Source organism: Heloderma suspectum, chromosome 4, assembly GCF_057233095.1.
Source record: "Heloderma suspectum isolate Gila_16-S chromosome 4, 16-S_ref, whole genome shotgun sequence".
Lineage (NCBI taxonomy): Eukaryota > Metazoa > Chordata > Lepidosauria > Squamata > Helodermatidae > Heloderma > Heloderma suspectum.
Genome location: NC_139461.1, coordinates 116,569,344 through 116,623,771, shown reverse-complemented (window position 1 = coordinate 116,623,771; position 54,428 = coordinate 116,569,344). Strand labels below are relative to the sequence as shown.

General features: G+C 42.4%; 1 protein-coding gene across 3 annotated transcripts; it reads right to left on the bottom strand.

The window, feature by feature from the left end:
• Positions 1-271: 271 nt before the first annotated feature.
• On the bottom strand, positions 272-38,836 carry KDSR (3-ketodihydrosphingosine reductase). Of its 3 annotated transcripts, none has more exons than XR_014790270.1 (11): positions 38,553-38,836; positions 31,397-31,486; positions 26,573-26,629; positions 16,903-16,968; positions 16,647-16,742; positions 12,007-12,198; positions 9,443-9,526; positions 7,103-7,186; positions 4,325-4,426; positions 722-3,222; positions 272-666 (listed from the first exon to the last, which is right to left on the bottom strand). XR_014790270.1 is itself a non-coding variant. In XM_084850507.1 (10 exons), exons 1-10 carry the CDS (start codon positions 38,679-38,681, stop codon positions 3,112-3,114), a joined length of 1,011 nt encoding a protein of 336 aa, XP_084706633.1. In that variant the 5' UTR covers positions 38,682-38,836; the 3' UTR covers positions 272-3,111. The 3 variants fall into 3 exon arrangements, 1 of the variants encoding a protein (XP_084706633.1); XR_014790271.1 differs by having other exon boundaries at positions 272-644; positions 765-3,222; XM_084850507.1 differs by having other exon boundaries at positions 272-3,222.
• Between the last annotated feature and the right edge of the window lie 15,592 nt (positions 38,837-54,428).

Sequence of the window (54,428 nt, the reverse complement as noted above, 5' to 3'; positions counted from 1 at the left end):
AACCTCCCTTCATGCTGTATTGTTTAGGCTGGGAGTCACTCTCCACCAATTCCTTCTCAACATCATTTGATGGGAGATGGGAGGCAGAGTCCTCTAACGTCCCGCTGACCCCGCCAAATCCTCACCGACCTCCCATTTATGAAAGCTGTTTTACAAATGATTAATTTAGAAGTCCATAGTACTGTAACAAGCATTAATAGAAATACACTTATTCATTAGGGCCAGGAACAATTATTTGAGCCAGTTTTTAAGAAAGACACAGAGAGTGTAAAACATAACCTTTTCATTTATTTAACGAAATACAAAATATTAAAATTTTTAATTCTGGCACAACACTTTGTGAAGCAACAAGCAAAAGCAAGCTATGGGTTTTAGCCATATTTAATCTTAACATTAAAAGTGCACAACATTTTTCACAGTATACAGTTGTAAGCTTGTTATCCATTTCCTTCCTTTTCTTTAGTTACTATTAAATCTGAGTAGAACATGAGCTGTAATGCTAAAAAACATTAGAACGTTTAGTATTTAGAGTTAAAGTTGGAACATGACACTTTTGTTCAACTGTGAAGAAACTGAGGGCAAAATATGTCCACAGATGTACCAAATAACAAAGTAGTTTAAGGAAGGATATATAACTTGTTCATCTGCTTCAGGGAATGTTTAATTCTCCCTTTGAAATTAATGGGGCTTTAGTGTGGGCACTTCAAAGGGAGAATTAAACATTCTCTGAAGCAGATGAACAAGTTATATATCCTTCCTTAAACTGCTTTGTTATTCGGTATTTCTGACTTGCTTTAAACAGCCTTGCCCAACCTGGTGCTTTCCAGGTGTTTTGTACTGCAACTCTCAGCATTCCAGACCATTGGCTGTGCTGGCTGGGGCTGATGGGAGTTGTAGCTCAAAACATCTGGGGAGCATCAGGTTTGTGAAGGCTGCTCTAAAGCATCAAGAATCCAAGGTCTGAACTGAATGCTTTTTAACCAGCTGGAATGGTTTTTCTGCAGCTGTTATACTATTCCAAGCATATGCTCCAACTCTTATGGTCGAGTTCAATATGGCAAACAAGAAAAGCAAGTTCTATTTCAACAGTTCCAATTAAAACATTCTAAGGAACACACACAAATCTGCTTTCTCTGGTGTAAAGTTCTACTGTTTGAAGGTATCAAACCACAATGAATCAGAGCTGCTAACTGGAATAAGACTTAGAACGTCAAAGTTTTTGTGCTTTTGACACACCAGGCACAACTCATCAAGGACCATTACTACACAATCTCCATCCCTTCTCACTGGCAACTTTCTCAGTCAAATGCCAAATGACCCAACTGCTTCTATTTAGATTGGAAGTTTCCAGGTTCAGCATTTGGAGAACCGACACTTGTGCTCGTGTGCAAAACAAAAGTAAACGTAACCATATTTGGCTCAAGTAAGTGGTGCTGTACTTGCATCGGTACTGAGGGTCCAAAAAGCAATTAAAATTTGGGGAAAAAACTAATTTGGAAGACTCATAGTGGAATTGAAGTAAAAGGAGCTGGGCTTGATCTGACCCCACAAGATGTTCCTGAAAGGGCATTAAAAGAAATGAATCCTCTCCTCCCAGTGATCTCTACATACACCTTTCTGTTTGAAGAAAATGGCAGTGGAAGGTCTCTGGTTCTTAAAAAGCATCTTGCCAAACACACATCTGTAATCTCCTGCAAAAAAGTCATCTTAGGCACTTGGATAACAAGGTATCGCAGGAATTCTTTATAAACCAGTTGAACATTGGGACTCCATGAAATCTTCAGCCACTGGGAACCAGTACATTTATATCTAGCAATACAATTCCCCCTCACAACTGAGGGGCTTTTTATAAGCCCAGATTCCATGTAATTAATAAGGCTGACTACATTACCATCAGAGGGGAAACATAATCAATTCCTTGGCCTACATTTAATTCTCTCTAGCACCTGATTTGCTCACAGCCATTTCTACAGCTCTAAAGCCACTTCTGTTGCTTACTGAACTGGCAAAGATAAACATGAACTTAAGTGACCAATAATGAACATGTATACAAACACTTTAATTTATATCATTATTTGCTTATATAGACAGTCTGACATCCCTAGACAGACAGAAAAAAGACTTCTCCCAGCATCTCAGTGAGGAATGGATCCTTCATTTCCCCTGAAGATCTATAACTGTTAAAAGCAGATTTCATTGCTCCTGCATGGAGAACTGAAGATCATATGGATAAAGCTCTGCCATCAAGTTCCATATTTAATATAATATAGTGCTTAATAAAATATGGGGAATACTTCACAAAACTAACTATGCACTCCTATATGTCAAGGAAGATTAGTCAAAATATTGTGTTAGTCTACACCCTGAAGAGCTGGTAGGAAAAAAATTCAAATCAGTCTCCAAATGAGCCTTCTTACGGGCAAATGCAAATGTTGATTCTCCAACTTGACTAGTACTCTCATGCAATCTTTATCACTTCATATATCAAGGAGGGAGCTGCTCATTTAAAGAGTACTCCAGCATTAAAGTTACATGCTTTCTACTGTTGTGACTAGACTTGCCCCAGCCATCCGAACCAGTTCACATAGGTGGCCAGCCTCCACATGATTCACATCCCTGGCAGAAACCACACTGCCAGGATAATATATGAATTGGGCCTTCTGTATAAGATCTGAGTCAGCACAGCTGTGTGGGAGAACTGTACCAAATCAAAGAATGTGTGTTTGAAATGGCCCTTGGATTAAGAAGTGCCTCACTGAATCAAACCTTTGATCACCTCTAACAATTAGTACTGGTCCAGAATTACGAGAAGATAGGCCACTCTGAAGCTCTGCTTTTCCAAAAAGCTCATTTCTAAGGCAACAATATGCTTATTACTTCAAATCACGGAAAAGAACAAAAAATGCTGTCTTCTTCATTAGTACTTTTGCATAGTCTTTTTTCCTGGAGTTGCTAATTTGTTTCCTTCTTTCACCACCGAAGATCACCACCTTTTCCACATATATAGCATATATCTATGAGGCATATTCAGGCCACAGACACAGTCCCTTTTAGCAGCAAAACCATCCAACTTTTTAAAACAGGGCTCAGTGTTTTAAAAGTCATCATTCTTCAGTCAGTCTTTTCAGATTTTTCTTTTTGTATCATGCAACGGCGAACTATGCTGTCAAAACTTGCTATAAAATACAGGCTAATGATGCGGAAAAAACCCATGCAAATAACCTGTACGTTTGAAAGAGAGAGAAAGTAATTTTATTCAACATACTTTAGCATTCCATTCACTTAGATCAGTTACCTGCTGTTTCTCTGGAGTTTAAAAACTGATGCATTTTCATTCTTTAATTATTTATTGTTTTAGTGGGTGTATTACTTCACTATTTTGTTTTACTGCAAGTGGGACCTGCAACAAGATGTTGCAATGTGGTGTGCTCCTTTTCAGGATTCCAGCCAGCCATGCCCTCTTTTGGGGTACTTTGTTCCATTTGACAAGCACTATTTTTGGCAGAAATATGGGATATGAATTTAAATCAATCCCCATTCCCCAGTTTACAATTTTTCCCTGAACATTCAGCATTTGGGGGCTACTGAGCATGCCCAGTCCTCACTGAGCTGTTTTTCACACTTCCTTAGGATTTCCCCCCACCTAAAGTCTGTTTTACTTCGGCAAACCTTGAGATAACCCTGACCATGCTGCTAACTCTATCTTATTTCTCAAAGATCTTGTTTTAGCTACAATTCTGTTGGCAATCACCAGGTAAGTTTGCTATTTAGAGCAGGGGTGGGAAGAAAATAGATCTCCAGATGTTTTGGACTTCAACTGCCAGCATTCGTCACCATTGGCCATGCTGGCATGGGCTTCAGGGAGTTGAAGTCCTAAACATATGGAGATCTACCTTCTGCTCACCCCTGATTTAGAGGAAGCAATTTTGTATTTTTTTAATGTAAGCCACTTTGGTTTTTAGTTTAACAGAAAAGTGGGGTACAAGATTAAAAAAATCACAAGGTGTAAGAGCCCCATTGCTTGCTAGAACATTGCCTATTACTTGATATTGCTCAATCAACTGATTCAAAATTAAAGGACTCCCTGCCTTCAAACCTATAGTTAACTATATTTAGATACGCTACTTTTATCCAATAACGCACAGGATATAGCAGCTTTTGCTGCCCAGAAGCAAAATACTTAATTATTGCTCTTTACCTTACAAAGCTGCTGCACTGCAGGCCACTGATTTTGAATCACACAGACCTAATACGCCGGAATGTTCCACAGCATTAGGAAAAAAACCCAAGAGAAAAGTCAGTTGGCCTGACTTTTGTTTCTTACCGCCTCTAGGGCTTCAGCAATAGAAGAGATTGGCGACATTCCACCGGTCAATACTGTCAATATGTGACCATCTGTACCAACAGAACTGCTGAATTTCCCTTGCTGGGTGGAGTAAAAATGAAAATGTCAGTACGCTGGCCAAAAAAATCCATCAAAATAAGATTAGTTCCTTACATATGGAGGTCTCATGCTAACTGCTAGTATTTGAAGCCACCCTATCACACTGCATATACATATATAGTGTACATAGGCAAAGTAGCCTCAAACAATGGAAGTATGGTTGCCCACACTGATAGGTTAGTCAAAACTGTCAGTACTATTCTTCTAGATAAAAATATTGCTGTTAAATTAACTTCTTCTGGGATGTGATGAAATAGAGAACCACCAGTTAAGAACACAAGCAAGTCAACTTAAATCAATGGTCATTGTCCCCCCCACATACAACTCCCTCCCCCACACTTAAATCAATGGTAGCCAGTCACAGTTGAGCATTTTTAAAACCCATTTGTTTCAACAGGATGACTTCAGCACATGTTTAACTCACTCCAAATTAAAGTCAGTAAGACTTAGAAAGTGCTGAACTTTGACAGGTGAAGCCCAGAATAACTAAAGACTGAGTTACTGTTCTACTTATAGCAAAAATTAGCATTTTCAAAGCTATGATTCCTGATCATGAATGATCAAGTATTCAACTTCAGGGTGCTCCTAGATCCAGCACCATCCACGGATTGTCAGGCTACAGCAGTAGCTTGCACGTTATTTTGAGTTGACCTAATAAAGGTATTATGGTGGCATGGATTTTAGACATTTTGTTTTGGAATTTCTCTTTTGGCCAACATGGTTATCTTTGTTTTTTGTGTGATCAGTAGCTGGGAATGCCTTTTACCAACTTTGGCTAGATTGCCACTTCTAGCCTTACCTGGTGAAGGTGGGTCTGGCCTCAGTTACACATGCACTAGTTTAATCCAAGATGGATTACAACACTATTTATGTGGGGCTGCCTTTATAAACAGCTCTGCAACTAGAATTGGTTCAAAATTCAGTGACCAGAATGTTGGTAAGAGCAAGAAAATTGGAGCACATTACACTAATCTCATGCCAATTGTATTTATTTCTTTACAATATTTATATACTGCTCCACATCAAAGATTTCAGAGCAGTGAACAGCAAGATAAAAGAATAAAATCCCATAATTAAAACAAAACATTTTAAAAGAATGGATGAACATAATAATAAACATATTGGCTACGTATTCATTTTCCAGGCTCAATTTAAGAACTTCAAACGGTTTAGGACAGGGTTATCTTAAAGCCTTTACCCATATGAACCTGGCTAAGCTCTTAAAATGGCCTAGGAAGGCCAGCTGTCTGATTCATCTCTAGTGGATATTTAGTTGGCGGGTACCAGGGACAAGACCTTCTCTATGGTAGTGTCACAGTTATAGAATTCCCTCCCCAGAGAAATCAGAAAACGCACCCTAGTACCCTTTTTTACGATGGGTTTTTAATCCTTTTTATTATGGTAGGCATTTTATTTGATTTCTGTTTTAACAGAAAAGTTATTTTCTGCTCAGCTTCCTGCTGCTATGTGTATTTAGTGATGGTACATGGGCAGAGCAAACCTACAGGGGAGGGAGAGGGATGAACCGCCTTTTCCAGTGCCCCATAAGCTCATGCCAACAGGGCAGGGCAAAGGCTTTCTCCCTTCTTTTGGGGGGGCTGTTTCTGGCTATTCTCACCACCTCCAGGACTGGCATAGCTGTTTCCCCATTCTGGAGGCATATCAGGGGCATGGGATGGCTTCAGATTCTACAGAACCACAGCCTCTCCAGGCATGGTCATGGAACACGTTTTTGTGTTTGCCAATGCTGACGCACCAGCTGTGGAGATTTCACAGGAACTATAGGACTGTAGCTTTGCGCTGACAGTATTGTTTGATTTTAATATTTTAAAGCATTTTGATTACACAGATAAAAAGCAGGATACATTGAAATAAACTAGTGGGTAGAAAAGATGCACCATTATTTATATCCCACTTCTCCCAAAGTTTGGCTCCCAAAGCAGCTAACAAGTAAAATGCATGGTTTGCCAAATCTTGGATTGAGTTAGCACATTTGTGTAACCTGTAGTTAAACAGATTCTCTGAGTTTTTGCATGTTGTCAACCCCACTGATTAAAAATCGGGAGCAACATTTTAATCTGTACCCCAAAATATACTCCATTCCCTTTGCTAATGGTGAATATGTATTAACTAAAGGAGAATGCATGCACAAAGCAAACTGTAACTTTAAAAAACCAAGACAGTAAATCATCAAAAAGGATTTCCAAGAATTTTTTTTTAAAGAGTTGAACAAAAGATATTCAAAGCCTATCAACATATTTATTTATTACATTTCTATACTGCCCAATAGCCAAAGCTCTCTGGGCGGTAAGTCCATTTTCAAAGCAAGCAAGCAATTTGAGTAGAAGACTGGAACTAAGAACATGTAACTTAACTGCATTTGCCCACTTTCACCACTCCCTGTGTTTTCTTCATTGCCTTTTTTAGGTTTGTAAGCTGCTTGGGGACAGGGCCCTATTTTGGTCTACATAAGACACAAGTACATACTGATGGTACTCTATAAATAAGAACTAAGGCTCTCAAGGTTTAAAGAAATACATTCTAATATTCAGATACATTATTTTTTTTAGAAGATTTCATGTAACATGCCTTACACCAAACTAGTAATCCATGATTACTTTCCACCCAGAAAAACATTTTATTCAGTATTGTACTTACAATGGCATCTTTAACAATGTTTCTGGCAACGTAATCAGGTTGGCAGATTGACGATAGTTCTGAAATAAGCTTGGTCTCTAAAATCTTGAGTACAAGCAAATGGAAATACAAAGATTATACAAATATAAACAAAAAAGTTGTTACTGAGTACAGCCACAACACAAGTACAAATTTGCTGAACATCTTAATGTAGCAGATCTGTTGTGAAACATACCACAATCTGTACTTCAAGAGCAGCTCAACAGAATTATGTTTCATGTACTTTATAGTTGTGATCAGTTGTTTATATTACATCACTAGATTATAGCTTAAGGCAAATCATATGTTTAAAAGCTTAAGTTCTTTTTAATTTTACAAAGAGTGAAACTAAGCATTTCACACACTGCCATAAACCACATCCATACTCGTAAGCACTGTTTTTTCCCTCAGCTTCAACAGGTACCCCTCTGACTGACTGGGTTTTTAAATTTTCAAGAAGTGTGGTGTTCATGCAGCACACAAAACGAACACTCCCAAACATGCATGGAATCGCACGCACATTTTCTCTCTTTTCCTATTCTTGGGGGGTAGCAAGCCTGATCAGGACATAGTATGCACAAATATAATTCAGTAGTTCAGTAGAATAATTCTGATTCTTTGAAGTTACACACCCAAAATCATGATCTAATTAACTGCAAGTGCACTACCCCCCGCCCCACTTCTTACATGTACCCAAGCAGTTAAGGTAAATGCAAGGTCTGCATGAGCCTTCCTTATCTCCCATGCAGCTCTCCCCAGCATTCAACCCAAGTTATTTGTGCTTCCACTTTGAAACACATTATGGAATACAGCATCATGTGCTGTATTACACTGCAACTTGGGCCTTCCTGTCAGTACACCTATCAAATATTTCAAGACAGACTTGTATTAAGATCTCAACAGGCATAACCCAAACCTCAAGAATAATTAACTGCGGCAGAACAACTTGGATGAGACTGCAACCACAAGCATTCAGAAGATTACAAGTAAAGCACACAGGTACAACCTTGCCTGTGTTTCATGGGACATCCTGTTGTAAGGCATAATCTACTCTAGCAACACACACTGCAAGATCTGCGTGGAAATCTAACTTCTGCACAGTTCTCAGAATGTGGAAGTTTAAGGTTTCTCCAAATTTAACAGTTTTGCCATTTCACGTTCAAGTACTGAAAGTGTGCATGTGTCTATCTACAGTCATGTGAAAAAGAAAGTACACCCTCTTTGAGTTCTATGGTTTTACGTATCAGGGCATAATAAAAATCATCTGGTCCTTAGCAGGTCCTAAAATTAGGTAAATACAACCTCAGATGAACAACAACACATGATATATTACACCGTGTCATTATTTATTCTACAGAAATAAAGCCAAAATGGAAAAGCCATGTGTGAAAAACTAAGTACACCCTTACTGAGGCTAAGTAGCAGCCAGGTGTTGCTAATCAAATGCCCTTGATTAATTGATCATCAGCAAGTGTGACCACCTCTGTAAAAGCCGAAGTCTCAGGAGTTTGCTGGTCTCAAGCATTCAGATGTGTGTTAACACAATGCCAAAGAGTAAAGACATCAGCAGTGATCTTAGAGAAGCAATTGTTGCTGCCCATCAATCTGGGAAGGGTTATAAGGCCATTTCCAAACAATTTAAAGTCCATCATTCTACAGTGAGGAAGATTATTCACAAGTGGAAAACATTCAAGACAGTTGCCAATCTTCCCAGGAGTGGACTTCCCAGCAAATTCACCCCAAGGGCAGACTGTGCAATGCTCAGAGAAATTACAAAACATCCAAGCATTATGCAAATATAAACAAAGATGGTGCAGTGGACTGAACATTGGATTTAGATACAGGTGATGGAAGTTCAGATTCCTAAGCAGCCATGAAAAACTCTGGACAAACTATATTGTCACCTGAACTGATTCTGGAAGTTGTCTATGAAGATAGTGACTGGGTTCACGCAACATGATAACCCACACGCAAAGGTTGAGTATGGGTTGTTGTTGAACCGTGGGTTGTTGTTAAACCGTGGGTTGTGTTATCTGAATCTAGCCACATTAACAAACAAACCATGGGTTATCTTTGTGGATTGTTTGTGGTTAACAAACCATAGTTTGTTAGCATGGCTGGGTTCACACAGCACAACAACCCACATTGCCACAACAACCCACACTCAACCTTGAGTGTGGCTTGTCATGTTGTATGAATCCAGACGTAGCATGTTCCAACTTGCCCTACTCATTGGAGAAGTCAAGAACAGGAACAAAATGCTTGAGGAGACAAACTGGGTGTCTGCACATAATATTTAATTGAAAGAAATGAACAAGTTACCTTGGTCTCATTTTCTTCTGCATAGCCAGGTGTGTCTGTATCTGGAGGATAGGCAACTGTTATGTAGATATTATATGGCTTTACCTGTTTTTGTTGAGAAAAATATTTATTTCACATTGCAATATATTGAGCTCTTCCATGCTTACTAGTCATGCACAAAAACAGAAGATGTGACATGCATAAAAAGTATACTAGTTGTCTAGATCCCAAGATTCAGATATTCAATGCCCCAGAATGTACTGTTCACTCTTTTGAGTGTCCCCTTCCTGCCTTTCTGTGAAAGGCCCCCTTTCTGTGGAATTCCCTGCCTCTGGAAGTCAGGCAAGCACCAACATTGTGTTGTTTTCGATGACTGCTGAAAACATCTTTATTTTAAGAAGCTTTCCTTTGTTGAATAGCCATGGTTTTTATTGGTGTTCTGGGTGTTGTTGTTTTTTAATTTTAAATATGGTGTTTTATTCTTTTTATCTTTTATTGTTCACTGCTCCAGAATCTGTTAGACGTGGAGCAGTATATAAATGTTGTAAATTAATTAATTAAAAAAGCAGCAGCTTTTGAAAAATGTCAGTATACACTGACATTAAATGCATCAAGTGCAGCAGACACAATTAAATGGGAATGTATTGAGAAAAGAGCTGTTAAGTTTGTACAAGCTGGAGGGGCATGCTACAGGCACAACACTGTGCAAACCCCTAAGCTCATAAGGATAACAGAATTGCAGCCAATCATAACTGTCAAAACATGGATATACAATGAAGTAGGAAGAAGGAAGTTTGGGATTTACTAGTAGTTTGCGGGATGTTTTGTAGTAGATAAACAATTCTGACTCCAAAGATGTTCACAATTGTTATCAACAACTAGAAAGTTTTTCTTTCTAAATTAAGTTGTTAGAATTCCAAAACACCCTAACTTGGGGGGGGGGGGGTTGATCTTCACAACAACGGAATGAGAAGTGCATTGGAGGATTACCCGGATTTTCATGGAATCAGCTTTGGTCCATCAGGGACACACAAAGCAAGAAAAGCTCAGGGTACAGTACCTTTAAAATCCAGTTTTCAGGGGTCACAAGCGCTTGAAAGGAACATACTTCTAGGTGGGGTGGGGGTAGAACTGAATGTCATCAGACTGGCAGGGGCTGCTCAACCAATGAGAGAGGCTTGTTTGCCCCCCCTGTCCAGGCTCTCCCCTGATACTACATTATTATGAATGGAGAGCAACTAATTTACAATTCTGAAGGCTCCCCCCTGCTTCTACATTATCTCCTTCCACCCCTTTCTTCAATGTGCACACTTTTGGCTTGAGAAGCCAAAATCCCCAATTCTGGAGTGCAGCATCTGAAAGCCCCCATGAGAGCAGCCCAGCCCCCCAATTTCGGCCCATTCCAGCACTATGCTGCAGAATTATTGCTCCCAACCCGCTCGCTTTTCGTCTTCTCCTGGCGTGCAATGAGACAAGAAGCTCCTGTGATCTCCAGCAATTGCTACTGTGACTTTACATAACAGAGAAACTATAGAACATCAAAAAAGCACAGCATCAAGACAGCAATTTTACGGGGAAGCAAAAGAGCATTTTAGGGCAAGTTACTAAAGTTAGCCTTTAACCCTTTAAATGCTTTAGCGATTTACCATGGCTCCATATGCACTGAGCCCTGTTAAAGATTCACTGCAGGGAGCGAGATTTATTTCTTACTTATGAGTAAACATGCACAGAAGGGGAGGAATATGGGAAAAAAACTACTTCAAGTTGGGGAAACAAGATGGAATGGGGCATCCCACCCCCTTGACCACGTCACTGCCAGGTCACAGAGGCACACCCAGGATTTAATGCGGGAGGGACATGGCATACTGTTGCAAAATTGCCAGTGGGAGCCACTTTCAGTTAAAAAAAAATTCAGAAAATGCAGCTTTTCAAGAGGGAAGCGGCAGACTGGTGACAATGTCATCTGTCACGAACAACCTCAGACTGCTATAACTTCGCACCAAATCGCTCATGAAGACAGCCCCTTGGATATAATCTGTACACCTAAATGCATGCAATCCCAATATGGTTTATGAGGTGCAGCAGATAATTGGCTCTGCCCCAAGCCACTATTTTGCATCTGGCTCAGCTCTGAGCCATTATTCTGCACCAGTCTCCAACTGGTGGGCCTTCAGGTTCTAATTTCAAAAAAAGAGTAGGTCCTGCGAGCCTGAGGTCTGCCCATGCCCAACGTAACATTGTAAGTCATCTTCTATCCAGAGTGTCATCATCTGCAAATGTGTCTTATTCACTCATTTCTGTCCTGAGCAGCAAAACAGTGGCACAAGACTGGCTTTGTTTTGCACATCACAGCTTTTCAAGCTTTTCATCCAACCTGAAGGAGGCCCCCATTTTACTACCAATTAAAAAAAAAAGATTTTACTTATAACAATTAACCATTTCAAGCAACATTCATAATTCTAATATTTTGTCCTTCATTTGGATCATTTTGTCAGAAAGGTTTCTGCATTACAGAGAAAACCATAAAATTATGAAGACCATTAAAAAAAAGACAAAACATACAGGTGAGGAACAGGCAATCATACCTCCATTTGCAAAGCTTCAGCTAATCCTCGAAGCGCAAACTTTGTTGCAGAATAAGCTGAGTAGCCAAACAGTCCAACTTGCCCAGCCTGCGATGACACAAACACAATCCTTCCCATCCTTCGTTCCTTCATGGTGGTAACTACTGCACGAGTTGGGTAAACACTACCCAGGTAGTTGACAGCCATCAATTGCTGTTGAGAAAATATGCAAGTCAGAGGCAGAGTCAATATATTTCATAATAAAGTGCTCATAATGTCTCTAATCCATGCATACATTTAGATAGGTGTGGTATTGACATACAACTCCCCATTCAAAGCTGCAGTGATACTCACATCACTAGCCTGCATAATACAATGCAACACTCCTACCATAAAAAATTGGAGACTTCAGCTAATGGTACACATTCATCTTACAAAATGCTGCACTGTATTTCCATCAATGATGTGGGTTTTCTGGAAAACTCTCAACAGGAAATTTTCCTATACAAATTAGGCTAATTTGCATAGGATCATTTGCATCCACACGTTTCAGTTTGCATTGGAACATTTTCTAATGCCCTAGAGAGTGATCTAATTTAGCATGTTTGTTTTACTTGTATTTCGTAAACAAAAATTAAAAAGTATCTCATTCATTTTTTGTCCCAATACACCACAAGTATTTGACCTGAAATATTTGAGGGGGGAAATTAAAGCATGCTTATTGTGATTTAAATGTTAGATTATGTAGAATTTTAATTGGAATACTTGTAAAAATGTATTGCAATACTTGTAAAAATGTAAGAACAATAGCATGCAATTCCCTCATATTGTTTAAATATAACAAAAAAAAAAACCTAAAGGAACTGAAAACTGTTAACACACTAATTCCCCAACCTGGTGCCCTCCAGATGTGTTAGTCTAAAACTGCCAGCATCCCCCACTGAGCATAGCTGGCTATGCTGGGAGTTGCAGTCAAGCACATCTGGAGGGCACCAGGTCGAGGAAGGCTGCACTAATTAGCAACGCGAAGAACTGTGCATGATATGCTGACAACCACTTATATAGATCAACTGAGTTCAATTCTATTCCACTAAGGTTGTTGGGGCACCTTCAGTTTCACTGTCACTACTTATTGGGGCTGTTCTCACAACATGCTAACCCACACTTAGCGGTTGAGTGTGGGTTGTTGTTCAACTGTGGGTTAGCATGTTGTCTGAACCCAGGACATTTTCCACAGGGTGGCTTGTTAATCATGCAGTGTAGCTTGTTAACCACCCTGAGCAGCCCAACAACAAACTATGGGTTCTCAAGCTGGCTGGTTCAAGAAAAATAAGTCACACTGCATGGTTAACATGCCACCCTGCATGTGGGTTAGCACGGTGCGTGAATGCAGTCTGGGTTCGCCCAACATGACAACCCACCATGGGCAGCGAGACATGTCGTGTTGTCCGAACCTCGCGCATTCAACATAGGGTGGCTTAATTTTCGTGAACAAGAACACATGGCTTGCTGTTAGGTTGTTCACAGCTTTGGTGGGTTGTTGTGTCATCTGAACCCAGGAGAACAATTTTATCATGAGTTGCTGGGACTGGCTATAGAGCAGCTCAGCAAGAGCAGTAAAAAAACCCGCCATGCTGTTCTTCGCAATCTTGCTAGTGCCACCTCCGACCTCCCTCACCACCGACTACCCCTCCACCAATGCCCAAACAGGGTGACCATCACTTGTTCGCCACCTGTTTTTAAAAAAATTTCGGAGCTTTAGAAGTACACAAATGGGGGCATTTTTAAAAAATCCCGTTCCTTCGCAAGTGCATAGAAGCACGCTTTTGCCCATCCGATATGTGTAGCCTTGCCAATTTCCTTGTATGTTTTAGTTGTCAAAGGGACTGCCAAAATGAGAGAAGTAGATGCTCCAAAAGGGGTGGGGGGAGGACAATATCTCCCACTTGGCAATGTAATCCCCTCAGTTTTAAGTGTTGAACTGACACTTGTCAATGTCCTCCTCCAATTTAACACTTCCTTGAGTCTTCTGCAAGTCCAGAAAGGGGAGATATTGGGTCCGTCCCTTTTCGTGGCTCCTTTTCACACTTGCGAAGGAATGGGGGGGAAATAAAATTTTAAAAACGGCCCATTTCTGTACCCCTGAAGCACCAAAAAAGTGATTTTAAAAGGTGGGGAACTAAAACAGCTAGTGATTGGAGCGGGGGGAGGAGGGGGGCAGAGCGAGGAGACAAGATGGGTTCTGCTGCAAAGGCACCTGGGACATGTGCTGGAGTTGGCTGGAAGACTAAGGGGGACAGAGGGGGAGAGCAAACCACACCAAGCCTTATCCTCTTCTATGAACAACCAACCCACAATTGGTATCTATTCATTGTTACTATTGAACTTATGAAATGGAAAATTTTTCATTGAAAAATTAAGCACTGGAAAAATTTCCCTCTCTACACCACTGATCCCTATCAGATTGGGATCAGTGATGTGGGGCAGACCTGGAGTGCACCCAGTTGGATAGCTTCCTGGGTAGTGTGCAGTCCAGTCCTTTGCGCTGGGGTCACTGGTTCAAATCCCTGTGGAACTGCTGCTGGGGAGATGCACTTCTAATTAGGAAAAGGCTACAGTTTTGTATGAAAGGCCTCCCAGGTCCAAGCTTCAACATCTCCAGGTAGGGCCAGTAAACCCTGGAGAGCCACTGTCAATCAGTATAGAAGATAGTTAGCTGGATGCAATAATGGTTTGACTCTGTAAAGGGCAGCTTCCTAAACTCACTTACATAGTTAGTAGGTGGTCCTTCTTTGGGAGCCCTGCCAAAGGAAATGAGGTGTGCAGCTATTAAGAAGAGGATCTTTTCTGTTGTGGCACCCCAGTTGTGGAATGAGCTTCCCAGAGAGGCTCACCTGGAGCCTACACTATACTTTCAGTGCCAAGTGGAGACCTTTTTATTTGCCCAGGTGTTCTTTCAGTTTCTGTTTTAAATCTGTTTCTGTATTTTAAATCTTCGTATTGCTGCTAGGATTTATTTTGGCCTTTACTTCTATTTTATACTGTGGTTTTAAACTTTTATAGTGCATCTTATGTTATATTTTATTATTTTAATTGTTGTGAACCTCCCAGAAAGTGTTGGCTAGTGGGCGGTAGAGAAATATAACAAATAAATGTTATCACCAGCAACAGCCCACCAGTTCTGTACTCTGTACCGATTAGAGATGGGTGGCTACTAGAAAACCATACCTGCAATGTACCAGCTTCTAAAAATGGCACCAGTATATTCTTCCTGAAACAATGAGTGACACACACATATACATACTCTCTCAGAGAACACTAATCAAGGAAATGTGAGTTCCAGGAGGAATACTGAATACCAAATGGAATAGTCAAACAGAGTCCAAACTTGTATAAATATCATCACGAGGCAAGACTTTTCCATCTGTGTCTGGCTGCAAAATGCAAAAATGGGCCCCCGAACACTAACATTCAAGAGAAGTTATTTTTCCCCCTAAGACTTATTCTTCCTTTATTTATTTATTATTAAATTTATTACTCGCCCATCTGGCTGGGCACCCAGCCACTTTGGGCGATGTACAACATACAATAAAACAGTTTAAAACAATAAAATTCTACAATAAAAACATTTCCTAAAATACCCTAACCCACCCCAAATGCCTGCCTGAACAACCACATTTTTAATGCATGACGGAAGCTCATTAAAGAGGGGGCATGACGGAGTTCCCTAGGGAGGGAGTTCCACAGAGTGGGGGCCACCACAGAAAAGGCCCTCTCCCTCGTCCCCGCCAGTCTAGCTGTCCTGGCTGATGGGACCGACAGAAGGCCATCCGAGGCTGATCTTGTTAAGCGGCCTGTCTGGTGCTGCTGGAGGCGCTCCTTAAGATAGGCTGGGCCGGAACCATATAGGGTTTTAAAGGTCAAAACCAACACCTTGAATTTGGCCCGGAAAACAACTGGTAACCAGTGCAACTCCTTCAGCACTGGAGTGATGTGATCTCGCTGGCGGCTGCCTTTAATCAGTCAACTGCAAAGTTGCACAGCCTTCCTGTAGCAAATACACCGTTTCCTTTGCAGAGAGCTATATAACAGAGCCTAATTTGGGGGGATAAAGTACATGATATATTTTTGGTAGTTGCCATCTTATTCTTCTGCAGCCTGAAGTTGGGGTTAATTTAAGCCCTTATGACATTAAATACAATATACCATGCATGCTGTGGCGTAGCCTTCTTTCGTTTCAGTAAAGATTATTAAGTGTTCCCTCACAGGTGTTACTGAATGAATGGAAGTTGTGAAGCAATAGTGCTTGATGGATTTTGCCAATTCACAACAGACCTTTATGCTCTTGTTTTTCTTTAGATCATGCAAACCTTTTGTCTTTCACAACATACTCTTAAGGTAACAAAACCTTTTAACACATGAGAAATATCCAACAAGAATTATTATATCTATGATACAGGCAGAAAACATTCAAGCCTGTGGAAAACACAGAGTAGTGTTCTTTTTTTTAATTTACAACATTAGGCCATTGTATTAGTAATGAATATTTTATTCAATTTGATACTGAAAACATCTCAGTTACTCTCATTCTGATGTAATCTGTCAGGTGCAGTTGGACTAACATTTCAAAACACAAACAGACAAAAAAAAATTGTCTTTACCTCAAACCTACTGATGTCAAGGTCTTCAAATTTTCCATTAACCGATGTTCCAGCACAATTTATGAGCATGTCAACTGGACCCAACTTCTCTTGAGCCTGAAAAAGACTACTTAGTAAGTAAAATAAAGAATTGCTGCTTACAAGTTACAAGTACAAGCTATTTTCACCAGAACACTTCTGTGATAAGGAAGTATCATACAAAAAAAGCTTTTCTGTCATACAAAAAAAGCTTTGTAAAAGCCAGTAATTTCCTTACTTGTTTTAGGACCCTCGCCACATTTGCACAGTCTTTGGAAACATCAACAGAGATAGAGTGCACAACCTATATCAAAGGGAAAAAAGTTAAGAGTTGTATCATTGCATTAATTTTTGACCGAGTGACTGTTACTTAAATAATTTTAGATAGGGCTGGGCACGGAACCCCTGCTGTGCTTCGGATGCCGCTTCAGACCTTCTTTAGCAGCCCCGCTTCACTTCGGACCAATCTGGACCCCATCCGCTTAGTTTCAGATTTGGATCCGAAGTGAGATTCAAATATCCAAATCATTCTGATATGATGTTTTCCCATTGACTTACATTGGAAAATAGAACTGGCCATAACTTTTTCAGTTTTCATGATAAATACATGACATTTGGGGAACTGTCAGCCCCCATGCAGGGGATTCCACCTGACAAATTTCAGACAGTTACCTCCAGTAGTAGTTTTTGTACTAAGCAGAGTTAAATATTTATTTTTTTCAACAAAAACAGTGAGAGCAAAGAGCTATAACATGTCACTATTTCCACAGAAGTGCATGAAATGTGGGGACCTCTCAGCCCCCATGTAGGGGATCCCACCTGCCAAATCTCAGATAGTTTGGCCCAGTTGTTTGTGTGCTATGCACAGGTAAAATGTGCTGTTCTCAGAAACTCAAACCAAAGGTCATAATGGGATAATCAGAGAATATAGGTGTTTAAGCGGTGGAGATCACTACCCTTAATCTCTGCTGTGGGTTTCTTTGAAGTGCAATACCCGGGATATAAATGTAATAAATAAATAAAAATAAATAAATAAATACACATTACCTGGGAAAACAGGCTGGAGAAGTGTTTGTGCTAATGTGCTTTTTTTCAGCATACAAAATGAATATTTTATATTTATTTTATATTTTAATTTTTAAAAATTAGCCACAGCGCACCTGCCAAATTTCAGACAGCTTTTAATTTTAAAAAATGATGCAAGTGAACTGAAGGAATTGAGAGTGTGGCAAAGTGTGCATCATTATCCAGTTTGTCTTTATATATGCAGTTGGTGATCTGGTTGGGCGCTGGAAATCTCCACCTTGTGGACCATACTTCCCCCACCCCATCTCCTCCATGGTGGCCTGCCTAAGCCTCTTGTGGGTGAGAGACGGAGAGCTTGCAGGAGTTCTGGCACTACCAGCCCTCTGCTGCCTGCCTGCTGGGACGTGGGGGCCTCTTCCCTGAGCAAGACTGATTGGTGCTGCCTCCTGAAGTGCAGGAGCAGGCTGCTGGCGGTGTGGTGCCCTGGCTGTTTCCCCCTGCTCAGAGATGCCTTGCAGCCGCAGCAGACGGCAGTGCTGGGATCCGCTCCCACCTCAAAGGGATCCCACACAATGCTGCCCTGACGTTTCGGAGGCGGCGAAGACGCAGACTGCCAGCTTTGAGTCTGGGGGCACACCACACAAGCGGGGGGGACAATGGAAGAGGGGCCAGGTGCCAGAGTCTCCACCTGCTGCTCATCCTCCACAACACCCTGAAGGATCTCCTTCTCTTCACCCTCCACCATGCTGAGGACATCAGACAGTCGATCAGTGGGCTCCCCTCTTCCCCTACAGCAGGAGATGGTGCTCCTTTGGCAACACTGCTACTTCTGCTGCCTGCACCAGCCTCCTCAAACGGTGACCTACAAGCACTGCAACTTGCCTCTGCACTCTGCCGCCCTGCTACACCAGGACACACCATCCGGACTGGAGGAGAGCCAGCTTGCCTCCCAGTGCTGCTAGTCCCAGCGGCACCTCGCCCACCTCTGCCCCTGCCAACTAGACCCCAAAGATGCCTCATATTGGGCTTGCTTGCTTTCCCACACAGTGTAGTATTATATTATTTAAATAATAGCTGTTAATGTGTGTGTAGTGCTTTGTCCACTGTTTTTTGAAATGTGGAATGTGTAGTGCTTTGCAACACACTGTTTGCTTGTCCGCACAAGCACAGAGACACACACATACACACACACAAACAAGAGCAAAAGAAAAGCAAACACTGAACTACCTACAAGCGGGTGGGGTGGGGAGTAACTATAATCCTAACAGAAGAGAAAAGGGCTTTTTGGTTGTTCTTTAGGGAAAAGAGATCAAAACTGGGAAGGGAAGGATTACAGGAATTGAGAAGGGGTGGTGGTGGAGGGGAGCCAAGAACAAGGACAAGAAAGTACTGTATCTAGCCAGAATGAAAGTAAGGGCAAACTAATGGTTGAGAGAGAATCGAGAAGTTGAGGGGGAAGCTCAAGAATGAGGCAAAGCAACTACAGTGAATTTTTCTGTTTTTTTAAATGAACAAAGAAGAAGAATGAAAGGTAAAACCTATTACAGAAGGGTGGGGTGGGGGGAGACTAAGAACCAGGGAGGAAAATCAAACTACATACTAAATGTTTGGTTTTTAAAGCAAAGAATCTACAAAAGACAGAGAATAGTTGAATTAATAAAGAAGAAACACAGCTGCACACACAGGATCTCTCTCTAACGACAAAACCACCACCTAACCAGTGCACGCTCTTTCTCGCAATTAACAAACTCAGGCTGATCTCTCCACTTCAGTATCCCCCCCTCCCCCACCTCCACCACTGTCACTGAGACTGCTGGGTTCCATTCAGCCCTAATCTGACAACTAGAGTTGCCATTCGCCAAAGCTTACTCCCTCCACCTCCCTCATTTCCCCCTCCCTCCTCTTCTCCCCCTCCCGGATCTCTCTCAACTTGATACATTTGGAGCCAGCCTGTCTGGGCTGCTCAGAAGGCATCAGAAGAGCTACAAATCTCCGAGGTGGACTGAGGTGCCTCATCGATGAGCCGCTTTGCTTTAGGGTGCTGGTGCTGTTCTGATCCGCCTTGTATCATGCTGAGGCACCTCCAAAGCAGCCTGCTTCACCTCATTATTGAGGATTCAGACCGAAGCAGTACACAGCTCTAATTTTAGATAATATTTTTGCTATACAGGTTAAGAGGCATCATGGCCCCAACATATATGGAAAGATCCTCCATTCTCTCAACTGTAAGACTAAGGGAAGGCATAGAGTTACTATTTCCTATACAAAAACTTGGATCTGGAAGACTATATTGCTATGAACAGAAATTTCCAAAATAAGACTACTCAGTTCAGACTTTTAAACAAGTATGCATTTTCCTTACATGCCACTGATCAGGGGTGCAGAACCTCTTTCAGCCTGAGGACAAAATTCCATTTTGGGGAAGCCAACGGTGGCCACATTCCAGTGATGGGTAAGCCAAGGGCAAAAGAGGCAGGCCAAAGTCCAAAACTACCAGCATATTGTAGCTTAAAGCTCTTACTGCCAATAATTAAGCCTCAGAAGAGACACTTCAACCTTTTCAAATGGGGAAAAACCTGAACAAAAGCCAAGAAACCATCAAATGATTTGGTGATTGGGGGAAGGGGGCATGGCCATCTGGGGAACCCTGGAAGGGGCAGATTGGGACCTCAAGCAGCCCAGATTTGATCCCTGGGCCCGAGGTTCTACACTCCTGCCACTGACAAACCACAAGCAGCTACTGTAAGCCTAGTGGGGCACAGTGATACCTCCCACTATTCAAAGAATACATGAGGGGGGCACAGAGCCAAAGGGGCTATCCCCATGCTTGGTGGCCATGCCTCCTGACCATCCACATGGTCAGCATGTGTAAGAGGTGGCTCTGTGCGCATACTGATGTCTGCAAGTAGAGTTCTTTCATGCAAGTGGGATCCTAATTGTGCCAGGATTCCCATGTTGTGCAGAAAAGGTCTGTAAACCCTTTTCTCATAGACAGTGTGGGGTGACTGCCAGGGCTGGTCCATGTGGTCCCATGACCCCCCCCCCTCGTGGGTTGAGGAAAAGGATAGCAAAATTATCTGCATGATAGCAAAACTCGTGGACTTGCTTGCAAGCCTGATTTAGTAGCATTCCTAGCTACCCATATCAATCTCTCTGCACTTTGAGATCTGTATCTGCCCCTGGAAGAACAACTAGGTTGGCAGGCAGGAGGGAAGGCTTTTTAAGGTGTGGCCCCACATTCCTGGAATGTTACGCTACTTGGGGTATGTCAGGCCCCATCATTGCAGGGCTTTAAAAAAGCTTTAGAGTGTCATTCCTGCTTACAGATACCTAGAAGCTCTTTATTTATGTAGAATTAATATACAGTTTTCAAAAGGGATAAATTTATGGGAAAGCTTATTGCTATTTCCACAAGGAGCCCTGAGGAGAGACATACATTTATAGCCTAACAGGAAGAAAGTCAACTGCATAGTCCCTCAAATACTATGATCCTAAACCAATTGTTAATTTAATGGAAATACACAATTGTTCAGATGTATCAATAGCGATTCTAGATCCATCTATCCATAAGATGAAATTGAGAAAAAGGAGCAAGCCAATGTTATCTTGCAAATACTTCCACAACCTGGACAGCACGTGATTGCCAATTCCACCTTAGGAAAAGTCAGTATTACCAACGCCCCCAAAATCCTTGATGCCACTGACTTTTCAATCTTATTTGACTGTCCCACCGATGAAAATGCCAAACTGATAAGAAATTAACAGCAGTTGCACTATAGGAAGAATGATGGTTGTACTCTTCCAGGCCTATTGTAGTGAGACTTAGCTATACTTTGTCTCCTGGTTGCACAGACATCTGTAGCCTGAATAAGCCACTCGTTCTAATCAGACTAGTCCATGATCAGGTTTAGCCCCATTGTCCCACTTTCGTATGTCTGCATATTCAATTTCATCTGCATTTTAAAGCACTGCCTGTGTATCTAAACAGCCTGTTAAGTTTTTGGAAACAGATGCTGCAATGTAACAAGTAAACGGTGTCAGATTGTAAAAACTACTTTGATAATCACAGGTGATTAGTAATTAAGGACAGTATTAGCTAATCATATTGCACAAATAATCATACCTTCACTTGGGTACTGGCTGCCACTGCTATTTTGCCACTAATCAGATTGTAAGGCACCTATGAAAGTTCTTACTAGCTCAAAGGTGAGGAACATACTGCAGCTTAAACCTTCACTTTCCAAAATAATTCATGGTGTGTCCTAAACAGCTCACCAAGACAAAATTTAAAATGAAGTAAAACTTCTAACATCTCCATTACAGACACTATATGTGAGGGAGGTAGACAACAACACCAGACACCTAATCCAGCTCAGCTAGTTTTGTTTTATTTCATGTATATGGTTCAATGTATTTGTTAGATTTTATTAAATATCATGAGCTGCTTTGAGGACTTGTTAAAAATCAGAATATAAATTCACTAAGGGAGCAGTCCTATGGCCATTAGTCAGCAGCTAGATAGCCATAGGATATCTGTGGTTTTCCGGGAACTGACCTTGGAGCCGGCCCGCTGTAGAGGAAAACCACTGGAAGACTATTGTATATCGAGGAGATAGGGATGGTGTGCCACAGTTGTTCCTTCTATTCCCATGTCTCCTGGAAGACCTTAAAACTTAGGCCTCCTTAAGGCCTTTAGTGTGAAATTCAGTTTTCAGAGTTGGTTGCGGGTGGGGATAGCACAAATGCGGGAGGATGACATGAACAATGGTATGGCCTTGGAGTGTGGGAGGGTACCATCTGGCTATGGTCCATTCACTTCACCTAATCTTTTGAGTGGTACAGATATGACATACATCATCAGGTGGCTTAAGCATATCAGGGGTGATTAATTAAGGTGCTGTCCTAAGCAGCATGTAACACTCAAGAGACTAAGGTATAAAAAAGCCCCACAGGAGCTTCGATGCAGACCTGACTGGGAAAGTGCTGCATGCCGGCCGTATACTGGGGTCTCCTCGTTGTTGTTCCACTGGGGCTCCCGACAACTGATTGAGGACTGCTTGCTTGGTACTGTATATTCTTCCTGATATCCTTTTGCCTGCTTTAAATAAAATCCTTTGAGTTCAACTCACCTGTGTGCTTATTGCTCCTGAATCCAAAAAGAACCCTTGCCTTTGGCAAGACACGCGCCGAAGTTGGCTCCTGGAGAACTGATCTCCTCCCACAGTCCCATGCTCCGCGTTCGCAAGAGGAGCATGGAGCAGCCAAAATGCGTTCCCAGAGAGCGTTCCGGGGCGGGGAGGGCGGAAATGGCTGTACAACACATCCAGTGTGTTGTACAGCAGCCTCCTCCCCTGCTCCGCCCTCGAGCAGCTAGACAGCCGCAATCGGCTGTCTAGCCAAAAATGCAGGGCAGGAGAAGTGCGGAAGGAACAATCTCCTCTGTGCTTCTCCTGCTCTGCAGTGGATAGGTGGTCGCCTCTGAGTTCGGAGGCGGCTGCCTATCTGCATAGGATTGTGCCCTAAGTGTGCAATCCTATGCATGTTCAGACAGAAAATAGTTACCTGGGGAATTCTGGGAGTGGTAGGAATTTTTTTCTGTCTAAACATGCATAGGATTGCACCTTAAATAAATTACCAAAGACTGATTCATATAATAATACTAAGGTCTTCTTTGAATCACCTCCATGCAAAAGTTGCCATGTAAAGACACTGCTATCCAAGATAAAAATGGCGATTGATTCAGGGCAGATACTATACCAGTTGTATGTATTTCAGTGATCTAAAAAATATAGCCGCTTCAAATATTAACAGCATAATCCTATACATGTCTACACAAGAGTCCCACTGAGTTCAAAGGGGCTTAGTCTCAGGTAATTGGGTATAAGATTGCAGTTTAAAATGCAGCTTACTTGGGTGACATGGAATATTTTCACATTATTTATGAATGACCATGGATAATATCCTAGATGTAAGAACGATTTCTGCAGAATCGCAAACTGTTCTTTTTATTAAACAGAGGCCACTAGATACCGTATATCAAGTATATTAGTCTTGTTGCTTCCATTTTATGTGAAATTAAAACAAATTGGCAGCTATCTTAAACTGCAACAGAAGTATTACCACTGTAGCACACAATAGTACCCAAATGAGGCATTTGCCTGTATAATGTGTTATCTTGTTATCTAGTAAAGAAGGAACAGTCAGTCTTTAGAGCACATAAGAGGAAATAGTGATAGTACTGATGCTTTATTTTCTAGTTAAATGAGCTGTCGTGTGCATATTATGCCCTTTGAACATACGCACAGATATAGTTCATCGTTCTTTCTCTCTACCTCCTTCCACTCATCATTTTTTTCTTCCTCTCTTTCCCTTGTACATTTAAATTGGTACAAAAAACAACCATTGCTTATAAAATTGGCTATTATTTTTGGTAAACTTGTGTTTTTAATCCTATTGGTGACAATCTAGAGCACAATTATATGTGCTGGAGATCCACCATATTTCATCACAACTTCAGATAGCTCTGCTATGCCACTGACTTTGTATAAAAAGGCAGGCAGTATACCAGCAGAATCCCAATCCTGTCTCGGGTGCCCAACACCAGGTACAGACCCTCAAAAATGGCTGGCTGTTGGATGGCGTATCTGATCAGGGAGATGGAATCCCTACAGACCAAGGCTCCTCCACCCTCCCCTTGTCCAACTTGGTGCTGCATAAGAAATCCTGGTGTGAGATATACACCCTTCATCCAGCCAAGTTTCAGCGACATAAATCAAATTCTCCCACTCCTAAACACATTGCAAGCCTTAGTTGACCCCAGAAAACCCACCAAGAACTCAGCCCTAACCAACTAAACTAATACCAGTACTGACCTTTCACACACCATCTGGATATTACAGAGAAGAAGCCCCCGAACAACTCTCCCTATCCTGCTGTTTTGTTTTGATGTTCCATCTTCAAAACGACTGGCCTTCCCCTTGGCCCTCTCTGAAAGGATGCCCCAAAGGGACAACCCTTTTCGTGTCACCCCTTTGGTGGCAACCCACTGCCAGAAGAAGCCTTCCAGATAAGACCCACTTCCGAGGAAGTAGCTGTGCTTCAAACAGAGATGCGTCCTTAATGGGCGAGCCTGATCCTCCTTGCTTGCTGTTTCCAGGGGCTGGTGTTGGCTCTTTCCTACAGCAATGGTTGCACCCTGGAGGAAGCTAGACAGCAGAAGCTCCCGCTGCTGAGTTCGCTGCTCTGACATGTACCACTTGCCTATGGGTCAGTCATAAAGCATGTGTCTTACATTGCCTACGTCTATGTATGACTGTGGCCTAGGTATAACCCATTCTTTAACAAAGGTGTTTCAAATTATCTCTGAAATTATTTAATGCAGTGTATTATTGACTGATTGGATTTGAACTCCACCTTTCTACCAAGAAAAATGGCACTCAAGGTGGCTTACAGTCATAACTAAAACTTGATTAAAACAATTATAAAACAAATGCATTAAAACACAGCAATAACAATAAAATAGCAGCCAAACCAGTAAGACCCAGTTACACACCAAAGGCCTGCTTGAATAAAACGATCTAGACAGCAGAGCAGGAGAGAATTCCACAGCCTGGGAGCAGCTCCAAGAAGGCCCTCTCTTGCATTGCCACCAAACGCACCTCTGAAGGTGGCAGTACTGAGAGAAGGGCCTCTCCAGAAGATCTTAAGAGCCAGGCAGGCTCATACGGGAGAAGGAAATCTTTCAGGCATCCTGGTCCTAACCACATAGGGCTTTACAGCTCATAGCCAGCACTTTGAATTGTGCCTGGAAACAGACCAGTAGCCAGTGAAGCTGTTGTATCAAAGGACTTGTGTGCTTCCTGTAACCAGCTCTGGTCAACAGTCTAGTCACAGCATTTTGAACCATCTGAAGGTTCTGAACAGTTTTCAAAGGCAGCCCCATGTAGAGCACATTACAGTAGTCCAAATGGGATGTAATTAAGATATGCATGATGTGGTCAGAGCAGACATTTCTAGGAATAGGTGCAGTTGGCACAGTAGCCTCAGCTGTGCAAATGTACTCCAAGTCACTGCCAAGATCTAGGCATCCAGGTTCAGAGTCCAGAAGTACACTCAAACTGCAAGCCTGAGTCTTCAGGGGAAGCGTAACCCCATCCAGCACGGGTTGAATCCCTATTCCCTGATCTACCTTTGACTAACTAGGAGTACCTCTGTCTAGTCTGGATTAATCTTCAATTTGTTTGCCTTCATTCAATCCATTACAGACATCAGACACCGATTTAGAACTAAAACAGCTACCTTGGATACAGATGTAAAGGAAAGTTGGGTGTCATCAACATACTGGTGGCACCGAACTCCAAAAATCTGGACAATCTCTTCCAACAGCTTAATGTATATATTAGATAGCATGAGGGATAAGATGGAGCCCTGAGGGATACCACAGGGCAATGGTCACAGCATAGAACAGGAATTCTCCAACACCACCTTCTGAAATTGCCCTTCCAAGAAGGACCAGAGGAACTGGACATGTATCAACTATGACATCAAAGTTGGCACAGATATGATTGATTTTATCTGCAATGTGTTGTGCAAATTGGTCATAATGACCTATCAAGTGGTCCACCTTTTGTTCTTGTGGACCAGAGTGTAATAGCCACTTGACCCACCCAGAATAGCTCAGCTGGGCGACTATGTGCAAACTGTACTGTATAATTTCTTAAAGCACAAGATACTTTAAGAAGACATCAAATTTTCCTCTTATGCATATACACTACAATTCAAGTATTGCTGCTCTATCTGAACATTAAATTATTGGCAGAAAGGGATATGCATTCTCTTACAACTGGGACACCGCTGGTAGTGATAGGAGATAGCAATCTTACCTGCTTATCATTAACTGAGAATTTCTCAATTTCTCTCTTTGCCTCTGTCAGCCGGCTCTGGAAATAAACAAACATAATCTGAAACATTCTACTAAAATAATTAAGATGAGTAAAACTGAAGTACTTTTGAAGTCATTTAATAAGTCCATTAAAAAAACCATATAGCACCTAGTATTCAGGTGCCTTATAAATACTCAAGGGGTAGCCATGACCTATTAGGTCATCAATTTAAGGATGTAAGAATAGCTGTGCTGGATCAGACCAAAGGCCTATTTAGTCCAGTTTTCTGTTCCCACAGCGGCCAAACAGATGTTCATGGGAAGCTCACAAGCAGAGCATGAGCACAATAGTACTTTCCTGCTCATGGTCCCCAGCAACTGGTATTAAGATGCATGCTACCTCAGATACTGGAGGTAGCATACAGCCATCATAATTAGTAGCCACTGACAACTTTATCCTGCCAAGTCTACAAATATTAATAACTCTGCTTCTTCAACTTCAACCAGATCAACCATTATACTTCATTTTCAGAAGTTTGCTTTGCATTTGCCTGTGTTACACCGCAGTGCAATCTTGTGTATGTCTACTCAGAAGTAAGTTCCACTGTGTTCATTGGGACTTACTCCCAGTAAGTGTGCACAGGACTACAGCCTTAATTCTCAGTCTACCACTTCTCAAGACAGCATACTGCATTACAAGACAGCTACGTAAAACCCATTATTAGTCAAAGTTCCCAATGGCAATGTCTACCAGTGACAGGGATGCAGGAAGTGCGTAAGTGAACCCTTTAATTGAAAACATTTGTCACAGTCTACACAGTCCCCAACCTAGTGCCCTCTAGATGTTTTAGACTACAACTCAGATCAGTCTCAGCTAGTACGGCCAATGGTCAGGAATGATGAGAGTTGCAGTATCTGGAGGGTGCCTGGTTGGGGAAGACTGGTCCACAGCTAGCCCACCAGTCCTCAACACAGGTCTCTTAACCCTTTCTTAAATGGAATTCTGTCCACATACTATTGTAACTGTCAGGGTGGAAACTGAGCTGATAGAACCCCAGAGCAGTTCTGATTCTGAGGAGGAACAGCAATCCGTGGGAGAGGAGCCAGCTCACCCCCCACAGGCACAGCAGCTGGCAGAGATTCCTCCTGCCGGCATTCCTGAGATAGTGACCCTGGCAGTGAGAGAGTGCGGGGGGGGGGGGGGTTTGCTGGACACTCGACGCCAAGAGCGACGACAGCTGGAGGGCGCAGAAAGGAGGCTTAGCGCTCGTTTGGCGCACAAGCAACGGTCGCATCCTGAGGACCCAAGGGAAAGAGGGAGGAACTCTCCCTAGCCCATAAGTTCAGGGTCTTCCCGTAATTCTCCTTCTAACAGGGACCAACTGCCTAACCTGGAGCATAGGCTACTCTGCTGTTCCTTGCTTAGTCGCTGGTGATTAGCATCTGAAAGAGTCATTAAGTTGTAAAAGGATTAAAGCCTTGAAAAGAATCCTTTTGTCAGTGTCTTGAGTTAGCTATTGGAGTAGACTGAAAGAGGCCGCCAGGGCGCTCCTGACAGTAAAATCACACATACTTGCAAACAAAATCAATTCTGATGGGCATTTTTAGCTCAACGGTTTTAGCTCAGGTGTTGCATATATCATTATGATGTTCTGTGATGCTTTTTTTTTTACTGTTGTTTGCTCTTATTATTAGGTTTGTCTTTAATTTTAGCAATTTGTATTTTTATTGGTAAAATTTATCAGAGAAGTGGAATTGTTTGTTGTTTATTCGTTCAGTCGCTTCCGACTCTTCGTGACTTCATGGACCAGCCCACACCAGAGCTTCCTGTCAGCCGTCGCCACCCCCAGCTCCCCCAAGGTCGAGCCCGTCACCTCCAGAATATCATCCATCCACCTTGCCCTTGGTCGGCCCCTCTTCCTTTTGCTTTCCACTTTCCCTAGCATCAGCATCTTCTCCAGGGTATCCTGTCTTCTCATGATGTGGCCAAAGTACTTCAGTTTTGCCTTTAATATCATTCCCTCATGTGAGCAGTCTGGCTTTATTTCCTGGAGTATGGACTGGTTTGATCTTCTGGCAGTCCAAGGCACTCTCAGAATTTTCCTCCAGCACCACAATTCAAAAGCATCTCTCTTCCTTCGCTCAGCCTTCCTTATGGTCCAGCTCTCGCAGCCATAGGTTACTACGGGGAATACCATTGCTTTAACTATGCGGACCTTTGTTGTCAGTGTGATGTCTCTGCTCTTCACTATTTTATCAAGGTTTGTCATTGCTCTCCTCCCAAGAAGTAAACGTCTTCTGATTTCCTGGCTGCAGTCAGCGTCTGCAGTGATCTTTGCGCCTAGGAAGACAAAGTCTGTCACTGCCTCCACGTTTTCTCCCTCTATTTGCCAGTTATCAGTCAAGCTGGTTGCCATAATCTTGGTTTTTTTGAGGTTTAATCCAGCTTTTGCACTTTCTTCTTTCACCTTCGTCATGAGGTTCTTCAGCTCCTCCTCGCTTTCAGCCATCAAAGTGGTATCATCTGCATATTGGAGATTATTGTTTCTTCCAGCGGTTTAAACTCCACCCTTGGCTTCATCAAGCCCAGCACGTCGCATGATGTGTTCTGCGTACAGGTTGAATAGGTAGGGTGAGAGTATACAACCTTGCCGTACTCCTTTCCCAATCTTAAACCAGTCCGTTGTTCCGTGGTCTGTTCTTACCGTTGCTACTTGGTCGTTATACAGATTCCTCAGGAGGCAGACAAGATGACTTGGTATCCCCATACCACCAAGAACTTGCCACAATTTGTGATGATCCACACAGTCAAAGGCTTTAGAATAGTCAATAAAACAGAAATGGATGTTTTTCTGAAACTCCCTGGCTTTCTCCATTATCCAGCGGATATTGGCAATTTGGTCTCTAGTTCCTCTGCCTTTTCTAAACCCAGCTTGTACATCTGGCAATTCTCGTTCCATGACTTGCTGGAGTCTACCTTGCAAGATCTTGAGCATTACCTTACTGGCATGTGAAATAAGTGCCACTGTTCGATAGTTTGAACATTCTTTAGTGTTTCCTTTTTTTGGTATGGGGATATAGGTTGATTTTTCCAATCTGTTGTCCATTCTTGTGTTTTCCAAATTTGCTGGCATATGGCATGCATCACCTTGACAGCATAATCTTGCAAGATTTTAAACAGTTCAGCAAGGATACTGTCATCTCCTGCTGCCTTGTTATTAGCAATGCTTTTTAAGGCCCATTCAACCTCACTCTTCAGGATGTCTGGCTCTAGCTCACTGACCACACCGTCAAATCTATCCCCGATATTATTATCCTTCCTATTCAGATCTTCCGTATATTCTTGCCACCTTTTCTTGATCTCTTCTGCTTCTCTTAGGTCCTTGCCATCTTTGTTTTTGATCATACCCATTTTTGCCTGGAATTTCTCTCCGATGTTTCTAATTTTCTGGAAGAGGTCTCTTGTCCTTCCTATTCTATTATCTTCTTCCGCTTCCGCGCATTGCTTGTTTAAAAATAATTCCTTCTCTCTTCTGGCTAACCTCTGGAATTTTGCATTTAATTGGGCATATCTCCCCCTAGCACTGTTGCCTTTTGCTTTCCTTCTTTCTTGGGCTGCTTCCAGTGTCTCAGCAGACAGCCATCTTGCCTTCTTGGTTTTCTTTTTCTTTGCGACTTTTTTGCTGCCGCCTCCTGAACAATGTTGCGAACTTCTGTCCATAGTTCTTCCGGGGCCCTATCTACTAAATCTAGTCCCTTAAATCTATTCTTCAACTCCACTGCATATTCATGAGGAATATTAGTGAGCTCATATCTAACTGATCTGTGGGTCTTCCCTATTCTCTTTAGTCTGATTCTAAATTGTGCAATAAGAGAAGTGGAATATAAACGCTCAAATAAAACATAAAATAGGCGCTTCCGACAACAACACCCAATCAAAACCTCACAGCAGTGTAAATAACCCAAGCTACTTACCCATACCTATCTGTGTCACTGGGGTGATTTGAGTATAGAGTCCGGAAGATCACTTGCCCAGAGGGAATTCTTACCTGTCCTGGCTGTGAGCTAATTGCAAGGCTGAAATACTTATACTGATTTAAAGCTTTGTGTTTTCCCCTAACACCAATGAGGACTGAAATTCTGTTTTTTGTATGTTGTTATATAGGAAGACTTAGGGTACAGACTGAGGATGGCTTTGAGTGTATGAAGCAAAAAAGTGTCTCATGCTCAAAATGCAGAACGAATGTGTAATATCCTGAAGAGGTAGATACACATCTCCGCTATGGCAAGGTGTATAGCCAGTTCAGGCAGATGAGCAAATTCCCCATTCAGATGCTACGCTACAAGAAGAATGCAAGAAGTTGGTGCATTAATCTCTGCCTCAATGCAATGTCCAAAGACACTGGTAAGCTTGATAATTATTTTAGACTAAATGTTTTTCCATGTCCCTCCTTTCTTCAAAGTGGGTGGGGAAAGTTATTACAAATGCAATGAAATATAGCCAAAACAAACAGCAACTTTTCTTTTACTTAAACATTTTAGCAAGCTGGAACCACATATTCAGGAACTAAGTTAAGAACAGTGCTTCTTTATTCTGAAAAAACAAAAGGTGCCCAAATCCAGCTAAAGTTAGCAATCGCTCACTTAAGCCCAGTTGCTTTCTCAATGGGCCTTAGTCTCAGCTAACTTTAGTTGTATTGGAACCAGGGAATTTAACTATTTAATTAAATAGCAGGGCCTTAGTTAAAGTTATTGTTACTTTAAAAACCTCTCATTAAATGCTTAAGGGCATCACAGTTGCTAAATAAACATGCTAGAAATTTACCTCATTTCTTGCAATTAGTGTTATGAAAGCACCTTGTTTAAAGCATTCAATAGCAATGCTTTTCCCGATACCACTGGAGCCACCAGTTACCTTGAAAAGAAAAGAAAGAAAAGAGCACACAGATTAAATCCATACAGTTGACTATATTATTATAAACCTCTTAAAAGCCGGAGAGTGGTCACACTCGGGACCAGTTCGCGTGCATGAACAGCTTGTTCCCCTTCGCCCCCATGCACAATGGGATGCTTCCTGCTATCACGGAAGGGTCCGGTTGATAAGCCCTGTGCCACCACCCCTTTGGCACGACAACAGGAAACTGGTTATTATATCCTCTTTATGACCTGGCATCTGACTGCCAAGATGCACCTAAGCACCGCATGCTTGGAAGCATTCACTCTCATCTGGCCCCAAGCTAGTTAGACATCTTTATTTTTTTAAAAAAACAGACAATAAGATTAGTGTTGCTGTAAAAAGTATAATTATTTAAATATTATGTATCTCATTACTGTAGTAGTAGTCCTCTAAAAGCCTCAAGCACTTCTGATGTCATTGGATAGCTCCAACAACATACTTCTTACTGAAGTATATTAATTTTACTATGCTTGGGAATGAAGGAAGCCTGCTGTGGATCAGCTTTCTACACCTGTCTCACAAAAAAGGGGTTGCAAAACCAGGCCATCGGACTTCTCACAACCTTTGAATCTGACCCTAACAGTATTGCACCTAAAGTACATGACATATTATCAGAATTAACTAGAATGTTAGAAGGAAACTTGGGAGAGAGTTGAAAGAAATCATAGATTTCCCTCGAAAATAGAACAAAAAACCCTTCAAGTCAATCTCAGCAAAAATTGGAGAGTATACATTAAACATAATCAATCCACTCCTATGTTCCAAGGCAGTCCCCAGGCCTACCAAGGTGTCAATAGTTTTGAGTACCTTTGTTTTACAGATATCTTAATAAAATTTTCTACATGATATAACATTTAAATCACAGTAAGGGCACAACCCTATGGGGATAGTTGGCCACCTCCGAACCCTCCTCTGCGCTCTAGCTGCCCTGCATTTGTGGCTAGATGGCCGATTTTGGCTAACTGGGGCATAGCGGAGAGGGGGTGGACGGCGGACAGTGCACAGGAATTGTCATAACAACGCTTCTGTGGTTCCCCTCCCTGCTCTGGAAATACCTCCTTTTTGCCCGCTCCGCGCTACTCTTATGAGGGCAGAGCCAGGGATGAACCGTGTCCCCTACAAGGGGGCAGGGAGTTGGGTTTCTGGGAACCGAAAAATCCTATGGCTGTCTAGAGGCCATAGGATTGCACCCTAAGTAAATTATGTGATTAATTTTCCTCTTCAAATATTTCAGGTCAAATACTCGTGGTGTATTAGGACAAAAAAATAACATGGGGTATTTTAAGATTTGTGTTTATTACAAGTAGTAAAGTAAAATAGAATTTAAAAATGTATTTCCTTTTGTTATTGTAATATACATACAGATATTTGTACATATCCATAGCAATGAATACATATGAAATGCATGTATATGAAAATACAACTTTTTATCAATTATACACAAGCTTCAACAAAAGCACACCAGTTATCCAAATAAGTATCCATTCGAAGGTGGCTATATGCCACCTATTCAAATATTGAAATCATTTAAGGTCCTCAATCCATTGCATTCTAGGAGGTGAGTGTTTATGCTTCCAATGTTGTGATATCAGTCTTTTGGCTGTCAAAAGGAAATCCAAAGGGAATCCATTTATGCTTACCATTTGTTAAATTCCAAGAAACAGCTAGATAATTTAAAAGAGCCTGTACATCAGCAAGTAATACAGACTGTTCCAGTACAAAATCTATGCATAGACAAGACACTTTCCTGCTGGCTATGGAAAATATGAGCGGTAAAGATGACCCAAATACCCCCTCCATGCATTGGAGGAGTACTCCATGCACTGCACTCCATGTAAGAGTTCTCTATGCATTTTGTCTTCTGCAAGAAGAAATGTAAAGTCTGTTGGAAATAAAGTTGTGTGTGACTAAAATGTCATGAGTATAATGAACCAAATTTAACAGCAGCAGAACAATGACAAATGGAATGACTTTCTGGTGACTCATATTTGTTTAATCTAGAACAGAGATAAGCAATAATTATCTAGAAACACAAAGACAACTGCATCTCTTATGGCTTAAATACACAACAGCATAAAGACATTTCTAGTGTGACACTGAAACCTCTAAAAGATATTCTCCATAAACTGCCACCAATAATATTTAGCATTAATCAGAGTATTTCAAGTATTCAAAGTATTCTCAATACGTTCAACTCTTGATGGGGACCTGACCTCTAAGATTATCCTCAGCCCTTGTACTACATTGTATAAAGGAAGGTATGTAGGAATTAAGGTGAGACACAAAGATATCAACCCTTTTCAGTATCAGTTATCTCTTGGATTTAAACTAGGTAATAAATATCACCAAGCAGAGGTTGCTATTTTGAAATGTTAAATATGTAGCTTGTTTGCAGGACTGACTTTCTTTATATTTGCATGAGGTGGCTTCCTTCAAACAGCCCAGCAAAGGTTTTAGCTGTTTTAGCCTTGGTGACAGCCAGGAACAGTAAATTATTTCAACTCCTAATGCCCCAAAATAATCCTTCCAAGCACCAGTTTTTACAGGCTCACCAAGACTTCAAATTCATAGGCATCAGCATCAAACTTAAGTACCTGGGCAATTAGATGCATCTGGGATTTTTCCAGTCCTGATTTTTGATGTCAACTTTTAAAATATCCTTTGGGCTCTGAAATGCATAATTTACCTATCTTGACATCAAAAAAACTTTTAAAGAAAGCCACTTGAGAAATTTAAAGTAATGGTACCTGTTCAGTGTACCATTACAAATGAATGATTCTTCCCATTTCTCCTTCCCAGAACCTCCTATTTTTAAAGAAGAGCAAAGACTTCTGGCTTCCCCCCCTCCCCCAATTGTCCCCTTCCCATAGACTCATGTCAATAAATAGGTCACCAAGCAAAGGAGATGACTTGCTGTCACTCAATAGGTGGTGCTGTTACAAAAGAATCTATCATAAACAATATAGTGGAATGGAGAAGTAAAGGGCTAACTGAAGAATCTGCAAATGCAAGGGAAATATTTTGCTTAGGGTGTAATTCAGTATTAGAATCCCTATCCAAGTATGCAGGGTACTTTTTAAGATCCATTGAGCCTATCTCAGGGACTCTGCAATTTCCTTAGCAAGTTAAGAAAATACAGACTATGTTGCCACAAGGCTCAAATGGGTAAAATATGGATGTAAGCTATTCTAGGCCTGAAGCTGCTCTGGGCTGGGCAAGTGCAAGTTAGAGGGACAAAAACAACGGTACCCATTTCTTGACAATCGATGTCAGGTTAATGACTGAAAGAATATATATGCACTCACTTCCAAACAAGAGACGTAGGTCCTGAAACCACATGGCTGTGGAAGGACCAGCTGGTCTAAGGTGAAAAAAATATTGATAAGGGGTAAGAAAGACAGTAAAAAATGTTTTAAGATACGTCTGGGCTGTGCTTTTAATTAAAGACAGATTTTAGGCAAGCCACGCACCATGGCAAGGCCAAGTTCCCAAGACTCCCAAGAATAGAAAAGGCCTTCAGTACAAAGCATTTTCAGGTTTCATGAAATCCTAGAAAAAGAATATATTGGCTCAACCTCTGGAGACAAAAAAACCCCTAGGAATTACTTCTTCTTCACCCACTCGATTCTGTTAGTGCTTTGGAAAAATAAATGAGCTGGCACCACACAAAAGAAGCCAGAACTCCAAAAACATTGCTAGAACAAGCAGAGATGCAATCTTCTATCATGGCTTCGTGTGATGAGAGCAAGACTTTTGCACTTCCATAAGGCAGCCATTATGGCCTAGTAATATGCCCCTTTAGAAACCCTAGAACATGAGTTCTCAAACTGCCAATGCAAGCTTTCCCATTTTCCCCTAGGGCAAAAAGACCCTCCCACCAACTGTATGAAAACGTGTAATCGGGGGCTTGCTTGCAGGCCATATGCAAACATTAACTGAAGCGTGTTATGACATCATCCTTGTCTATACAAAGAGCAATTCGAGTTTGTTTCCACCATACCTCCTTGTGGCAATAATGGTGTCAGTGTTGCTAGTAAGAGGAGAGTGTAGGTGTATGTCCATGTAGGAAGATAAAGTGATTGCAGATAAAGTCCCTTACGAAAGACAGTGTGATGGATATCTATTAAGTATAAGTATTAAGTATTTAAGGATGCAATCCTATACATGTTTGGACAGAAAAAAGTCTAAACTGACTGGGGAATCCTGGGAGTTGTAGGTCTTTTTTCTGTCTAAACAGGCATAGAATTGCACCCTAAGTATCATTAAAAAAAACAAAAGAATGGGAGCGGGTCTTAAGTGACCTGGGCTGTGAGCCCTTCGAAGACAAGGATCTACCTTATTTATGTATAACTGCTGTACCCTCTTCCAAGCCCTGGTTAACTTTTTGTACGTACTGTCTCTGAAGAACTGAAGCCTTATTTGCTCTTAGGCAACTGTCTCAACTGATTAGAAGTATTTGTATTAGTAACTTCCCTGCTCTGTATCCTGTATGATTTGTTTGTGTAATTAAGAAATCTGCATATTCTGTTAGTAGTCCAATTGTCAGGGCCCAGCTTCAGCACTGCAGTGGGCATTGCAGGTTATAGCCAGGATTTGATTAGAAGTAGGCTGGAAGCCTCTGAAATGTCAGAATCTGTCTGAGCTCCTCAGAATCTGTGTGAGCTTATCTCTGTCACTGTTCTCAGAGCAGAGCCAGAGGGAGTCACCCAACTCCCTGTCCACCTGCTGGTTTGGTCTTGGCAGGTAGGAAGGCTGGAAGCTGTCCGTGAGAACCTGACAGAAGTGGGGTTTGCAGAATGGTCACCCAGGTTGAAGCAACAGTGCTGGAGGGCTGAGCAGTGATGCCTTGTTTAGACAGGGGCCTTGCTGAAAGGCTAAAGGCCCTTGGCTGTCAAAGGATCCAGAGGGGGTGCCTTACAGTCACGCCTTCCCTTTTAAGCTGATGCAAAGGCGACAGGCCTTGACCATGTAGCCTGGAGTTATCAACAAAAGATTCAAAGTTGGACTCTCTACGGGTGTGGTTTTGTTTAGGCCTTTCAAGAATTTATCCCTTGATTGCCTGGTGGGGTCATTCCAGGAATCATTCCCATTCCTTGCCCGGGGTTGGAATCCCATGTATGGATTGCCTGGGTTAGATATGCCAGGAATCCAGAGTCCCTTCCGTTGTGTTCAGAACCATGGAGATGGCAATGGGGAAACCATGTTGATGAGGATCTCAGTCACAGTAGCAGCGTTTAGCTTTGGACTGCCCTGGAATTACATAGAGCCTATCACTACTGACAATCAGCTACATGATTACTGAAGAGTATAACCATTAAGCTTTTGCTGTGAGATTTCCTGCAATAAAGAAATCTCACTGATTTGGGTGTCCTGTGTCAGACTGCCTGAGCATGTACGCTAGGGGATCAGGAAATCTGACACTAATAAAGCAGTAACTTTATAAAACTTTTATATGCATACCAGTAGTCCTTACTACTACATATCCACCCAGAATCCCTGGTCTTCAATCTAGGAAAGTCAAGATAACTCCCTCCTGTGATCCTTGGTTCTTTCATTGCACACATATATAAAAGTCCACAGAAAAAAGGAAAAAAGCTACGTGCAAGAAAGGAGAAGTCCTATCATGTGCGAAGACATATCCAAACCAAAAACTCCAAGAACCAGTAATAAGGTGTTTCGTTTACTTCACTGTATGACCACCATATATATAGCTTACATCATACATTTCATGGATAAAATGTATCATGCTATCTTGTAGTATAAATTACAAATGGGGAACTGGCATGAAGAATATTCTTGGTTCAAATTATGCACTTATCCCAGCAGCAAGAATGTCTGCCCAGTGGAGGAATAGGTGTGCATCTGTCCCCTCCATTACACTCATAATGCAAAATAATTTCTCCACAGAGGCCCAATTCATCCACTGTACCTCTTTAAAAAAGGGGGGGGGTGGGACAGCACATTTTTCATGCTTTCATATGTATAAGGCATCATGTGAAGTGCCTACATCACACATTACTTTACTTGCATGATAAAGCACATTACTCTAGGTGCACAGCGAGGGAGCTCTTCCACCATGTAAAAATTGTACCAGATAAGTATTGTTGATGTAATTTCCTCTGGGGCCCTGTCCACCTAAAACGAGGAAGAAGTACAATATCTGAATGGGTGTTAAGCTGAATTGACTTTAACCCAGCTCTCCTACGTACTACAAATCCTCTGTCCCCTCAACAGCAGGAAAAGACATTTATAGAACCAGAAATCCTACATACACCTTAAGTGTTTTAAAGCATGAACTACAAGTTACCATAACCTATACACTCTTATAGTCATTAAGATCAAGTGGTTATAAACAGGTACGGCATTGCATAAAAGCTTCCAAGCAGTAGCAATTAAAAAACAAACAGAACATAAAGCTATGTGCACACATCAGGTGCTATTAACCCTAAGGTAACATAAATATACCTTGTTTGGTTCAGGATTCGTAGCTTATATTTCTTCCAAGAAAAAACGGGAAAGGAAAGAAGAGGAGGGTCTAGCTTGACAATTTGGTTATTAGAATTTCACCTCATTTCTTCCTCAAAGCAAACAAGGATCATACAAGGAAGGAGGAGGTTTTAGGAACAAAATTCAGAAGAGGTTTAAATCAGAAGAGAACATCCTTTCCCCCTACTCTCAGACAATACCTTTCATCCCTTAAAAATTAAAGCCTAACACAACTATTTTGCTGTAGGCTAAACATAACCCAGTTCATTCACACCCTTTCTCATACCTAGTCAAGCGAAACAGCCCACAAGCCCTTTTTGATGGGATACCATGACGGTTAACACTCTCCTCAGAAATGTAGTTTTACGTGCGCGGTTGACACACACGTCCTTATTATATATATTATATAATACACACACACACACACACACACAAAGAGCAGAAAATGAGGGCTTCGAGGAAAGAGGGCAGGCTGGCCTCTTCCTGCCAGCCCTCTTCCTCCAACCCAAACCCGCAGCGACCTGCGCTAGCTTCTCACCACGACGTGAGCGCCGGACAGCGACAGGGGCTTGGGGCTGGTCGACGGCGACACCACGTAAAGCAGCAGCAGGAAGGCCACGACGAGGGCGACCCCGGTGGCCACCGCCAGCAGAACCGCCCCCGACATGTCTGCGAACGACACCCGAGAGCCGGGGACGCGTGACCAGGGCCCGGCGAGAAGGGAGCGCGCCCCCCGCCTCTCTCGCAGTCCCGGACTCACTGACCCGGTCAGCGAGGGAAGGCATAAAGCTGCTCCCACCGGAGGGAAGGCGAGAGGAGGACGGGGGGAGGGAAGAAAGCCGGCTCTGCCCCCCCATTGGCGGGCGAGAGCGAAACCGTGACACGATTGGCTGCCTGTGCTGGGAGGGGGAAAATAGGAACGGGGATCGGTGACGTCTTCGCCCGGCGATTGGCCCCCCGCTGCGGCGAGAAGGCTGGGAGATCGACGGCGCTCGGGTAAGAGGAGGGCGGCGGAGGCTTCGCTGTTTGTAGTTGGCCCCAGTTCCCGCCGGGGCACTAAAGGAGGAGGAGATACGCAAATAGCGTTTCTCCTTCTCCGCCCCGAGTCCGATTGGAAAGCCGCGCCCTGCCATGCGTCTTTATGAGGAAGTGTTTACGTAGCAGTCCTTAGGAGGGAGCAAACGCTTTCCATACTTAACCCCAAAACAGTCAGCGGGCGTGTTTGGGATACTTACATTTCAGTGAGAACGCGATAAGCGAGTCAGCTGTGCCGCTGAAATCAATGGGGCCAAAAGTGCTGTTCTTCAGCCGTATCCAGCCCAACTTTGTTAAGTTCAAGAAGGAATTCCGTGTGTGTTTATAAGGTGCTATTTTTTTCCTTGTTGCTAAATTAATTCTGAAGTCTATATACAAAGTAAAAGCTGTAAATAACGTTTTAAAATATTAAATACACTTAAATACATTTTTTAAAGGTCATTCTTTTTTGAATCAGTAAGTCTTGACCCCAAAGGAAGTGTGCGTTTAAGATTGTGTAAATAAAGGCTGCAATCCGATACTTACTTACCTGGGAGTAGGCATCTTTGAACTCAGTGGGACTTATTTCTGAGTAGACAAGTTCGGATTGCACTGTAGTCTACTCAGCAGCAAAATTTAATTAGTTTGACTGCGAGGGCAAATAAGATGCCAACGTCTAAGGCATCCCTAACCCGCCTGTTTTGCAGAAGACTTTACCTCTGAGTCAACATGCCCGTGTGTGTTCCTGGCATGAGGCATCTATATCATCAGTGTGTAATGATGTGGCATTAATACGATCTTTGCTATGCTATTCGCCATTACCCAATGATTATATTATCCATTTATTTTCTTAAACAATTTTCTTACACTGTAAGAAAATTTTAATAACGTTTTCTGCAAGATGTGGGCAATGATCCCCAAATATGAAAAGGGGCGGCGGGCGGGGGGGGGGGGGCAGAATCCATAACAAATATGAGCAGATGGCAATCATAGTTTCTGAGTTGCAAAGAACTCTTTTACAAACTCGATGTTTTGTTTTTAAATATCCAAGGGAAAATGTTTTTCTGAGTTAGCAAAAATATTTAGTGGATCATACCATATTGAGCATATGGCTGTGGTTCATCTATGCTTGCTGATTGCAACCCTAAACAGTCTCGCTTCACGTACATATTAGGGCTTAAAACAAGGATATGTCTTTTCATCCAACAGGTTTTACGCTTTTAAATTTTAGATTTTTACAGTACAATCCTATGCATGTCTATTCAGAAGTAAGCCCTACCGATCTCCCAGCTAAGTGTTTATAGTGTTTATTGCAGCCTTATTAGTATGTATATTATTAAAGTTTTGTGATTGGAAACCGCCCTGGGATCAACTGATGAAAAGCAGTACATAAAACGTCAATAAATAAAATGTTGGCCAACCTACAGAGGTAGGATGGGTACCTACAGTGTTTGCCAGGGAACATGTGTACAGCCTGATTAAAATAGGTAGATTTATATTTTAGGACATGAACTCATCTTGAATGCAGGCATAACTTTTGTAGAGCATTGGGTCCAGTTTGGAAGTGACTCGCTACAATCAAGCTAAATGTACCATTTCATCTCCAGTAGGGTTAAACTCTGAAAACAATAGTTCTGAAACGATGCAGCAAATGCTAGCTATGAAATTGGCTAATGCCTATATATAAAGTCCAGGATGAACATATAAGCAAATGTACATGTAGTGCTTCAGACATTTTAAAAGCCAGGAAGCTTGTCCAGAGAATGGAAATTAGGGCAAGATGGCTGCCTAATCAATAGAATGTATGTCACGTAAATTAAATTAATGTTTTAATCTCTGTAAACTGCCCAGAGAGCTTCAGCTGTGGGGCGGTAAAGAAATGTAATAAATAATTATAATTATAATTATTATGTATCTGAGAGGAAGAACCAGTGATCTCCTTGGAGGAAGGGCGGGATATAAATGTTACTACAACAAAATAACATATTGTGACTCTTACTGCATCTGTTCTTTTCTCCACCTGAAATATAAATGAATGGACTGTTTCTGTAGGCCTAGAACCCGATATACAACCCTCTCAGATTAGTTCTGAAAAGTAAATCTTGCCACCATTTCTTTACATTTAGTGGAAAGAAATCTGTTTATTTCCCAATGTACCACAGAAATCCAGTTCCACAATACTACATTATAGAGAGCTTTATATACTCTCAACTTTGTCCTGGTACCATACACTAACATCTAAGACCACCATTGTATCCAACAAGTGGCAGCACCAGATAGCTTCTATGGCTGCCAGCCATACTGGATCTTTCCTGAGTATCTGTATTGCCCAGTTTTGTTGGAAGGGAAACCCTTATAATTGGGCAAGCCTGCCACAGGGCCCACCAATGATCAGCCACCATCAGCTGTAAGGCAGAGACAAGAGTGGTGAGCACCTAAAATGCTCCCCTCCACCATCGCCACTACTTCCAGCAACTGGCAGGTCCTACCTTCTCATTGTTCTTCCAGGCCCTAACAGATACTGGAGTGCTTGGTGAAACTTCTTTAATTGGTGGTGGTGTGGGGGGTGAATTATACATTTTGCAGTCATCTGAATATTGTCTGTGTTGGGAGTTCCAGTAATTAGCCTTAATTAAAAATACAGAAGGTATAAACTAACAACCCAGGCTCTTGTAAGAAGTCAAAACCACGAGGATGAGCTGCAGATATCCACTCCCACAGCCACGCTCCCATGTGCCCGTATTGTATGTAATGGATTTTATTTGAAAGCTGCCAACCTTGCCTGAAGTGAAAACCAGGGTATACATTAAATAGAGATGAAAAGGGTGGCATTCTAACAGCTGAACAAGGAGTCAGACAGAATGATCCAGTTTGCACCATCACTGCTACCCACAGTTGCTTGTTTAAGGCACAGTGAGCCACGGCGTGGGTTATGCAAAGGTTAAACCCATGGTCCCTGGGTTCGGACGGCATAACAAGCCGCAGCTTGAACATTCAAAAAACCACCCAGCGCATGCCACAACTCACCATGGCTTAAACAAGTTATGGCAGCCAGTGGTGATTATGCGAAGCAGGCCAATCTGAATCCTCTCATCTGTTGTGAAAGCAACAGAGACTGAGAGGTGTCTTTTTTCCAGTGAATGGAACTGAACCTGAGCCTAAGCATCACTTGTTTGCTTTGAATTGAACCCCTGCGTATATATAGTTCAGACTGAAGAGGTTCAATAAGCAGAAGCTTAGGAGGTGCTTCCACGGTTAAGAAAGTACCCTTCACTCTCTCTCATCAAACATTAGGCAATGAAGAGACAATGGGACTGTTCACACGACATGCTAACCCACACTCAGCGGTTGAGTGTGGGTTGTTGTTGAATCATGGGTTGTTTGTTGATCTGTGGGTTAGCGTGCTGTCTGAACTCGGGACATTTTCCACAGAGTGGCTTGTCAACCACCCCGAGCAACCCAACATCAAAACCATGGGCTCTCAGGGTTCGAGAAAAATAAGCCACACAGTATGGTTAACAAGCCATCCTGCGGAAAATATCCTAGGTTCAGACAACACAGTAACCCACAGTTCAACGAACAACCCACGGTTCAACCACTACCCCTACTCAACCCACACTGGGTTAGCATGTTGTGCGAACCTGGTCAATTACCTGGATCGCACAACACAACAGCCCACCATGGCTTAATTTACCCCCAGGGTTTGCTGCATTGTGCCAGGTGCCCAGCTTGCTGTGTCATGCAAGCCTAGGTAGCAGGGATTGTTTGAGGGTTAGAGAACCCTCAAATAACCCATGACGTGTTTTAGGGTTAGTTGTGGGTTGTCTAACCCTCAAACAACTCCTGGTGCTTGGATTTGTGTGACACAACAAGCCAGAGCAAGCCAGGTGCATGGCATGACATGACGCAGCAGCCCCTGCGAGTAATAAGCCATGGTGAACTGTTGTATCATGTGAACCAAGTCAACAGAGCCCTTACTTGGGTTCTTACTTCATGCTATTTATTTGATTTATACCCTGCCTTTCTACCAAGGAAATGGCACTCAAGGAGGCTAATAATAAGAACCAAAATGTAAAATAAAAACTCAGTTAAAAATAATACATTAAAGACACAATAAAAAAACACAACAAAATAATAAAAATACTCTCCAACCCAACAGACCAGCTTACATGCCAAAGGCCTGCTTAAACAAAACAAAAACTATCTGCATGCCAGCAGCAGGACAGCATTGAGAGAGAGAGTGAGTCAACCTATCCTCCCTCAGTAGGGAGTTACAACACCTGAGAGCAACCAAACATACCTCTGATGGTGGTAGTATGGTAGTACTGAGAGAGCGGCCTGCCCTGAAGATCTTAAGACCCGATTAGGCTCATAAGGGAGAAAGCAATCTTTCAGGCATCCTGTTCCCAAGAGTTGCATGCTCCCTGTAACTGGCTCCAGTCAACAGGCTGAACCAGCTGAAGTTTGAACAGTTTTCAAAGGCAGATCCATATAGAGCGCTTTACAGTGGTCCAAATGGGATGTAACATGCATGACTATGGCCGGATCAGACATATCTAGGAACCGGTGCAGTTGGCTCACTAGCTTCAGCTGTGCAAACACACTCCTGGCCACCCAAATTCAGGTCCAAGTCCAGGAATACATCCAAACTGCAAGCCTGAGTCTTCAGGGGAACTGCAACCCCATCCAGCAAAAGTTGAATCCCTATTCCCTGATCTACCTTTTGATTAACTAGGAGCACCTCTGCCTAGTCTGGATTAAGATTCAATTTGTTTGCCTCATACAGACATTGGGCACCTGTGTAGAACAACAGTTTCCTTGGATTTAAATGAAGAAATAGAGTTGGCTGTCATCAGCATAGTAGTGGAATCGAACCCCACAACTCCAGAGAAGCTCTCCCAGCGGTTTCATGTATATATTAAGTACAATTTAGGACTAGCTTACGTGAAAGATAGTTTCCTCCAATATAGACTGGTTAGACCACTACAATCTTCAGAGGAGACCTTGTTGTCTGTGCCACATTCTGCAGAGTTCTGTTGGGCAGCAACATGGCAATGGGCCTTCTCTGTGGTGGCACCTCCCTCTGGAATGACCTCCCTTCTGCGATATGTCAGGTAATGACGATCATGTGCTTTTGACAATGATTAAAAACTTACCCTGTGCCATGTTCCTCCGCCCTCTTCCTTCGCACACTCCAGGAAACAAAGCTCCAGGCTAACACTACTTTATTGGTTAACAACTAGAATGCAAATTCTAGGAAATTCTCACACCACAATGAACCAGCTAATCCACACTTCTACGAATATCAATAGAGGATACAAAGTGGAAGTTAGGAAAGTTACCAGCAGTCTGGGCAAGAACTTCATGGCCAGACTAGCTTCGCAGGGATGCCCCTCCCTTAGGGCAGCTCCCTCCTATATTGGCTATCACGAGTGGCCAATCTGGCGGAGAGTCTTAGCTCTGCCCCCAACTTTTCCCGCTTTGCTCTGCAATGGACTCTTAAGTCCCTCAAGTCATGCCCTTGCTCCCACCTCATGGTGGAGGTCTGGGGGAGCCATTCAGCCTGTGCCATCTGTGTGTCAAGGTCTTGGGAAGAAAGTCTTACCGTATCTGGGCTCACTGGGGAGGTTGCCTCTCTCTGTTCTGGCTGTCCCCAATCTGCTTCTGAATCTGAGCTGTCAGACATCTTCACATGCTCAGATTCATTCCTGTTGTTGTTGTTCAGTCGTTCAGTCGTGTCCGACTCTTCGTGACCCCATGGACCATAGCACGCCAGGCCTTCCTGTCCTGCGCTCTCTCCCGGAGCGTGCTCAAGTTCATATTCATTACATCCGTGATGCTATCTAGCCATCTCATCCTCTGCCGTCCCCTTCTCCTTTGGCCTTCAGTCTTTCCCAGCATCAGGGTCTTTTCCAGGGAGTTTTCTCTTCGCATTAGGTGGCCAAAATATTGGAGCTTCAGCTTCATTATCTGTCCTTCCAATGAGCACTCAGGGTTGATTTCCTTTAGGATGGACTGATTTGACCTCCTTGCAGTCCAGGGGACTCGTAAGAGTCTTCTCCAGCACCACAGTTCGAAAGCATCAATTCTTCGGCGCTCAGCCTTCCTGATAGTCCAGCTCTCACAGCCATACATTACTACTGGGAAAACCATAGCTTTGATTAGACGGACCTTTGTCGGCAAGGTGATGTCTCTGCTTCTTACTATGCTGTCTAGGTTTGCCATAGCTTTCCGCCCAAGGAGCAAGCGTCTTTTAATTTCATGGCTACAGTCACCGTCTGTGGTGATCTTGGAGCCCAAGAAAGTAAAATCTGTCACTGCTTCCATTTCTTCCCCTTCTATATGCCAGGAAGTGATGGGGCCAGATGCCATGATCTTAGTTTTTTTAATGTTGAGTTTCAAACCAGCTTTTGCACTCTCCTCTTTCACCCTCAACAAGAGGCTCTTGAGATCCTCTTCGCTTTCTGCCATTAGGGTGGTATCGTCTGCATATCGGAGGTTGTTGATAATTCTCCCGGCAATCTTAATTCCGATCTCTGATTCATCCAACCCGGCATTTCTCATGATGTACTCTGCATATAAGTTAAATAAGCAGGGTGACAATATGCAGCCTTGTCGTACCCCTTTCCCAATTTTGAACCAATCGGTTGTTCCATGTCTGGTTCTTACTGTTGCTTCTTGACCCTCGTACAGGTTTCTCAGGAGACAGGTAAGGTGGTCTGGTACTCCCATCACTTTAAGAATTTGCCACAGTTTGTTGTGATCCACACAATCAAAGGCTTTAGCGTAGTCAATGAAGCAGAAATAGACGTTTTTCTGGAATTCTCTTGCTTTCTCCATGATGCAGCGAATGTTGGCGATTTGATCTCTAGTTCCTCTGCCTCTTCGAAACCCAGCTTGTACTTCCGGTAGTTCTCGGTTCGCATACTGCTGAAGCCTAGCTTGTAGGATTTTGAGCATCACCTTGCTGGCATGTGAAATGAGCGCAATTGTGCGGTAGTTTGAACACTCTTTGGCGTTGCCCTTCTTTGGAATTGGAATGTAAACTGACCTTTTCCAGTCTTGTGGCCACTGTTGAGTGTTCCAGATTTGTTGGCATATTGAATGCAGCACTTTAACAGCATCATCTTTTAGGATTTTAAATAGCTCGGCTGGAATACTGTCATCTCCGCTAGCTTTGTTGTTACTAATGCTTCCTAAGGCCCACTTGACTTCACTCTCTAGGATGTCCGGCTCAAGTTCAGTGACCGCACTATCATGGCTATCAGGGACATTCAAATCTTTCCTGTATAGTTCTTCTGTGTATTCTTGCCACCTCTTCTTAATCTCATCTGCTTCTGTTAGGTCCCTGCCTTCTTTGTCCTTTATTATGCCTGTCTTTGCACAAAACGTTCCCTTGAGATCTCCAATTTTCTTGAAGAGATCTCTACTCTTTCCCATTCTATTGTTTTCCTCGATTTCTTTGCATTGTTCATTTAAGAAGGCCTTCTTGTCTCTCCTTGCTATTCTCTGGAACTCTGCATTCAGTTGGGTATATCTTCCCCTTTCTCCCTTGCTTTTCGCTTCCCTTCTTTCGTGAGCTACTTGTAAAGCCTCATCAGACAGCCACTTGGCTTTCTTGCATTTCTTTTTCTTTGGGACGGATTTCGTTGCTGCCTCCTGAACAATGTTACGGACCTCCGTCCATAGTTCCTCAGGCACTCTGTCTATCAGGTCTAATCCCTGAAATCTAGTCCTCACCTCCACTGTATATTCATCAGGGATATGATTTAGGTCATACCTGAACGGTTTAGTGATTTTCCCGACGTTCTTCAATTTAAGCCGAAATTTTGCAAGAAGCAGCTCATGATCTGAGCCACAGTCAGCTCCAGGTCTTGTTTTGACTGACTGTATGGAGCTTCTCCATCTTTGGCTGCAAAGGACATAATCAATCTGATTTCGATATTGACCATCTGGTGACGTCCATGTGTAGAGTCGCCTCTTGTGTTGTTGGAAAAGAGTGTTTGCTATGATCAGCATGTTCTCTTGGCAAAACTCTATTAGCTTTTGTCCTGCTTCATTTTGTACACCAAGGCCATGCCTGCCTGTTATCCCGGTGATTTCTTGACTTCCTACTTTAGCATTCCAATCCCCTATGATGAAGAGGACATCTTTTTTTGGTGTTAGTTCTAGAAGGTGTTGTAGGTCTTCATAGAACCGATCAACCTCAGCTTCTTCGGCCTCAGTGGTTGGGGCATAGACTTGAATTACTGTGATGTTGAATGGTTTGCCTTGGATTTGTACTGAGATCATACTATCATTTTTAAGATTGTACCCCAGTACTGCTTTTCCCACCCTTTTGTTGACTATGAGTGCTACTCCATTTCTTCTAAGGGATTCTTGCCCACAATAGTAGATATGATGGTCACCTGAATTAAATTTGCCCATGCCTGTCCATTTGAGTTCGCTGATTCCCAAGATGTCGATGTTCAATCTTGCCATCTCATGTTTGACCACCTCCAGCTTACCTTGATTCATTGATCTGACATTCCAGGTTCCTAAACAATATTGTTCTTTACAGCATCGGATTTTCTTTTCACCGCCAGACACATCCACAGCTGAGTGTCCTTTCGGGTTTGGCCCAGCCGCTTCACTCTTTCTGGCGCTACTTGGAAATACCCTCTGCTCTTCCCCAGTAGCATATTGGACACCTTCCGACCTGAGGGGCTCATCTTCCGGTGTCATCTCTTTTAGCCTTGTGATACGTTCCATGGGGTTTTCTTGGCAAGAATACTGGAGTGGGTTGCCATTTCCTTCTCCAGTGGACCACATTTTGTCAGAACTCTCTGCCATGACCTGTCCGTCTTGGGTGGCCCTGCACGGCATAGCTTATGGCTTCACTGAGTTACGCAAGCCCCTTCGCCACAACAAGGCAGTGATCCATGAAGGGGATTCATTCCTGACACCCTGGCATTTTCCAACCAGTAACTTCTCTGAATGTTGTTATGCTTTTATAATGTTATATAGGTTTATAATTTGTTGTAAACTACTGGGATTTTTTTAATGGGAAAGACAGGTTGCTACCTGTAACTGTAGTTCATCAAGTGGTCATCAAGTGGAATGGGCTCTCCCCCTTGCATTGGCTGCACTGTCAGAATGGGTGAAAATAGCATTGGTGGAGCAGCGGGTGAGATTGCTGGTGCAGGTGACAGCATCCGAGTGGAAAGCATTGGTGGAACAGTGGGAGATGTGGCCGGCGTGGACAGTCACTGTCGATCCTGAGAGGTCTATATTGAAGCGAGTGGGATGGTTGGCTCTTCATCTTGCATTGGGGTGCTGGCCGACAGAGCCTGCTCGGTCACAAGGCACTCATGTAGAGTCAGGGGGATCAGAAGGGCCCAATATTAGATCCTGAGCAGGGTTATGCAACTCCTTAGAAGTCTTTTTCTTCTTCTTTTTTGAGTCTGAAGACAAACTGGCCTGCTTAGAGATTTCCACCTTCTTTGTTAGTTCTTTCACCAGTGTAAGCATCAAAGATCAGCCCAGAGTGGGGGGATCTTGTGTACTCAGGGAAGTATGATGCTGAGGGGAGGACAACCGCAACACTGGAGCAGGCTCTTGCATGGCAGGTGGATTGAGGGTGAGATTGGCAGGTTTGCCATATCTTTAGGCTTCTCAACAGATTCCAGCGCCCATTTCCAAAGCACAGCTTTTAGCCAATCTGACCTGTTCTTTCTTGCTTGCTTCAAGAAGTCTTTACAACGAGGGCAAGCCTCAACACTGTGCCCTTCACCAAGGCGGAACAGGCAGAGAGAATGCCTGTCTGAGTGTGGTAGTTTTGCCCCACAACAAGCGGGTACACTTTTGAAAGGGGGCCCTGAGGGCCATACAGCGGTGAGGGTGGTCAGGAAAGTCATGAGAAAATTAAAGAAACTAAAATATAAGGAGACAGAGAAAAATACTTTATAGCATGAAATAAGAAAGAAAACCTGCTTTTTTTGTAAAAAAAAAACACGCTTTGAAACAGCAAAACAAGAGAGCTTTCCCTACAAGGCGCACACAATGGTGGTCAAAAGTGAACTGAGGGAATAAGTGGGAACCCACTAGGGACCTGTGTACTAGAACGGTGAGGGAGGGTTTCCCGCCAAAACTTTCTCAGCTATAGAAGCTTCCCAAATCAAGGCTCCGTGCAAGGGCGGAGCCCATATGTGTGAATGCATTGAGACCATGAAGAAGTGATATATAAATATTCTAAAAAAAAATAAGTAGTGGGGGGGGAATAGAACCCTGAGGGACATAACAAGCCAGCAACGATAATGTCCAGCAGGAATCCCCCAGCACCGCTTTCTGAAATTGCCCTTCCAAAAAGGACCAGAGCCACCATATAACAGTGCCTCCCTGTCCCATCTCAGATGCATCAGAAGGATACCATTGTTGATGGTATTGAAATCCAAGAAGTTCAGCAGAGCCAGCAGGGACGCACTGCCCTTGTCTAGTTCCCAGCATAATTGTTCACCAAGGTGATCAAAGCAGCCTCTGTCCCATAACCAGGCCTGAAGCTAGATAGCTTTCAGCTCTTGGCCCACAGACTGACGTATCGGTATCATAAGGTAGCAAAATTTCATTATGATTTTTGAAAGGTATATGTCTCCGGATTATATTTTCATGTGACAGCCCATTCTGACTGGTTACATAAGCTTTTTATGATTTCATCAAGATGGCTGAAGCCATATTTTTCTAACCTTTCTAATTTAAGCTGTAATATGTGAACCAAGTGTCTGATTTAAAACTTTAAAACTGCATTGGAAAGCTAATGAATGCTCTTACAAATATGTAATTGTAATAATGACCTCATCTGTTACCATTTTCATGGTACAAGCCATATATTTACATTTGTAAATAAAGACATATGCATATTGAACAGTTGCTGAACTCACAGAACTATTAGATGTTTCTTTGCAATAACTTTATTTTTACTCTCTATTGTGGTCATTTAGACCCATTCAAGTTAAAATATACAGACAAGTATACAAATATTTAGACATAGGCTACAATTTCTTCAACTTAACTAATACAGTCAAACAACTTGGCTCTTATTCGCATGGCGATTAAAAAGAAATGAGCCACCTGTTCAGTGACATGTGGGATCTTATCCGAAAGACAGTTAATTACCAAACATTCATCTGGATGACCTGGGAAGTTGGTAAGAAGAGGATAAATTATGCAGCGTCTCAAATCAGAGTAAAAATTACAATATAGAAGTACATGTATTGAAATTCCAGGGACTCCTGCTTTGCATGGACACGATCTGTTTTGAAGTGGAATTTTCAGAAATCTGCCTTGGAGTACTACTGTTTGGAGAACATTTAGTCTTGCAAGTATAAATGCTCTATGAGCTTGAATATTCCTAAGGGATGTCAAATAAGAAGGTGAGATACCATAACTGGGCAGAATCCTGTGGGCCATTGGAGAACAAGTTCTGTTAACCAGAGAGTACAGATCCTGTCTTTCAATGTCATATAATCTCTGAATCAGAAGTTTGGAGGCTTGTTGTTGCTCAAGCATTAGAAGGGATTCAAACAAAACACCAATTGAGCTAGTTTTATGTAAAATTATATGAGACCATTTACTAGAATGTGAGTCTGCTAGCATAGAACATACAAAACTAGTTTCTGGTGAAGAAAAATGCAGACGTAACCAAAATTTCAATGCCTGGGCCCATGCTCTGGTTTTGACAAATCCTACACCCAATTCCAAACACATCCTTGCATATCCTACACAATGTGTTGTTGTTGTTTATTCGCTCAGTCGCTTCCGACTCTTCGTGACTTCATGGACCAGCCCATGCCAGAGCTTCCTGTAGGCCATCGCCACCCCCAGCTCCACCAAGGTCGAGTCCGTCACCTCCAGAATATCATCCATCCATCTTGCCCTTGGTCGGTCTCTCTTCCTTTTGCCTTCCACTTTCCCTAGCATCAGCATATTCTCCAGGGTCCTACACAATGTAGTACCCCCAAAATACGATGCAAGAAAAATGCTTGGACTTTTTCCAGAGCATAATTTATCGACTCAGTCCATACAGGGATACCGTATAATAACTGATTCAGTGACTTAGTTCTGAATACTTTGAGGGCTGGGGGAATACTCTGGCCACCTTAGGTGTAACAAAAATGAACAACAGCAGATGCACTGCAATTTGTAGAATTGAGCACATTTTTGCGTTGTAAATTGCACTTAAGATTATACTGGAAATAAAGCCCTAGGTACTTAAATTCTTTAACCTGCTCCAAAGTATTCCCCTTTAATGTCCAGTGAAACTTTTCCATGACTTAGAGAAAACCATAATTTTAGATTTTACAGAATTTATAATCAATGAGTTTTTATCACAATACTCTGAGAAGGCTTGTAATAGCTGTTTCAAGCCAGTTGGGTTAGAGATAATATCACAGTGTCATCTGCGTATAACAACAAGACCTGCCTTAAACCAGGCTTGAGGCAGTGTCCTTCTACCAGCAGCAATGATAGAGCTAAGTCCTTCAGAAATAAACTGAATAAAAATGGGGCCAAAAGACAGCCGTTAAACACCCTTGTTTGTCATGATCTCATTTGTCAATTGGCCCTGTTGACCACAATGGATTTGAAGACTTGTTTGGGTACACAAATTATGTATAAGGAACAACAATCTTCTGTCCATAGATGCTCCTTTGCAATAACACAAAGCTACCTCTACATAAGGTAAAATTACATGAAATGTGGATATGCTCATATGTGTCTAACTATGGCATATCAAAATTAATGTACTCAAGCTATGGCTTGCTTGAAAGATAAAAGAGTTCCCTACAACTGTACTTTAGGTGCATACCTGGAGCAGGCAACATGTCATATGCAGTAAAAAAACGAGGGAAAAATTAACTTTTTTCTTGATATATGGTTTGTATCATGAAAACGGTAACATATAAGGTCATTATTACAATTAGCTATTTGTAAGAGGATTCATTAAGCATTCTAACACAGTTTTAAAATTTTAACTCAGTTATTTGCGGCACATGTTACAGCTTAAATTAGATGCGTTAGAAAAAGATGGCTTTGGCCATCTCCGTGACATCATAAAAAGCTTAAGCAACCAGTCAGAATGGGCTATCACGTGAAAATACAATCCAGAGACATACTCCTTCCAAAAAAAATCATAATGAAATTTTGCCACCTTACTTGATACAGATTTTTGGTCTGGCCCATGGACTAAGATGGAAATATAATCTACCTCTCCCTGAAATCCCTGGAGCTGTGAAGCCATTGCATGCTTCAGCAACTTGGCCAAGAGTGGAATTTTGGAGACTGATCAGAAATTATCTGATATGATAGGGTTCATAGAGGGTTGTTTTTTTTGGCAAGACAGAATCACACCTTGTCATAAAGAGGGATTCACTACTACTCTTACCCAGTCAGCCAGTCTTCCCCCACCCCTTGGCTGCTTTTACAAGCCAGGAAGGCCATGGCGCTGCCCCCACATCCCTATTGGCACTGGTTTTGATACATTGTACATCAAGCATTCTGTATAAAACTTCTGCTATTGCAGCATAACTCATATGAAATAGATACCTGAGAAATATTTAAAGAAAAGCTTTTAAACATGCAATTGTTCTGCAATAAGGCCACATTCTTTAAAAGTCAGTCATACTGGACAAATGAATGGGCAAAATGAATTTCACTTCTCCAATATTCTTCTTGCCTCATCTAGCATGGCAGGAACAAAACACAATTTTAGGTCCTTTCAGATGAAGCTATTTTTTGGTCTATGTAATGAAGGCCTATAAATTAGCTAAACCTGTAGTTCAGCTGTGAAGAGCTTTAGTTTCCCTAATTCAAACAGGATATCCTAGAGCTCAAAAAGTGTACATAAAGGCAACTTTAGCCAGATGCTAAGCATCTTGACTCATACATAAGTCTCACTTTGTTCAGTGGGACTTAGGTCTATAAAAGGCTAGTAGGTATGGCAACTGAAGGCCTCTAAATTATCACAGAAGCCTTTCCTCTTGCTCCTGTCAATTCCTCCAACTGTTTTCTGGGGATCTACAAGCCCTAGTCAGGGGTTATCCCACATGTGATTAACCATCACATGAGAAGAGAGCAGGCCTGTGTCTACTGGCCTCACCCTTCCTCACCTTCCATGCGCATGTGGTGGAGACAATGACAACATCTGCAGCGGGAAGCCTCCTCTACAAAATTTTGAAAAGTACCAATGAACCTGTATGGAAATGAAATTTTCAACTCTGCTGCCAAATAGGTATATTCAGACAGTGTGTTCCAATGGTAGGCACAAATCACCAACCAAAGGCGCAACCCTGGTCCTCTAAAAATATCTGAGCCATTAGCATGGTTTTATGAGTGTCATGTCTCCATCCTTTCCCCTCAAGTCCTATGAGAACAGTAGCTAGGGAAGGTACTGAGAGTCGTTAGCATTCCCTAGCTTTCCTAAGAACCCTGGGGAAGAATAACTATTTAAATCAATTTACGTTCATAACGTAGACTCAAACTCAGCAAAGGAATAAGCATGGATTCAGATGGCCAGAATGGACTCCATACATTTCCTGAATTATATATGAGAGATTAAGTACTAACTCGTTGGTTCTATCTTAGATATCCTTTCCTGCACCATACTCAGTTCTTCACTCTGCTTTCAACCATACTTCACTTCACACTAAGGGCTGAACCTGAAGTTATTGCTGCAGACTGACACCTTGGAGCACTGGTTGTGTCCAATAGCTGCAAAGTAGTGTAGCAAGGGGCGGAGGCTTTCAAGTGGAGGAGCCAGCCTTTTCCAACCTGATGCCCTTCAGATATATTGGACCACAGTGCTCAGCATCCCCAGGCAGTAGGGCCATAGGCCATGCAGGCTGGGGGTGATAGGGTTGTAGTCTAATGCATCTGAAGGGCATCAGAATGGGGAAGGCTGGGAGAAGCAATAGGGTGGTAGGATACTTAAACTCTTCCCCCAGAATCCCCTTCTTCCAATTTCTCTCTTCTCTGGCCTTTCAAAACTGAACATGAGCACAGCTGGGGACAAGGTGGCACCCTGCTCCCACTTGTCTCTACTCTACAGTTGTTTGGTTTGACCCGCATTCTAAGATAAAGATTCTCAACTGTACGTCTAGTTCAATCCTGAGTAGCCAAAGCAAACTATCTTAACTGTCTCTTTGGCTAGCCATTACCCAGCCCCATCCAATGCGTTAATTGTCCCTGCTTCCCAAACAGCCTTAAGAGCCTCGTATGGCCCAGAGTGGTAGGCGGCAGTATTGCAACCGAAACTCTCCCCATGACCTGAGTTCGATCCCAGCGGAAGCTGGTTTTCAGGTAGCTGGTTCAGGTCGACTCAGCCCTCCATCCTTCCGAGGTTGGTTAAATGAGTACCCAGCTTGCTGGG

Excerpts from the sequence above, each read along its gene's own strand:
- KDSR (XM_084850507.1), bottom strand. The coding sequence starts at position 38,681 with ATGTCGGGGGCGGTTCTGCTGGCGGTGGCCACCGGGGTCGCCCTCGTC. Across the intron at positions 16,743-16,902 it reads TGGCGAGGGTCCTAAAACAA|GCTCAAGAGAAGTTGGGTCC; the intron begins GTAAGGAAATTA and ends AGTCTTTTTCAG. Across the intron at positions 4,427-7,102 it reads ACATTGTTAAAGATGCCATT|CAAGGGAAATTCAGCAGTTC; the intron begins GTAAGTACAATA and ends TACTCCACCCAG.